Below are 72089 nucleotides of genomic sequence, written 5' to 3' on the forward strand. Positions count from 1 at the left end.
ACAATATCTAAGACTGTAGGTACAAAAGGTTGGGCTATCTTTTGGACTTTCTGTGATGGATTCTAAGATAGCAACTAATGCAAGCAGTAATGGCATTTTTGCTTAGGTCTCCACCTGTGAAAAGTGAAACTTCATTTACTTCTGAGAACTCTTGCATTTTTCTTCTCAGGATGAAAAGAAAAATAAGTAAAAGAATAAAAACTCAGAAAATAAGAAATCAATTATTTTAAAACTACAATATTGAGATGATTCAAGGAAACATAAAAATAATCCACAAACACAAAATTTCCCTTAGTTTTTAAATGTTTCAAATAGACTCAACTGTCATTTTGCATTTTAACTATAACAATCCGATGGAGTTTTAAAAGCATCTCTTGCCTACTGCAGAAATGTCTTAGTGTTAAAAGCATCTCTATTGCCTACTGCAGAAATGTCTTAGTGAATTTCTTAGTTATAATGTCTTAGTTATAATTACTTTATCTTAGAAATGTGTGTGTATATATGCACACACATACTTTTTTCCATATATATGGAACTTTTTTACAGGTTTGCACTGGAACCTGGGTCAATCAAGTAACATGAAAAAAATAAAAGTCTGTATGACAAATAGTCATTTGATACAATGCAACAGATAAACTTTAGCTAAATGCTAAATGTGTATATTTACAGGAATAGTGATTAGAATTATCTGCTTCCCCCTAAAACCTGAAAAACCAAAGCGAAACCTTAATAGCTGTATTGGCTTTAAAAATTTAGGGACAACTTAAATAAGATCTTTGGAGGAAAAAAAAGGTAATATGTAAGTTGTATTTTTTCCTCTTCTTTGTTCCAACTCTAAAGCAAGTTCATGAACAAAATAATATAAAATTTTCTTTATTAAGTATTGCTCATAGTTCCTAAACTCATATTCATAATGTCAAATATTTTATTCCCAGATATTTGTAAAGGTCATGTCTACTGAAGAAATATATGTATGTATATTCATTCACATGGTCATTTCAACAGACATTATTGTTTGGTCAATTTCTTTTAAAGTGATTTGATCTCTAAATTCCAGACTCCCTTTTCCAACTTCACCTAAATTGGCTTAAAATTTTATTTGACATATTATAGTCTTTAGAGACCAAATACTGTGAATTAGCCCATATTTCAGTTTTGAGCATATAATCACGTGTTGAAGTCATGTGTTACAACAGACTCACTTAAGAACAATAAAAACTCAACTAGGCAAAGCAAGCAAGCAAAGTAAAAGTTAAAAACAAATCAAAACAAAAAATGCCCCTAACTCAAATTAGGTCTCCATTTGTTTACTAGAAAAACCATGTCAGTGAAGGCTTAATTTTGTGAGACTAAATATACTACAATCTACACTGGAACAAAAACTAAGCCACCTTAAATACAGATTTCCTCACAATTATAAAAGCCAACAAATTTTTATCTAACCAAAAGAAAAATCTCATCTTAACAAAAACAGATGATATTCGTTTGACAATGGCTTTAATTTCTCAATAATGAAAGAAAAATATAATACACACCTTTAAAATTCAACTGCATATTTTACCAAAACTGTATTCATTTTATTTTAATGTTACTAGACTTAGCTGAATGTAATTAGAATTACCTGAAAGCATAATTAATAGGGACCTCTTGGGTCTGCATAACTGCTCACCCATCAAAAATTTCTGATGAATTATTGATATTTTATTTGTAAACTATTCCATGCTCATCAAGGACATAGGAACAAATTCCTAAAATCCTTTATTTGGTACTTCTTAATATTGTTTGTCACACTTAAATTATAAAAAATAAATAGAAGAATACTGTATTCAAGGTAGCCTCCTATCTTCTCGAAGGACATTATATAGCAGAGGAAAACTCTATCTAGAACAATATTTTTCTTTTAAAAAATAATTTCCATTGTAATACATAAAGCTTGTGTGCAGTTCTTGGCCACTGCATAACTTTCCCCTTTGTAAACCAAACTGTAGGATAACAATGCAGTTATTTCTCTCCAACAGTAGATTTCAGCATATTGCTTTCCAAATCATGTCTACCTTGCTTTCCACTGCCAGTTTTACAATGCTTAACTCTTCTGAGAGGTCAAAATGTCACTAGCTCTAACAAATGTAAAAAGAAAGAGACTTTAAAGGGCTTCCATAACTTCAGTTAAAACAAACTCCTGTTTATGAAGACTTCATAGTAATGCAATGAGATTGTAGTAATTACCTAGTTAAACAAGCTGCTATTGGAAGAAAAGGAAGAGGAGGTGGTCTTTTATTTAGTACAAAAGGTTTCTTGAGGAACTAGAACGTGCTTTTTCTTCTAAAACATTTTAAATCGATATAGCATTTATATTGAGAAGAACTGGAACCAGTTTTACTAAATTAAGAACCAGTAGGAAAAATAATGAGAGAAGAATCTGCAGTTTGAGGGTACATCATGGTCCAGTAGAGGAGAGCAGCCAAAACACCAACCTGTTACTTATCTTCTCTTGAAGGCTGGTTGATATTATGGTTCTTAAAAAAAAAAAAAAAAAGGAATAGATAGCTTATCTGCCAAAATTAAGTATTACCTGGTATAGTTAGTTCGCTGAAATATTTCTGAGATAAAGAGCTCAGAAAGCAATATACCATCTATTTTTCATGAGGAGAAAAAAGCAGTCAATTCTCAAATTCAGAGCACCATGTTTATGAAGTAAAGGAAATGCTAAAAAACAAACCAAAAGAAAGGCGTAATTTTACTTTAATATTGGAGATGTAACTATATTTTTAAAGGTCTTATTAGAAATTTTTCTCAAATGTTATATTTAATGTTTACCTGACTTTTAAACAAGCAAAGCATTACTATAAGTATATATAGGAAGTACTCACTCTCTTTAATTTTAAAAGCAAAATTTGATAATAACTCAAGTTTCTGCTGATATTGTAAATAAGTCAGAAAAGCTACTCAGTCATTACTATTAAACATCTAGCTACTTACTTCTATATAAGACTTAATAACAGCAAAATAAATGATTAAAAAATATGAGGTAGTCATAGTATCCTCCTTTTGTGGAAGTGAAAAGCAAAGATGCCAAGTAACTTGATGATCTTGCAGAACATCAGAAATCAATTCAAAATCAGGATCAGCAATCTGAATTTCTGTTTTCATTACTGTCTATTAAGGCTACAAACAACCTCTGTTGTTTTAATTTACCATGGGGAGGTGGCAGGGGTAGGGGGGCTATTGCTCCCTCTAACAGAAACAAGTACACAAAATTATGACTAATAATGTAAACAATATTTAAGTTTCTCCTAAATTACTATCTAAAAATCTTTGTTGGGGCTTCCCTGGTGGCGCACTGGTTGAGAGTCCGCCTGCCGATGCAGGGGACGCGGGTTCGTGCCCCGGTCCGGGAAGATCCCACATGCCGCGGAGCTGCTAGGCCCGTGAGCCATGGCCGCTGAGCCTGCGCGTCCGGAGCCTGTGCTCCGCAATGGGAGAGGCCACAGCAGTGAGAGGCCCGCGTACCACAAAAAAAAAAAAAAAAAAAAAAAAATCTTTGTAAAAGTACAGAACAAGGTAACTCAAGATTTAAAGACAAATCTCCTTCAAATCTCAACTTATATGAAAGGTATGATCCTAAAAACAACATAGAGTTGGCTATTATTATATCCATGGAAAATTAAGAGTTGTTTTATTTATTTTAAAAGGGGTATTTATTTAAACACAAACTATTATGGGATAACCAATAGTTTGGTTTGGGATTGGTCTTGAGCCTATTCTTTCCACCCTAATACTAACATAAATCAGCTTTCTTCAGAAATAGTAGTTTGAGAAGCCCCATATGCAACCATTCTATTACTCCCTTCCTGGAAAGTCCAGACTGATAGGGTCTATTGAAAAGGAAAACACCAATTGTACCACTGCACCAATTGGAAATTTAAGTTAAAAAATTCCCTTTTAAAAAAGCAAGTACCACTTTAGCAGAATTCAGTGTGTCAGCCATTCATCACTTAATGTGACTGACTCACTTTAACTGGCTTTTTAACACCTAGCTAAGAGTGCCAAAAAATTAACATTCTTACTGGAAGCTTTGGGGAAGGAAGATAGAAAGGCAATTCTGAACTATGTCCACGCCTGGGTGAAGACTCTGGACATCAGGAGGGCAGCAAAAGGACCCACAGTACTTCAGTGGGATAGGAGAAGGAAATAGAGTCCAGGACTAGATGCTAGAATTCAGTCAAAGACAGTTTCAAACACAAGGTACTTTTGATTTAGTACTACTGACCAAGAGCTGAGCCAAAGCAAATATTTACAGTGAAACAACAGGAAAGCAACTAATGGTTATAACTGTGAAGCAAATACCATCAAAGTTGAAACAGTCTATATACAAAATATTAAACCAGTGTAGTTTGAACTCATGCAACTATGGATCCAACTGTACATGTTACTATTTAATACCATTTTTTATAAGCAAGATTGATATGGAATGCCGTCAAGATTTTTATATACGGTTAGCCTGTATCTATTAACATAAAGAAGCAATCAGAAGCTCTCTACATACAACACTGAAAATACAATCATGGAGAAAGTTGTTACAAAACTAGATTCTCTAGTAAGAAAAGGATATCGGGCTTCCCTGGTGGCGCAGTGGTTGAGAGTCCACCTGCCAATGCAGGGGACACGGGTTTGTGCCCCAGTCCGGGAAGATCCCACATGCCGCAGAGCGGCTGGGCCCATGAGCCATGGCCGCTGAGCCTGCGCGTCCGGAGCCTGTGCTCCGCAACGGGAGAGACCACAGCAGTGAGAGGCGCAAAAAAAAAAGAAAGAAAGAAAAGGATATCATTGTTTACTAGTATTCAAGGTTGAACACTTGTTGCTTTTAGGCCAAAATTACATGTTTATATTTTAAATGGATGAAACCTAGTCATTAAAAAGTCTCAAAAAAGCATCTGATGACCATTTGATATAGGTGAAGTTGTGAGAGAGGGGCATATCTACCTTAAAAGCTAAATGTGTCACTTCAGTTTTACTGTAGTCATTAGGTTTTGGAGGAATGTTTCTACAAAGGGATACTGGACTAAAATGCCAGTAATATATGAACAAAGTTCATAAGTAAAATCTAAACATTAGATTTTCTGCTAATACCTTTCCTTGGCCAGTTTTACAAGTACTATGGTTCATGTCTCATAAACTTTAAGTCAGAAAACAGAAACTAAAGATCATCATTTAAAATACTTTCTTTGCACTAATGTTCATATAACACAGGCATCTCTGACATTCCTAATTTCCAGTAACATGGGCACTTAAATTCATGATTCAAGAAAGGGTAAACCAGAGGGCTTACACTGGGGGGTACTAATGAAAACCCAAGCGTGAAAATCTAACTCCTCAAAGCATCACTGGCTTATGGTAATGCCACATACTAAGCATTCACAGTTCTTTTCTATATATTCATTAGAAATATGAGTGCCCATTTCTAGGGAATCTTTAAGCAACTGACATGTTGATACTTCTCAATAAAATTAGGAAAGTTTTAAAAAATCCTATACTTAACATTATCAAGTATGAAAACTATCTTACTGTTAACAATATTCTTATGGAAATATAATAATGTCAAAATTACAATTTATAGAAGAATAATAGGAGAAAAAATTATGCCTGAATAGGTATAGTTCTTCCTATAAAGCTGATTAATATGGTGCTTTACAAATTTACAAAATTTTAGATTTGGAAAACTGTGTTGCATAGTCTACACAGTTATCATATTTTTCTGTTCTTTCGGAATCCTGAAGCAGAATTAGCATTCTCCATTCAATAATCTGTCACAGGGAAACCACAGAGGAATACTAGAGTTTCCGAACAGCATTACCTTTTAATTTGCACTACTTTAAGGTGATAGGACACACCCAAGACACAAGGTAAATAAAGTGAGAAGTGTATGAATCCTTTATACTTTGAGCTTTTCATAGGAAAAGTGTTTTATAAATTCAAGTTGGTGTTTTGGGAGGCAAAGGAAACAAATAAATCTCAGACCAAAAAAAAAAAAATCCTAGTTTTTAAGACAGTTCCTAATGTCCAATATAGGATATAAGATACTGGCATTCAACTATCCAAATTTACATAGAATAGTAGTACTTTGGAGAAATATAAATAAATACTTTAAAAAAATAAAGGTATATAAATTAATGAAACTGGTATTTAAAAGATTTAATACAAGGAAAAAAAAGTATTATATAGTGGTACCAATTCTTAATACAAATTAAGCATAGTTTATATAATTTCAAAAGTTATTCACATTATTGCTCGATACCACAGTTGTACGGAACAAGTTCTTGACACACACAAAATTTGTATAATTTCAGGTTTATAAAAACAAAAATTTATACATAGGCCATTCAGAAATTTCGAAAGTTTTAAAATGCATGGAGATATGTACAACCAAAAGGAGAAGAAAATGTATGTCTGTACATATTTGAAAGAAACAAACTGATCTGACTCAAAACTTGTATGTCACACTCTCAATCAAAAAAGTATATATAACTGGACTGAAAGCAAACTCGTGGACTAAAACAGTACGAAATATGCCCTTCATTTCTCAGTAATAATCTGTTTTAAATATTAATGGGGTATTAAACACCAGCTTACTTTAATTCTACAACTTTTGCTTTCTTTCAGAAACTTTTCAGAAACACATATCCATTCTACAATTGTGTTAGACTGGGACAAATATTTTCCTTAGAAATTTTTTAAAGGAGTATTTCTATGCTTTTGTATACAAGACTTGATAAACAATAAAAAATAACCCAAATGAGGCCATTATTAATATCATCTTGATCAAAAATATACAGATTGTAATGCTACTATATTTTGTGATCCTGAGCTCTAGTAACCATTAGATACATGCATACCATTCAGGGATTTGTCTATTCTAATGAAAATAATTTAATCCTGCCTTACTACTTTTGAAGACAGAAATACCTTCAAAACTTTTTGATACGTCTTCATAATGTTATAGATATTTCTGCTGTAAACAGAGCATTAGGAATTGTATGAGAAAATATGTTAGGGTTCAAAAAGCTATGAAAGAAAATTTATTTTAAAATAATGACAATAAATTTTAAAAGCAAGAAAAATAATACAAAGAGGGTGCTTGCTAGAACAGATAAGTAGAGCCTTACAAAGGTCTTTTTCTATATTAAGGAATTAATAAATAAAGGACTGTGTGTACCTTGGTGGTAAAATAAAAAAGGCTGGCCACTTTTTATGCTAAGTTCAAATGTATTTTTTTGATAATACAAAAAAGTAATCCTTGAAAATCAGAATACATAACATAAAAGAGCACAATAACTTAAGTATTAAACATCTGTATGAAATAACTGTTGCAAAGTCTGACAAAAATGCACACTTAGAACATGCGGTTATTAAAAAAAACAAAAACGGAAAAAAACACCACACGATTCTGCAGAACCAATGTTATGTCACCACCAGGAGAGCACCAAGCAAGGCACCATTGGAAAGACAACATACTTGGAAAGTCTCTATAAATAAAGTAAATGCTAATCTGGTCGAAAAATCGGTGTCTTTGGTAAAAATTCTATGAGGATGACCTGTAGAAGGAGAAAAAAAAGTTTTAAAAAAAATTTTATCTTAAAAAAACTTCAGTTATATTCCATCACTTAAAATGATTTTGATAGTGCCTCTGACAGAAGGAGAGTGCATGCATGAATGAATGAGAAAAGGAAGCTAGCATTTACTGAGGACTAACTACATACCAAGTGTTTCATATTATATGGATCTATTTAATCCCAACAATTTTCTGTGAGGCAAGTATTGTCATACTCATTTTATAGATGAGAAAACTGATAATCCGAGAAGTGTAACACCATGGATTGTGGAGTCAGTATTTGAACAAAGGACTGTCTTAACTCCAAAGCCTTGCCCTTTCTACTGCCCTATGGTGGCTGTAGCTGACCCAATATTCACTTCCTCGGGCTTCCTCCCTTTTACCTAGAGTTGTTCTCATTATTGTACCAGGATATGTGATCTCTAGAAAAAGAGTTGGTCCTCTTTCTCTTAATTTTTTTAAAAGTCTTTTTTTTTAGGTTAGCAAAATTAAAGGTTAAAATTTGTTCCAAAAGACTTTTTACAAGAAAACTAAAGGAAAATCAACAAATACAAAACACAGTAACAAAGAAAGACACAAGTTGACCAGAGCTGATTTTTATTCTAAACTTGGAACTGTCTTAAATTACAATCAATTCTTCCTCTTGTTCCAACCCTATATGGAATAGATGCCAAAAAAAAAATTGTATGAACAGTTTCCAAGTTTGATGAACTCCTCATTCTTTTTCAGAAACTGTGTCTTGATATGACCTCCAGGTTTGGATACTCTTCTACATTTAGCCATCTGGGCCAGAAACCTTCATTTTCACTCTTCAGTTCTAGCTTTTGATCTGTCTCAATAAAGAAGGTATTTCTATACATGGCTCCAAAATATTCCTCTCCTAGTTGACTTATCCTTTGGTGCCCCCTGGGCCACTCTCCTGACCTGTTATTTGCCTACAAAATGTTTATTAGCTTCCTATCCAGCTTCTTTATTTGAGCTAGATTCCTCTGTTTCTCAGTTTCCTCATCTATAAGATAAAGGGATTGGAGAGATGACAAGATTCTTTGAAACTCTAAAATTTGATGATTAAATTACATTTTACAGTATATACTACATAATGAATAATAAAAGCTATCTTTGACTACACTTGAATTATTACTAGTTTTTAAAGAATAAATCTTACAAACTTTTCCCTTCAGAAGCTACACATAAAAATTAACCACTTGTCTCATTTCTTCTAGATCATACTGCTCTGCCATATCTGAATTTTAAAAAGTTGGTATCAAGTTGGTATTTTTCATAGATTTACTCCAATACTCAAAATATAATTGAGGAGAATTACTTCCCTTTAACTAATAAATGAAATTTTTGTAAGTTAAATAAAATCTGAGGTCAAATAGATATACATGGTAGATTATTTACTATCTTAACTTTTCAAAACTATTTTTAGGGGGTTTTTTAAATTATGTTTTTCCCCCATTCAACTATCACAAACATATACATACACATATACATACACACATACTCTCCAAGAAAACTTAGAAAAATACATTTTTTAAGCAATTTCTATTTTTTTTAAACTACTCTTCTTAGTAGAAGTGTTTATCTAAAAATTTATGATAATTAAAGGAAACTATTTTACAAACACAGCATATAAGTTCAGAATGTTTTGGAAGGTTAAATTAAATTATTTTATTTTAATTAATAATAGAACATCATAAAAATAAACATGAATATAATATGCATATTTTATGAATGAATGACATTCTTATAGTTCTATCTGGAAATAGTAGTATTGGGAATAACTCTTATGTTTTGCTTTCCAAAGTAAATTTAGAAATGTGCAAAATAAATAAATAAATAAATAAATAAAAAGCTCTATTTTAATCTTAGGGTTTGGGTTTATAAACATAGCAAATATTTTTTTCACAAAATCCTTTAAATCTCTTACATATCCATCCCTCCTCACAAAATACATAAACTCTCTCACCATCTATGATGAAAATATAAGACTAGCATATTCACAGGTCAATATCAAAACAAGTTATTTGAATGTGCTTTTATTATTATAAAGAAGTATCAAGTGCCTTTTTATCATCATAAGTTAACATGCTTAATATAATAGATAATGATAAAATCTACATTATTTCGTTCACTGAATAGAGATATTCTATGAAAGAAGAGACATTTTAAAGATATCTTTTATGTTCAAGGCTGGAAATGGGATTTGATTGTGTGCTAATGAAAGAAAGAGAAAATGCTACAGAGAAAAAAATTTTATGATAATTTCCAACTATTTCCAGTATCTAAGCACTGTTATCATCAATCTTTTATACTTATACACACACACACACACACACACACACACACACACACACACACACACACACAACCTATGATGTCTATACTGTTTCAAAGAATAGACAAAATCTGTCAGAAATGATGTGTCAGGTACTTAACTCTTCCTCAGATCTTTTTATTTTTGTATATTACCTTTCCATATTGAAAATAAAACACCCAAGCTCGAGGGAGAATAAAGATTCATAATTTTCTATAGTATTCTGAACTTTTCAAAAGGAGAAAAACTGTTCAAGTAAATCAAGCAGTCAGTAAATTAAATCTCATTCTAAGCTCTAAAATTCATTGTATATATATGCCCATTAGACATCTTTTAAAGAATAAACACAGGATGAGCAACACCTCATCTCTTGTTTACTTTTAAGATAATTTTTACAAAATAATATTCCAATAACACTTTAAAAGACTCTTTAAAGGCCACTGAGGTATGGGCAGTTAAAATCTATAAAGGCTAAAGGTTTCTTAAGCTCCAGCGGCTTGACTGAAAGGTTTTCTTCCATACTTGGAAACCTGATTAGCATTATATAAAAAAGCCATATCTGACTTGCTGCGTAACCAAAGTTGTGGTTATTCTTTATACAGCATCTAAAATTTCACACTCCATCAACACATGTTCAGCCTATTTTATCTTGGCAATTAATTTATTATTTTTCAGAACACAGTGAAGCCTTGTTTTCAAGTCATTCATAACTTTATAAATCAGTCTTGCACATGAAACCATGCATCTGTGAACCGTAGAAAATCCTTGCGCTCAGGAGATTAAGCTCCTGACACCTTTGCTGATTAATAATCATGGAAAGAATAAGATCAGAAGCAAAATAAATGATCATTTAATAGAGAAACTCACAAAACAGCCCTTTAACTTACATATTCCATCATGTTATTCGTTTCACATTTCCTTTTGCTCAGTCTCCAGTGCAAGCACAGCTAGACAAGAAGGAGAGTAAAAGAAGAAAAATGAGCTCTATTTTATTGCAGCACACAGACTAACCCATTTGTCCACCTTTCATATTTTTAGTTCAACAAAAGCATCTGTTTCCATACTGTGCAATTCAGACCCCAACGGTACGAAGCTGCTCCCTGTGGTACTCACCTTGTGGTATAACCTATTGTTTTCCCATTCTAATAACTTCTCAATCGATCTTCGTGTCTGGAAGACAAATGAGAAAAAAGTTTACTCTTGACTGGTTTTAGAAAAACTTTGTTTTGCAGCTGCTTTTTGTGTGAAAAGGAAAGAGGTATAAGACAGTGACTGAGTATAGGGTGGTCTATAACACTATCAATATTCAAGCACTAAATTGTAGTCTGAACAGAAATAGTACTCTATTTTGATAAAGATATGGTTTTGTTTTTTGGCATTGTATTTTTTAACTGTTTCGAACTTACTAGCCTCTGATTAAAACTATCAAAGTCTAAACAGCTAATGTTATCTACCAAATGACACAAATTTAAATCCCCATTTCTTTCAAAAATATTTTTGTAATACTTAAGTAGTAAAACAAGAATACCTTAATACATATATTTTAAGACAAAGGTTACTTACACATTAGTTAACGAAATGAAAAGGGCCTTTACAGTAAATTTAAAAAGGAAATAATTAAAAAATCAATTTGCTAACAAATCAAACTAATTTTTACCTCATACTTAAAAATAATGTCCAAATTTAAAAGCTAGTTTATTATTCCACAGATAAAGATTTTCAAACAGAGGCAAAACTGCATTTAAACCAATCATTTTTGTTGGTTTTCAAACAAAATTGGTTTTATTTGAAAATCAAACTCTTTATTCAATACTACTGTTAAAGGAATCAACTAAGAAATTAATATTTAAGATCACTTGATTTTTGCAATATATACTATGCAGCATGAAATGTTTCTTGCTTGGGAGGAATAAAGGGGAGGATAATTCATGGTGCCAGGTGTTAGGATGAGACTGACACAGCTGCAGGTGCAAACAGGACAGTGTTGCCACAAGAAGCAACTGCAACTTGCTGCAGCTGCAGCTTCCTTGCAAGGAAAGGAAAAAAGCATACAGCTCCATGAAAGTGCCACAAGTAAATAAGTACTAATCATCAAATACGAAAATCTTCATGTCAAACAAGGATGAGCTAGGTGAAAAACTGTTAGGATCAAGCTGGTTTTAAATACTTGAATGTTACATAATAAAATGTTTAATATTTACTTAAAGTACCTACTATAATCTAGTTACCATATTACCTCTTAGCATGTTAAACATGCTAAAGACACACCACAGTCACAGAGGTGCCAATTATAATTCATAACTACCACTTACTGCCTTACATTTTCTAAGCTTATGTCATAAAAATCAGAAAATCAACTAACTCCCTGGATAATAATATGCCAATGACTAATTTATTACATTACTTTTTTTGAACAGTTTTTTGGCAAGAATTTTAAAGGAAAAAAGTGCCCTCGTTAACAATGATCAGCAAACCTCACTTGTTTCTTTGTAAAGATAGCCTTTTAGAGGCAGCTCTCCTTTTAAATGAAAATAGGGCAGCAGTTATGGTCACACTTTTTGTTAATTTAGTTGCCAGTCAGCCCCAAATCAAAAGAAAATAAGGCTGCAGAGTGTAATTAACATTCAGTTCAGTCGTTTTGTCCCTTGTCTAGCCCCCAAGCTTTGTTAAAATTGCCATCTGAATGCTGAAGGCTGTAGGGAAATCGATTTGATTCTAATCGCACCATGAAAAGAACATGATCTAACTGCTTTCAGCCCTCCGTAAATCTGTACTAGGTCTTTAGCACAATGCAACTTCCAATTTAAAAAGCACTGAATGTCTCGTCAATGACTTTGTGAAGAAAAAAGAACAAGGAGCAGACATAAAAATTCCAATAGTTGTTTAAGCATTAAAGTTCATTTGCATCACAGCGAACCTGAAAAGGGCTGACCTCTCAAACCGCCTCTCAGGTCTATGAAGTTGTAGCCTTGACAAGCTCACATTGACAGAGCTCATTGACTCTGAAAGGCTACTCTATCAATGGTGAAAAATGGCAATAGGTTCTACTCTGAGCAGGCATCTGCCTGCCCACCCGCTGCTAAACCAATGGCAAAACCGATTCAAAACCTGAATCTACCTTGTAATCTTCCTTTCTAGGACCTTTTAATTATAGATTAAGATTACTATACAATTTGAGGTTTTACTTTTTACTGATGGTTTAAAAAGGGGGCAGGGGGTATGAAAGAAGTAAGCTGGGGAGAACAAGCTTTCCAAGTCTCTTGTTTCATATTAATGTATAAAAATTAAAAGTTTAACATTACATTCTGCAAATATTCATTACTCACAGAAAAAAGTGTAGTTACCACAATCATCGTTTCATCACAAATTTAAACCCATACTATATTATAACAAGAACAAATCTCATTATGAATGGATCTCATGGTGTATATGATACATACACACACACATAAATTTAGAAACTTAAATATTTACTTTAAATAAATCAACTACCAGTATCTGAATACAAGATAATTATAAAGTATGAACCTTAAATTCCAAAATATTTATGTAGGAATTCTGAATTTATCCTTTGCCTCTAATTGGAAGTTTAATGACAAGGTTTGATATAATAATTATATCTTACAATATTTAAGAATTCTAAACCAAACAAACGGTGGTATGCCAGATTCTACGTAAGCATCTAAATATAAAATATTTTTACACACTTGACGGTCTGGAGTAATAGCTGTGAATTAGCACCATCTAATCTTGCTATAAGACTTCTTTCCTGCTTGACAGGTGAAAAAAAAAAAAGCACTTGCACGTGCAGCTTAATTAATCATTGCACTTGACATCTCAATGATTTACAGTGAGGAGCAGGTGAGAACATACAAAACCAGAAAGGAACCCTTCATCTGAGTGGAACATTTCTAGCACACTAAGGTGACAAGTATATAGATTCTAACAGTCATTTAAAAAAAAAAAAAAAAGAAAGAAAGAAAAGAGAGAAAGAAAGAAAAGAAACTGTGCCACAAATTATTTGTTAGTAACAACAAAAGCTCAAATTAAATGGGGGGGAAAAAAGCTTTAACTACTGAGAATGTTTAATACTTTGCAATTATTTTAGTTAACAAAATCAAAATATATTTTCACAATTAAATACAATACCAATTTGGCAGATATTGAAAAAATATATGACACTTCAGCATTTATAAAAGCTATTTAAAGCCTTTAAACATGAAAAGAAAGTACCTTATTATTGCAGTAATCTAGAAATAAAAGTTAAGAGTTTATGTCCACAGGGTTGTCAGATAGCTATTTCTAATGAAATATAAGATTTAACATTGCCAAACTCTGTAATTACTACTGGACAAACTCAACCATATAAAAATACGTCCTTGATTTTTAAAAGTTTGTATCAATCACCAAATTCAACATAAATTAAAGCAAACTAATATGCATCAGAACAAAAACAATATGTATAGGGTCTGTCAACATGAAGTACCAAAAAAAAAAAAATCATCTTTAAGTATTCTAGGCCAGTGGATCTAAAAATAAGTCATCTTAATTTTCTTAAAAGAATTTGGTGCTTGTGAAAAGCACCAGATTGACAGTCATGGGAACTAAAAATCTTCTGTTTAACTGAAAGAACAGGGGAAAGGGCAGTGCAGGCTTCAGTGCAAGCTTCCCTACAGTGGGCCTTAATCCTTTTCAGTGCTCACACCCTGGGGGCGAGAAGACAGGTTAGTGGTTCTTAACCAATGAATCCTCAGTCCTTCTGCATAAGATGATCAATAAGAAATCTAATTTTATCATGGATTCTTATACTTAATTAAAAGGACCAAGACCACCAACTCATACCATGTAATCAAAACAAGTTTTTTATGAGAATAACATCATGTCAACTAACCTCGTTGGGAAAAGGACTGCTCCAAGCATCTGGACTCCTACCCATCTCCCTCATCACAGAGCTCTCACTTTAACTTTTTTTTTTTTTTTTTTTTTTTACACATTTCCTCATTTCAACACCTTGCTAATTATATTTTTCTCACTGGTGAACTAGTTCTAATATAGCTGTTGAGAAATGTTAAAGTAAAAAATAATAGAGGTTTAAAAACATCATTACAATTATAAATAGACTTATTTACTAAATAGACTCAACTTGAGTAATAAGTAGTAACAACAGGATAGAAATTTTGGCTTCTACTCCTTTGGTTCCTATACATTTTTGATAGACTTGTGGAAATAAGTCAAAACATGCAAAATGCAAAAGAGGTAAAATAGCCTGGATAATTCACATAAAAGGCCAATAATGATTAATCAACAATTAATATTAGGTATGATATAGCCCTATCAATTTCCAAAGCATCTAGAGTAAGCTTACAATAGAAAAATACATATGAAACACCTCGATATAGTTAAGTTACTGCAATTGAAAATTAGGATTTCCTGAAAATTCAAATTTCACTTATTATTAGAAGAAACATTTTTGTAATTTTTTCTAATATCAAATATCGTACTTTCTAAGGAATATGTTATTATTCCCTATAAACAAATTATGTGCCACTAGATATAAATAAGTCTTTCAGGACAGCAAGAAATCATTTAGAAAATCTTCAATGTATTACTTCGAAGCCTACCTTGTTACCACTATTACCTAACAGTATACTCATTACCAACGATTCAATTACTCACAATCAATTGTCTGGAAAAACGGTTTTTCAAAGAAGTAGTTTTCTAGAACTTGCTAATAAAATCATAGAAATCTCGTAGATTTTAAAGTACTTAAAACCAAAGGAAAAATGTTTAATGTGGAAGCTGTAACAAAATTTCTCTGAATTTTTCTCAAAGAAATGGCATTCTTATCAGCCTTTAGAACATAAGATGCTAAGATATGTTAACAAAATGTATAAATAGGGTAGCTCACTAATAACTATTTGTAAAAGTTCAACTATTTAAAATTAAAGCTTATTTGAATAGGATTTATTCATAACATCACAGAAGGTCAAAGTGCAATTTCAAATGTTCAATGTCTTATTTAAACAAGTTTTAGTTTTAAACTCCTAAATTTATAATGCATTAATTAAGCTTTAGCTAGAATAATGCTTTGAATGTATTCACAATTTTTTAAACTTTTAAGTATTTTCAAATAAGAACTATACTTATCTTTTGACATCTGTGCGAATTCAAATAATTAAAATAAGTGAAACAAAAGTGTTCTTAGTTATAAGTCATTAGAAAGAAATCATACAAATTTTAAATAATTATTTTAACTTAAGAGAAAATTACTTGATTCACCTCTGTATGTTCTGGATTAATATAAACCTTATACTGCAGTTATGTGCAGAAAATTAAATGGCATATCTCAGTATTATGATACATGAAAAATCTATATTCACCAAAAGACAAACTAGAATATGATTAGATTCCTCAAAAGGATTTTTAAACAAATTCCCTTCCTGTACTTAAAGGCCGCTTTTAAAAATTTTATGTGAATATTAAATTTGAAGTAACCTAGATAAACTAAATATCCACTAAAGTATATTCAGAACAATCCTTTTCATACTGTTTGTTAAAAGTACTATTTTTAGATGAAGATAAACTAAACAACTGCAAATATTTTGTGTATCAAAAATGCCCTTTTAACTTAGTACTGAGCAGTGACTTATAGGTACTAATCTTAAACAAGGTATGCTTAAATACAGTTTAATCAAGAGTATATGACTAGGGCTTCCCTGGTGGCGCAGTGGTTAAGAATCCACCTGCCAATGCAGGGGACACGGGTTTGAGCCCTGGTCCGGGAAGATCCCCCATGCCTTGGAGCAACTAAGCCAGTGTGCCAACAACTACCGAGCCTGCGCTCTAGAGCCCGCGAGCCACAATTACTGAAGCCCCAGAGCCTAGAGACCATGCTCTGCAACAAGAAAAGCCACCGCATGTGAGAAGCCCTCACACCCCAACTTAGAGTAGCCCCTGCTTGCCGCAACTAGAGAAAGCCCGTGCACAGCAAGAAGACCCAACACAGCCAAAAATAAATAAATTTATACTTTTTTTAAAAAAGAGTGTATGACTAGGCCTGTGGTTCTTAACTTTTTAAGGTTACTCTGACTACTTTGTGAATGATGAAAATGGCATTTATGGGCTTCCCTGGTGGCGCAGTGGTTGAGAGTCCACCTGCCGATGCAGGGGACACGGGTTCGTGCCCCGGTCTGGAAGATCCCACATGCCGTGGAGGGGCTTGGCCCGTGAGTCATGGCCGCTGAGCCTGCACGTCCGAAGCCTGTGCTCCGCAACGGGAGAGGCCACAGCAGTGAGAGGCCCGCGTACCGGAAAAAAAAAAAAAAAAAAAAGATCAATAATCAAAAGAAAAAACCCACGGAAACAGATCCACAGATAATCCAAGTATTGGCATTAGTTGACAGGAATTTAAATTAACTATGATTAGTACGTTCAATTAAATAGAGGGAAAAGACGGACAAAATGGGTGAAAAGATGAATTTCAAAAGAGGACTAGCCTCTATAAAAACATCAAATGGACCTTCTAGAAATGAAAAATACACTATCTGAAATTAAGAACTCATGGCACGGGGTAACAGCAGATTGGACACTGCAGAAGATGAGCAAATCTTTATATAAACCACCACACCAATACTATGTTCTAAATATTCAGAGGGAACTGAATGTCAGCCAGCTCCAGGCAAAACACATTTTAAAGGCGTCTAACACATCTTTAAAGTCCCAGTGCCATCTCTGCACATTTAAGACTCAAAGTTTACACTTCTTTCTTGCATATCCTCTTTCATAATGAGAATTTAATTTAGTAACATGTTTTTACTCCAGCTAAAAACAAATCATCAGTGCCATTCACACTAACAGCAGTAATTTATTTAGTTTATGTAAGAATCAGTTTTCTAAGTTTCAAGCCTAAAGTATTCTTGAAAATGAAACAGCAATAAATATATTCTTCTGGTCCTAAGAAATTTTTTACATGAGATCCATTTTCCACAGCAATTGAAGTAAGATTTGAAAGAGGTTAAACCTATTTCTTTATCCTTATAATGTGGGAGATACTAAAGAAGAGGCAAAAAACTGCAAACTGAACACTTAAGGATAGATGGGTGTTAGAATACCCAACTCTTCCTTCCATGCGAGTCCCTGTCCCTCCTACTTTGCATTAACTCCTTCCATGACATTCTCAGTGTCTCTAAGAGTAAATACACAAGTTTTAAGGAAGGGTGTAATATTATAAAAAAAACACAACTTTACCAGAAATAATGTGTACTTATTTATTAGGGAATGAGAACCTAATAATTCTTCAAAGACAGGGATGTTGATTTTTGTTTTTATAAAAGTAAAATAGAAGCAAAAGCAATATATCAATTCTTAGTTGTCCAACTGGAACTTTGTATAAAATTTGATTAAAATATACTGTTTTCCTGCATCTTTAACTCCTTTATGGCCTCCTTCCTTTACTGTTAGTTTGTATTTTCAAGAAATACAAATTTGTTTAAATATTAGGGAAAAAATAATTGGAAAGCTAAGTCTGCTGAAAAACTAAAGTACTGCAAAAGCTAATATAAAATGCTTGAACATTGTTACCATTTATAAATCAACTGGATAAACTTACAACACTCCATGGGCCTGAATCTCCTATCTTGTGAAATAATAATCTTTTAAGTTTCTTCCAAACCTCTAAAGTCCACCTGCTTCCAGGTATAAAATTAAATCATGATAAGTAATAAAAAACAATTTGATTTTGTATCCTTATCAGAGTGAAAAAAAAAAAGCATATCTGAGGCTTTAAGCCTGGGGTTCAAATTATGGCCTAGCTTTGTAGACTGTAGGAATCTCAAATACATTACTTAACTTCTGAGCCTCAGTTTTCTCATCCTTAAAATAGGAATAATATGAATGCCTACTCTTGGAATTTGGGGAAGATTGAATGACACAGTACAAGTAAATTGATTAACTCAATGACCCTGGCATAAAGTGAACACTCAAGATTAGAAGAGAACATATGGGTTTTGCAATATATATGTGTATCAGATCATCATGTTGTACACTTTAAACTTACACAATGTTATGTGTCAATTACATCCCAGTAAAGCTGGGGGTGGGGGAAGAATGCATGGGGTAGATCTTATGTTAAATGTTCTCATCACACCTACACACACAAAAGAGGGAGGAAAGGAGTGAATTATTAGAGGTGATGGCTGGGTTTACGGCATCGCTTATAATGTTGGTTTCACAGATGTATACTTATCTTGAACATATGAAAGCCCTTATAAATATGTTATATTTATAGAAATAAAGCAATTGGATAGCATTCATTAAAAAAGTTAGCATTGGTTTTCCTATACTTTCAATTAATAATAATGACTGTCATAAGAATACATTTAATTCATCATCTCTTGTTTATCAGAAACTTTTCAAGATCGCCCTTCACTAAAATTTCATTATGATGTTTTTAAGTTTGTTTTGCTTTCATTACCTGAAACATGTTAGAAGCATTTTTCTTTATATAATTATTCATCCAAATGTTCACTGACATTCTCATCTTATGATTCAGAGTTACTGAATACAAATGCTCAAATCCCAAACACAGAGTAAATTAGAATTCTAAAAGTTTTGGGTAACTTTTAATACTGTTAGTATAACTGAGTAAGTATACTTCAAATTCCTCTCATATACAAATATTTGCAGCTCTTTGGTTATGATTGTCCTAGGTTCACTTTCCCTTGAATTTTTTTAAGTCTTACAAGGCTGCATTCTCACTCAAAACCCTCCACTCTTGACCTCTTCCATTTGGATTTTCCACCCCTTGTACACCCCAACCAAAGTAACTCACAATTATTGGATAACTAAACTTGAGGTTGAAAGAAAAGATATCTAGAAGTAAATCTAAGCATTCTACAACTTAAAGTAAAAGAAATACAGTTAGATGAGATACAGGCCATTTTTTTTAAATCAAAGTTTTAAAACTAAATAGCAATTATCCAAAAAACTCATAGAAGCCAAAAAGGTAAAAGAAAAACAAAAAACAAAACAAAACAAAAAAAAAAAACAAAGAAAGAAAATATTTTACTAAAATGTTAATTCTTTAGATTTGAAATAAAAATCAATATTGAGAACTTCTTTACTTAGAGCTTGGAAATAGTGATGTTTTGTAGACCTACACAGCTCAATTTTCAAAGGATTATAGATTTTTAGGGCTGGAGAGTACCTAGAGAGATCAGTCAGCCTCTCTTCTTCTGAGATTAAAAGAAAAAGAAGGTGTGTTTGTGGGGGGGTGAAAGTCCAGGCTCAGAGAGGTTTTAAGCGACTCTCTCAAAGTCACTCAGCTTCAAACACTGATTTACTATTGTATATACTTTATCACACTGCTCCTGCAGAAAAAAAAAAATGTTATTTACTCTAAAAGACAAGATGCTTTTATTTCCTTAGGAATCTTATTTTGAATAGTGAGGACTATATCTTCTGAAATGTTATGTTCTTGCTACTCAAGAATTTCGAAAGCCAAAAGGTACATTCGTTCAGCAAACACTTATTGAACATAAAGTAGACGAGAGGCACTGTGAGAGGCACTGGGGATATAGTAGTTAGCAAGATAGACACTGGGAAGAATAATAATAAAATGATATTAATAGCAACTGCTGTTAACTAAGCACACACTATAGCCAAAATACTACACTAAGTACTCTACATGCACTTGCTCTAATTTTTAAAACAACACTGCAAAGAAGAGATTAACGCCATCTTAGAGAGGTAAAAACTGAGGTTTAGAGAGAGTGAACTGATCAGTCATTCTGAGTAAGTACCACTTTCCAAACCAGTTCCTCTAGCACCAAAGTGCAGGTCCCAGCTACCACATGTTACAGCCTATTTCCCAATTCCTAAAGAAATGATCCCCTGATATAGGACGACATACAAATAAAAGTATAAAGGGAATGGAAATATACACCATTTACAACAAATCCATACAGAGAGCACTTTTAGAAAGCCACACAATTTTGGCCATCATATGTAAGAGAGAGATTAAAGCACTAAAAAAAGGAGGTAAGACAACTCATATGATTAAGAAATTGGTGTATAAACATTCTAAACTTAAGAGTTCTTCAGTCAGAAAGGATAATGGCTGAGAGCATATAAAAACAGTCTATAAAACCACTAAATGTGGGATATTTTATATATATATATGCAAAATCTTAGAAGACTGAAACTAACAGTTACTTTAGGATGGAAAACAAACTAAAACAAAAAATACTGTAACACAATGTACAGTAAAATTATGAAACTTATTTCCTCAATAAATGAGCCAGCCTGAAAGCAAAAACAAGTCATAAAGAGTTCACTTACTTAGACATCAATTTTCAAAACTATAATATTACAATTAAGGCACAATCAAAAAGCAAAGTATAATCACAAGTATCAACAAAAATAAGCTTTTGCAAAGTACAGGTCAAAAAATCTATTTAATGAAGCTGAAGCATTTAATTTGCTTGTAAGCTCCTCAAGCTCTTACAAAGAACACCAAAAGGCTGAGGTTTTCTGTTTTATTGTCTTCCAAGCACTTATCACTATTTTTAATTACCTCATTGCTTTTTGTCTACATTTTAAGTCTACAAGAGGAAACATATAACCTCTAAACAGTATCTAAACAGCATCTTAAATAGTACCAAGCCCACAGTGCAGCCTTAGAAATATTAATTGAATTAATGAATAAGTAACTTCCAGAGAATGGCATACTAGCAGCATAAAGAAGTGGTAGCTAAAACCAGCAATTTCATAAGACAGATAAGCTTATATTCTAAGAGTATCAACTTTATTCAATAAGTCATTTTAAACATTTTCTATTAAAACAACTATGTTATATAATAGAATGTAAAATTCAGATGAGTGTCTAAGATGTAACACAAAACTTCAAACATATTTTGTGATTGCAGTTTGGCTACTTCATATTTCTAGACCCTAAGGACATATATTTATTGTCTTTTGTTATTAGAGCTACTTCACGAAAAACATGACAAGTACTTACAAACTTAAACTATCTCTGCACTCATCTAGCCAATTCTCCAAATAGACTACATGCTCTTTGACTATAGCGTTAATATAAATCTTTCAATCCGCAGCACAGTAGTTATTTGTCAAAACACTTCTATAAAAAGAGGACATTCAGACATTCATTTTCAGCAACGATGCAGCAATAGGCACCAGATTTACCCTCTGGCCTGAAACCATCAAAACAAACAAACAAACAAACAAAAAACCAAAATACCCCTCAAAGCATATGAAACTGTTTTCAGAACAATGGACAACAGACAATGAAAAACCAGAATTCCTGGGAGACCAGAGGCAAATGAGAAAGGCCCTATGATTTCCCATGATTACTGATGTCAGAGAGCTTCCAGGTCACAGTGAATGGAGGGAGAGCCCAGACAAAGCCTGGCAACTCTGAGTTAAGGAGACTGAGCTGAGAATCTGAGGAAACCAAGGCAGCTAGAAGCCACAGAACAGAATACCAGAAAGGAAAGTGCTGCAAAGAACTCCAAAGATCTGCAGATAGTCCCTACTGAGTATTAAGGTGAGTGCTGAGCAGCACATTTGGGTAAGGAAACTACCAAAGGTAGAGCAAAGAACTACTAGAAAGGATTAGAGGAAGAGTATCCAAAACTGACAAAAGATCCAGCACAAAGCCTCTTTCCATGAGCCAGACTAGAGAACATCACAATTAACAAGCTACTGAGTAAAGTAACCAGGAAGGTCTTGCCTCACTAGTGCTCAGCCCTAGACTAAACTCTGCTCTGGTTCCTCGAGAAGTTAAGCACAAATTGTGATATATATGCATAATGGGTTATTATTCAGCCATAAAAAAGAATGGAGAATTGATACACATTACAACACAGAGGAACCTTGGTGAATGCTCCTAAAATTTAAGGAAGAAATAATGCATATTCTACACAAACTCATCCAGAACACTGAAGTGGAGGGAACACTTCCCAACTCATTTTGTGAGGCTATTACTGCCCCAATGCCAAAATCAGACATTATGAGAAAAGACTACAGAAAAATATCCTTCAAGAACACAGATATAAGACTTCTAAACAAACTTATAGTCTATCAAATCCAACAAAAATATTAAAAGAAAAATAGACATGACCAAGTGAGGTTCATTCCAGGAATGCAAGGTTGGTTTAACATCCAAAAATCCAATCAATTCCACATATTTCTAAACGAAAAACCATATAACCACTCGAAAGAAGCAGAAAAGGTGTCTGACAAAATCCAACATCTATTCCTAATAAAAACTCTCCACAAACTAGTAGAATAAAACTTACTCATATGATAAAACACATCTACAATACCGTGTAATTAATATGATATGGAATGATTAAAGTGAGAATGCATTCCCCCTAATATCAGGAGCAAGACAAGGACATATGTTCTCACTGCTTCTAATCAGTGTTTTTCTGGAGATTCTAGTCAGTGCAGTTAGAAATAAATAAACAAATTAAATCCAAAGCAAGGAGAAGAAATAATAAAAATAAGAGCAAAAAATCAGTGAAATTGAAAACATAAAAATAGAGAAAATCAGGCCTAAAGGAGTCTACTCTCATCACGCCTATTCAACATCTTACTGGAAATCCTACTCAGTGAAAAAAGAGAGAAAGAAATAAAAGGTATACAGATTAGAAATCAAGAAATAAAACAACATGGTTATCTATGTAGAAAATCCCATAGAATGTACAAAAACATTCCTGGAATATAATAAGATCACAGGACACAATGTCAATATACAAAAATCAATTGTATTTTTTATGTACTAGCAATGAACAACTGGAAATCAAAAATTTAAAAATACCATTAATAGCACCAAAACCAAAGAAATAAATACACATAAAGCTGACAAAATATGTGCATGATCTGTATGCTATGCAAAAAATTACAAAATACCGATGAAAAAGAAATCAAAGACCTAAATAAAGAGAGGTATGCCATATTAATGGTTTAGAAGACTTGTTAAGATGTCAATTTTCTCCATATTGATCTATAATTTCAATCCATCAAAATGCCAGCATTTTTTTTTTTTTTTTTTTTTTTTTTTTTTGTGGTACGCGGGCCTCTCACTGTTGTGGCCTCTCCCGTTGCGGAGCACAGGCTCCCGACGCACAGGCTCAGAGGCCATGGCTCACGGGCCCAGCCGCTCCGCGGCATGTGGGATCTTCCCGGACCGGGGCACGAACCCGTGTCTCCTGCATCGGCAGGCGGATTCTCAACCACTGCGCCACCAGGGAAGCCCTAGCATATTTTTTTAGACACAACAATCTGATTCTAAAACATATATGAAAAATGAAAGAAATCAGAATAGCCAAAACAATCCTGAAAAAGAATGAAGTTTGGAAGATTTGCCCTACCTGATTTCCATAATTACTATGAAGCTATAAGGTACTAAACTATATACATATATATATACACACACACACATACACACATACATATATATGTGTATATATATACACACACACACTAGGTACTATATATACATATATATAGATGTATCTTGTATATAGTACTTTATAGTTTTATAGTAGGTACTACAGCACTATAGCATATATATATACTATATACTATACAGCTATAAAATATTATAAATAAGACCACATGGTACTGAAATCAAGATGGACACACAGAAGTCAATAGAACAGAAAAGAGTCCAGAAATAGATCCACATAAATATGGTTGACTGACTTTTGACAATGTACCAATGCAATAGCAATTTAATGGAAAAAGGATAGTCTTTTCAACAAATCATCCTGGAAAACTTGAAGTCATATGCAAAAAATGAACGTTGATCTACTCACACCTATACAAATACTGACTCAAAATGGGTGATAGATCTAAAAGTAAAATGCAGAAAAGATCATAGGAGAAAAATGTTGTGGCCCTAATTTAGGCAAAGAATTCTTATATATGACACCAAATGCACAAACAATTTTTTAAAAATTAACAAATTGGGGCTTCCCTGGTGAGGCAGTGGTTGAGAACCCGCCTGCCGATGCAGAAGACATGGGTTCATGCCCTGGTCCGGGAAGATCCCACATGCCGCGGAGCGGCTGGGCCTGTGAGCCATGGCCATGGCCGCTGAGCCTGCGCGTCCGCAGCCTGTGCTCCGCAATGGGAGAGGCCACAACAGTGAGAGGTCCGCATACCGCAAAAAAAAAAAAAAAAATTAACAAATTGGACTTAAGCAAAATAAAAAACTTTTTCTCTGCCAAAGACAATAAGAGAATGAAAAGACAATTACAGACTGCAAAAACATATTTGCAAGTTATATATCTGACAAGGGATGTCCTTCATTTGGTGAATGGATAAACAAATTGTGATAATCCATACAATAGAATGCTACTCAGAAATAAAAAAGAATAAACTATTGATACATGAAACAATAGATGACTCTAAAGTACACTACCTGAATGAAAGAAGCCAGATTCAAGTAGCTACACTGTATACTTCCATTCATACAATATTCTAGAAAAGGCAGAACCATAGGGATAGAGAACAGATCAGTGTTGCCAGGGTTTAAGAACTGAAGAGGGTGTGACTACAGTGGGACAGAAAAAGGAAGTCTGTTGAAGTGAAAGAACTGTAATGTATCTTGATTGTGGCAGTAGTTACACAACTCTATGCATTTGTCAAAAATCATAGAACTGGGACAACTCTATGCATTTGTCAAAAATCATAGAACTGGGGCTTCCCTGGTGGCGCAGTGGTTGAGAATCCGCCTGCCGATGCAGGGGACACGGGTTCGTGCCCTGGTCCGGGAAGATCCCACATGCCGTGGAGCGGCTGGGCCCGTGAGCCACGGCCGCTGAGCCTGCGCGTCCGGAGCCTGTGCTCCGCAACGGGAGAGGCCACAACAGTGAGAGGCCCACGTACTACAAAAAAAAAAAAAAAAAAAATCATAGAACTGTACATCAAAAAGAGAAAATTTTACTGTATATTAAATAATTTTCAAAAATAGGCTAAGGTAATTTTTTTAAAAGGAAAAGGCAGACTTCCCTGGTGGCACAGTGGTTGAGAATCCACCTGCCAGTGCAGGGGACACGCGTTCAAGCCCTGGTCCAGGAAGATCCCACATGCCCCAGAGCAACTAAGCCCGTGCACCACAACTACTGAGCCTACACTATAGAGCCCGCAAGCCACAACTACTGAGCCTGCACACCTAGAGCCCATGCTCTGCAACAAGAGAAGCCCATGCTCTGCAACAAGAAGTCCGTGCACCACAATGAAGAGTAGCCCCACTCACCGCAACTAGAGAAAGCCTGACCGTGGCAACGAAGACCCAACGCAGCCAAAAAATAAATAAATTTTTAAAGAAATTAATTAAAAGGAAAAGGCAATTTGGAAGATATAAAAATAATAATAGGACAGATTAAAAACCAGGTCTCTGGAACATGGCCAGGTCATAAAAAGGATCACTCATTTGGGGATGGGTTTCAAAGGCAAGGCAGAAATCTAGTTATTCAAATTATTAAGTAATGTTAGGAAGGTGAAAACGCTAAGCTGCATATGGAGTATGCCTTTGGTCCTGATTTGCCTTAGAGTGAGACAATTCTAACCGTATAACACAATTCCACATCACAAACGAGGACAAAACAGAGATTCATAGGGGTTCAGAAGCTGGCAATCAGGCTGGGTTTTAGTTTTTATTTATACTAGTACCTCTAAATCAAGGGTTCTTAACATGGAATACCTAGATAGAATTCCAGCAGTCTGTGAAAGTGGACAGAACAAAAATTCATCTTTAATTTCACTAACCTCTAACTGAAATGTAGTATATTTCCTTAGGCTATGAATGCATGCAACTAACTGTGGTAGTGTAAATAGGACCTGTATATTTATCATTCATAGAAATCACACATTTTTCCTATCACATCATACTACCATGAGTCCCCTGATATCTTATTTTGCATGCATTAATAAATATTTATAAATCACACATTTGAGGGGTTTTAGTATTTTGATAACTATGTAATTGGTTTCCTGAATAATCCAATGTATTTGATTTTACACATTTAAGATACATTAAACCTTTCCAAATACAAATAAAACATTATTCTAAGAAAGGGTTCATAGGCTTCCCCAGACTATCAAAGGGGTCTATGATAAATAAAAGGTTAAAAATCCCTGCTCCAAATCATCCTGCCCCCATCTTACAAAGCACCCCTTTCTTCAGGGCCTCTAATACTCTTCATACATGTATGAAGGGTCCCTCTCTCCAATTATATAATAGTTTAAACCCTCAACAGGGAAATGCACAGTTTTTTAAGCAGCAGTCAAACTTTTTATGCCCACTGGACAGTACAGTCCATATAAAATTAAATCATATAAATACAAGAAAGACCTTATACATAATAATACACAGTTGAATGAAATGTACTTTCTGAAACTACAGACTGAAATAACCTAAAAAAGTCAATCTACCTTATGTCTCAAATAAGAAGGAATTTAATGAAAGCATATGAAATATGATCTTCTTACTAAGAATTCATGGAGAAGGGTAGGAAGTTTACTTTTGTTTTCTAAATCCTACACTGTTGCACATTGCAGTATCTTGTTTACTCATTTAAAAAGTAAAAAACAGGATCTCAAAACCTCAAAAAAATAAAAATAACTAGGTCACAAATGTTTCTACAGTAATAAAACTCTCCGATTCCTTGGGTTAAATAACAGCAAACGGCCAACCAAGTAAGATATAGCAGTCACTTAAACAATGGAAATGCCCAAATAGTAGGAGGGAGCGAGAGGCTCTAAACTATAAGAGCTACAAATTCAACTGTGGATGCAGGGACAACCGTATTTTTTTTCCTTTTAATCTATCGTAGGAAGATGATCTGGTGAGAACTATGGGGGGAAAAAAAAAAGAAATATTCTTGGAAAATAAAAAAGTAATATTACAGTAAATATTACAATATTAATTTTATTACAAAGGCAATATCTACTTCCTATTAATAAAGTGCACTAGTTAAATATTTTTCCAGTAGAAATATACATCTTATTATGTAAAACAAAAAAGAACAAATAGAATTTGCTTTTCCATATTTCTTATCATTTGATGACAAAATGAAATGTAGCCACACAAAATATACATTCAATTTCAATGTAATGGTATTTCATTTTTATACATTTAATTACCACAATTTTTTAAAGCTTTTTAACAAAAATATAACACATTCAATCTATATTAATTTGCCTTATCTCTACCCACATCTTGGAAATTTTTTATTATGAGCAGTCAAAATTATTACACTTTAGATCATTTTTTCAGATTACAGGATTACTATGTACTCATCACAGGAAACTTGTAAAATAACAAAAAAAATTTCTTTAACTAAAAAAAGAAAACAGAATTCCCCATAATTTCACCAAATAAAAATAAGCACTATTACCATTTTATTTCTTCTATGGGTACTATCTTACATATCAGTAATAATGCTATTAATCAATATATATTAGACTCTTACTCTGAGCTATTCAACTAAAAGCTTTACAAACACTATTTTATTTTATCCTTACAACAGTCCTATTCAAGTAGGGAGGTAAATATTACCATTTTACAAATATGTCAACTACAGTTTAAAGAGCTTAGGAAGGGACTTTCCTGGTGGCGCAGTGGTTAAGAATCCACCTGCCAATGCAGGGGACATGGGTTCTAGCCCTGGTCCGGGAAGATCCCACATGTCACACAGCAACTAAGCCCATGTGCCACAACTACTGAGCCCACGTGCCACAACTACTGAAGCCCGTGTACCTAGGGCCCGTACTCTGCAACAAGAGAAAGCCACCACAATAAGAAGCCCAAGCTTCACAACAAAGAGTAGCCCCCGTTCACCACAACTAGAGAAAGCCTGCACACAGCAACAAAGACCCAATGTAGCAATAAATAAACAAACAAACAAATAAATAAAGTTTAGGAAACATGCCTAGAAGGTCAGAGATAAGTGGCAGACCTGAACCCAAATTTTCAATTACCACCATCAATGTATACATAGAGAACGCTATATTCTACTCTAACGTAATGTCCTATGTCATAAAAATTATAATTTTTAGATTGCTATTTAATATAACAGCATGTGGACGTAACTTAATCACTCCTCTATTGGATCAAATTATTTCTGTATAGTATTCAGAATAGTGTGATGCATTCAATACAAAAAATAAAAACTAGGTAAATGCAAGATTTAGCTTGTCAACTTCTATATTTAAATTAAAATATATAATTCAACTTACTCTTTTACTGAGGCAAATAACTGGCCACATACTGCAACCTAGTGTGCAGCAGCAACAAAGGCAGCCGCAAAGTAGCCATCGTACATTAACAGGAAGGTTCTTCTTAAGACAACTGTTAACTCTGTTGATGCTGGCTTTAAATTCTTCAGGAGCTACCTAAAGAAAAATTTTAAGAAATAACAACACTGCAATATTAATGTCAATAAACATGTCTCATTAGCATAAATTTTTCTAATTTGTTAGGAAAAGACTTTAGTTTTGAGGCATATAAATAATACCTAAATAATTGACACTCACTTTTCCAGTTAATGAAGAAGGGAATTCTGATTCAAATTTGTTGCTCAGTCCAAATCTATTAAAAAAAAAAAATGTTATTACATGTCATTGTTGCAACAAATACACCATTTAACTTAATCAAAGGTCAAGTAAATAGAGTGCAACTTTATACACAGAATAACAATGGAAGTTTGAGACACACTGTCATCAGCAACTTATGAAATGTAACAAGCAATTTTAGCAGCTGAATCAAAACTTTTATACAAGAGGCTGAGAATATACAAAGACATGACTTCTTTGGAGCTATCTTTGTGAGCCAAACAGTAATGTGGAAAATAATACAACTGTCCAATTTTGTCAAAATTACTAAGATTCTTCCAATTAAGTAACAGAAAGCTAAAATCTCTGCTATTAATTACTCTTTAGTTCAAGAGCATTTTGTTAACTCTCAAAAAAGTGATAACATGTCTAAGAATGTAAATTACATTTTCTGAGCTCAGCATACATACACTGCTATTACAGCTACAGAATGTTTTAAAAACACCTGGAACAAAACGGCTACTTCAACTTTCAAATACCAAGACATCTGCTACACATACCCCCAAAGAAATGAAACCAAGGTAGTGCATTTTAACATCTTTAAGCTTTTAAGTGTCTTCAAAGATCATGAGGATTGACTGGGCACTTGACTATTTCTTTGCATAAGTTAGTGGGAAAGAATAAAACATTCATGGACAACATTGGTAATAGCAGACTGCACCCTGGAAATAAAATTGAGATGCTTACATATGATGACATTTAGTGGACCCTGGAGCCAAATTTTTTTTCAGGCTTTATTGAGATATACTTGACATTTAACATTACAATTGCATTAATTTAAGGTGTACAACCTAATGATCTGATACATGCATGCATTGTGTAATGATTACCACAGTAAGTTTAGTTCACATCCATCACCTCACGGTTATATATTTTTTTTCCTGTGAAGAAAATGCTTAAAATTCACTCTCTTAGCAACCCTTGAATACACAGTACTGCATCTTGGGTAGCTGGCACTGGTAAGAGGGATCCCCTAAGATATTCTGTATGAAACAGCTGGTCAGGTCAAGGGTTTCTAACTCAACCATCAGTGGAGCTAGAGAGAGAAATCAAATAAGATAGGCTGTGTGAAGTCAATAAGGAGTGGTGGAGACGAGCCAAGTAGACTATACAATTTGTGTGTGTGTGAATGTAATGAGTCAGATCCAGCTGATTACTGTCACACTAGAATGCAGGCCCATCTTTGACAGGCTGTATTTTTCTTCTTCTAAGTGGAGCTAGAAAACCAGATTCCTCTGCAAAATTTCCCACCTTTATAACATTGTACAAGTCAATCACAACACTTCTGTGGGTCAGGTTGTTGTTTGCATCATGATCTAGACTTCCTTACAACATGTAGATGGTGGCATCTGAGACCATTTTGTCATCATCTTAAAGTACTTTCAAACATTACTTAATAGCAGCATTGAAATAACATCAATATGTCCTTATAAACAATGGATACTATTTATGAAAAAAGTTTTGACACTAAACATAAATTGGCAACCATTACTGTTTAATATAATTCTGGCATTGGTGATATTCTCTTTCTAAGACTCTGAGCTAAACCTGTTTTTTTCTGTGGGGGCCTCAGAGCAATGTGGTTCTACTTGAAAATGCCCCTACAGATAACTCACCTACAACTGTAAAGGCCCTAGCATGAGGAAGAGGTATGCAGTGCTCACTGACAGTTCTATGAGGTCTCTAGATGATGGACTCCCTTTTCATCTATTTCCCTTAGAGGAGATACCATTCAACAAATGTTTATAGAATACTGGACCTTCTAGATTATACATTTCCATCTCTTGTGTTATCTCCCTTGGTCTGAAGATCTTCTCCTTCAAGCAATAGGTTTCATTTCAACCATGTTTATTATTGCAATTAACCATCTCCTTCCAACTTGTCCTCAAATTTTTTAGAAAAGCAACAACCAGATACCTCCAAGTCTCCTAAAGATAAGTATCTTCCCCTTCTATCTTCAGCCATTACATATTTGGAACAGATTATTTTATCAAATACCTATAGTTTGCCAGTAAATATGCTAATTTAGAGGGAACAATCCAGTATGAGTATAAACCTTAATTTCCTTTCTTTTCCAAGCCTGGACACTTCCTTATAATAAGGCTGAGTGTTGATGCTTTGCCCAGGGAGCACTACCAGCTAATTGCCCTGCTGTTCCTGCAAGTGAGGGCTCCTTTTAAGTCAGGCTAGTAGTAGTTATTCTTCTGAGTAAGAACTAGCAGTTCCAAGGACATTCTTTAGGCACTCTCCTCTTCAGTCATAATTTTGTTGTGTCTTAACAACAGACAGTAATCCTTTCTCTTTCTTCATCTCACTCCCAAAAGAATGACATCGTTCACAATAGATGGGAGTGCTTAGCTTTGCCACCAGCCTTCCCTTCTTCCCTTTCTTTCTTCTTTCCTTCCTTCCTTGATTTATTTATGGCTGCGTTAGGTCTTCGTTGCTGCGCAGGGGCTTTCTTTAGTTGCGGCGAGCAGGGGCTACTCTTTGTTACAGTGCGAGGGCTTCTCACTGCGGTGGCTTCTCTTGTTGCGGAGCACGGGCGCTAGGTGTGCAGGCTTCAGTAGTGGTGGCTTGAGGGCTCTAGAGCACAGCCTCAGTAGTTGTGGTGCACGGGCTCAGCTGCTCCACGGCACATGGGATCTTCCCGGACCAGGGCTCAAACCTGTGTCCCCTGCATTGCCAGGTGGATTCTTAACCACTGCACCACCAGTGAATCCCCATTTCCCCTCACTTTTGTTTCCCACCTGCTGAACAGGAATACCTGTAAAGAGTGGCAAGAAGATGCTGCTGTTGAAGGCCTTGGAGTCTCTGCAGCGCACAGGAGGGAACCCCAACTGCAATCTGCTTTCGCTTTAAAAATGTTTAAAGATATTTAACATTCAAATCAAGTACTTCATGATTACAGGCAGATTGAGCCATGATACCCAGGCACCCTGGGTTTCCTCATTTCCATTTGGAATATAGTACTCTACTATATTCAAACATTTGGGTGAACAAGGGATGTTCAAACATTTGGTGTCAGGACTTCTTTGGTCTCTTAAATCCTTGAGGACCTCAGTGAGCTTAAGCTTATGTGATTTAGATTTATCACTATATTTCAGATTATACATTAGAACTGAGACATCTAAAACATTTAACATTTTTATTCATAAATGAGCCCAAAATGCTCATTTTTATGCTAATAAAAATAATGTTTTTATAAGAAATATTTTTCAAAACAAAAACTTTAGTGAGATTTTCACACATCTCTTTAATGTCAGACAATGGAAGACAGATGAATTCTCACATCTCTTTCTGCATTCAATCTGTAGTGATATGCTCTTTTGGTTAATGTTTATAAAGAAAATTGAGTTTTACCAGATATATAGTTGGAAAATTATATATATTCTTTGATACTATAACAAAACTTGGTAAGTGCTACCTTATTAAGGATTTCTTGTAAGGAGGAAACAAGCTTTATCAATGAACTTTGAATACTATGTTCAATTAAAATCCACTGTATATCTTGTATTTTAAATGGATTTTTTTCTTACCCATACCTGATTTTATAACTTCATATATTTGTCCCTTGGAAAATACTGGTAGATTGAGTTATGCAGATTTCCAAATGTTGACACACTTCATCGTGTGATATCAGAATCATCACATTCATTAATATGATCACTGATCTCATCGTAAGTACTGAGAAGTTGTCAAGCTCACAGAGGCAGATGTAAGTTTTCCCAAATTCCAATTTTCATCTGAAAGCTGGAATTATTGACAACAAATGCTATCAGTTGTTTTACTTGAAGTGATAGTCTTGCTTTACTTAAAAAAAAAAAAAAAAAGTCTGAATGATAACTAACCAGCACTATATAAACAAAAGAAAAAAATGGTTAATTTGAGCTACCACCTATACCTTAAAACTAACTTCAAAGCATATTATTTTAATATATAGAATGGATAAACAACAAGGTCCTACTGTATAGCACAGGGAATTATATTCAATATCCTGTGATAAACCATCATGGAAAAAAATATGAAAGAGAATGTATATATATATGTATAACTGAATCTCTTTGCTGCATAGCAGAAATTAAAAAAACATTGTAAATCAACTATACTTCAATAAAATAAATTTTAAAAAATAGATGACTTTTTTCCCCTAGCTTTGAATGTTACTAATGGAGATAGGCAATGGCTATGGATTTTAATAGGTGTCCTTGGTAAGCATAAGCAATAAAAGCAGAAGGAAAAATACAGGGAAAAGTTGGAAAGGGGAAGTAGAAGGAAAGAGGGAGAGAAGAAATGAAGAAGAAAGTAAGGGTTGGCAAAGTGCTACCAAAAACTGTTTTATGTACCATTCAATACCTATTAACTGTCAGTCCATTAGATGCTTGAAAAATGTAGACATGTGCTACATCTACATCTATTCCTATGACCTGAAAGACCTTGTCCTTAATCACTCTTAAAATACTCATGGCTTTAGAATTGATAAACGATTTAAACTATTTTCAAAGAATGACATACATGACAAGAAGATAAAACACATTAAACAACCTATTTTACTCTTACCTATTACAAGTTTACAAGTCTACTAGTACTTGGAGAAAAAGAGAAATTCATTCAAATCAAACTATTGAGCACCTTCTATGTAACATTTCATGATCACAAAGTCCTACAACAGAAGGCTTATATAGCTTTAAAAAATTTTTTTTAAGAAAGAAAGCATGGGACTTCCCTGGCAGTCCAGTGGTTAAGACTCTGCGCTCCCAATGCAGGGGGCACGGGTTCAATCCGTGGTCAGGGAACTAGGATCCCGCATGCTGCACAGTGAGGCCAAAAAAAAAAAAAAAACAAAAAAGAATGGAAGCAAGCACATACGAGGCCAATTTTTACTTTTTTTTTTTTTTTTTTTTTTTGCGGGATCTTAGTTTGCCGACCGGGGACTGAACCTGGGCCCTCCCCCAATTTTTATTTTTATATAAATTGAGGTAATTTTCAAAGCTCTTACATCTGGTAAAGCTCAGCAAAGGGACTGCAACTTAACACCTAAATCTAAATGGAATCTTGAAATAGGCTTGTTTTACTCATATCCCACTTACTTCCATTTCACTGTCGCCTCATTCCTAAATCTACAGCAAAAATTCAAAGAGGAAACTAATCTGCTACCCTGCACTCTCATCGTCATCTAACTTAGAACCTCACTTTCCTGATAGATCGTTCCACTTCCAAAGCTCTTTTAATATTTAACTTTGGAACCCCTGATCTATTGATCTGCTACCTGGATACCTATTTACATCTTCTCTTTAAAAAAATTTTTTTCTTCACTTCAACCAAAAATCCTGTTGAAGTGACACTTTTTCCTTAGAAATTCTCAACTATAGCTCATTCCCTGGAGTTCATCTTCCAGACTCCATCTCCCATGTCCTCACAATACCTGACTATATTCTCTCTTGCATAGTCCTTATCATATCTCATTATGTCATAAGCCTAACTCCCTACCCTGATAGTCAATGAGTTGGTTATAGGTAGGCACGATATCTTAATAATCTTTATATCCTAAATGTCTGGTCCAACGCCTGATAAACATTCATGAAATATTTGCTAAATAATTTCCAAGCAAAAAATGTCTACATTCCACTACGTCTTCATTGCAAACTTCCACACCACTGCTCTCTCTTCCTCTGATGCACATGATTTCCACATTGTTCCAAGCCCAACCATCATTTTCAGCCTTCCAGTTCACTCCCTCTGTGTTGGGGGTCCCCAAGGCCACCCTCCGATTTGATGATTCACTAGGAGGACTCACAGGACTCAGCATACAGTCCTGTGAGTATAAATCTATACTCACAGCTAGATTTACTACAGCAAAAGGATACAAAGCAAAATCAGCAAAGGGATAAGGCATATGGGGTGAAATCCAGAGGAAACCAGAAGCAAGCATGCAAGAGTCTCTTCTCAGTGAAGAACACAGGATGTGCTTAATTCCTCCATCAACTAGTTTTCACAACATGTGTATAATGTTGTCTACCAGGAAAGCTCGTTAGACAGTCAGTGCCAAAGCTTTTACCATGGTCTAGTCACGTAGGCCCCCTCTACTTAGCATGTACCAAAATTCCAGACTCCCAGAAGGAAAGCAGGTGTTCAGTATACACCATAATGTTTGTACAAACAGTTTAGGCACAGTGAGCCATTCTTATCAATTCTGGGCATACCGGGAACGCTTCCTAAGTCCAAGTTCTCAGACAACCAACCAAAAGCCGACACAGCAAGCAAGGCTTTTTAAGGATAGCAGTCTCAAGTCTGCTGTGCTCTTTTTTGCACAACTTCACACTCTCTAATGACACAGACATTCACATCACAGTTTTTTCTTTCTACAAGAACTCTTGTCTTCATCCCAAATAATTCAATACTCAGCACCAAAACCTAACTGATTAACCGACCTTATCTATTCTGAGGAAATTCACCTCTATTTAATTCAGTAACCCATGCCATAATTTTGAACTGTATCACCTCTGAAATTCTGAACTGTAAATTTCTCCTCTTACCACTACCATCAATCATTTCATTTCTCCCACCCTTATCAAATTTGTTTTTTTGGCTCTGGTTGTAACCTACTCCTTACCACTCCTCCTTGCTTTTCTACTCCAAATCTGCTCCTTATGACTCCACTTCATCCTTTATCTGCCAGAACTACACAATCAATTATTTAACCATACTCCAACAAAACCCTTTATTTTCTGCACCTCTAGAGTGTCTCTTGTCAATCCAATTCAATTGAAATGTTTACTTTCTTCACTTCAATTCCCACTGCCTGGAGCTACAATAGAAAAAAATCACTCAAATTATTTCTAACTTCAGTTAGATTAATGCTATAGCAATCTCTATTCATTCCTAATCAACTCCCTTTTCCATACTTCACAATTGCTCCTCTATGTGCTCAGCCTTATCCTCCCAACCCACTTTTCTGCAGATAACCATGTTTCCTTAACTCCAACCAGAGGAAAAAAGATCAAGAACATAAACTGCTTTGCCTTCTCTCCCTTTCATTTTTAGATTTACCTATGACTTCAGTATCTTTACCATCTTTCTCAATGGAGGCAAACGAATCATTTGCTCCTGGTTGCATCTCCTTCAGTCTCCTCTGCAATCCACTCATTTCTCCCTCTCTCTGGCTCCTTACACATAGCTTACAATCCTGCATAAGTCTACCCAGCCTGAGAATCTGAACCCCTATTTTCTTCTCCCTCAAGGTATGATGGCATCCATCTCTTCTCCTTCCTCATCCAGTGTCGAGTCTTCCACATTCACCTCTTTATCTCACCTCCCATTCATTATTCAAACCACTATAATCCAGGGTTTAATTCACATTTCTTTACAGATGAGACTGCTCTCAACAGAACAGTTGAAAACACTCTCTTCAGCGAGTCCCACTTCATATAGCATGCTTTCTCCTAGCAAAGAGCTTGAGTACCAGAGTGGCAAATCTTTTACTTGTTATTCGCTACAGCAAATACCTCCTTTGCTGTGCCAACCAAACAATACTGTCAGATAAAGTTTTAACAAAACCATCCTTTTTTATTAAATGGATAAGAAAAGCCACACACTTCATGTTTGTTAATATTACTACAAAATATCATCTTTAATGGTTTTGATGTGACATAAGTTACTTAGTTTTGATACTACCTTAGTTCCAGTTTGGGGGGTGGTGGTGCTGGTTTTGTTTTTTTAAGTTTGGAGGGAGGTGGGGTTTGTTAACAATGAAAATGAGAGGTATGTTTCAGTTTAACTGGACAGCATTATAAATTACTCCTTTTATCCATTATGTTCCTTCAAGTTTAAAGTTTTAAAATATAATAATAATAATTTAGTTTATTCTAAGTCATAGTACAGTGGGCCCTGGACAGTAATGGAAAGGCCAAATTTCTTAAAATAATTCGATATGCTGGAAAGAAGAGTAATGGGTAGGAAGCTGAACTCCCTTCAAACCTAATAACCTAACATTCTATTAATCCAAAAAACTAGAAGTAGCACTTAATAAGTTTAAAAGATATAATTCAAGATGGGTAGCATCTTAGTTATCTACAAAGACTAATAAATGAAATAAAAATAAAAAACACTTTATATTGGCAAGAAGGTCTTAAGATGGAAAATATCATGTACTGTCGGTGGAACTATAAATTATTACAACCATTCCAGAAATCAATTTGGCATTAAAAATATTTATACCTTTGGCACAGTAATTTCTCCTTTAGGGATGCTGCCTAAAAAATAATCTGAAATGTGAATAAAAATATATGCATAAACAAGTTCCCTGAAACTTTATTCACAATAGAGAAGAATAAAATAAAATAATGTGAATGTTAAGTAAATTACAGTATCTCAGCATAACAGAATATTAGACAACTATTAAAAATGAAGTTTGCAAAGTAACATGGAAAGTACATATATTGTTAAATAAAAAGAAAATACAAATACATACATATAACATATGATCTAGAATGTAAAGGAAAAAAACTTACAAAATGAAAGACCCTTCAAGCACACAATTCTTTTAAATACAGAAGTACAAGAATCTGATTTCTTCAACTTTGTTCTGTGCTATGTTTATTTTCCTTGTTTCTGAGTTGCAGTGCTATTTTTAACAGTGAAGGTTTTAAAACAACAGAAAGACTACAATTGTATGAAATTAATTATGATATACCAATTTGAAAGACACTACACAGCTCAAAACCATGTACACTAGAGAGTAGTCTGTTACTCTGCGTGCCTGACTAGGAGCTCCCTAAGCTCTGGTGAATTAGCCCACAAACAGGCATCTGCTTTAAGAACAGCTAATTCCTGGGCTGGCTAGCAGCAAATGGGATGGCAGGGCCTACCCAACTTGGACAACATTAACTAACTCAATCTGATCCTCTTTCTTGAGGTATGTGAATAAGAGACAATAGCTGGTAACATGAAGCTTAAGCGGAAGCGGAGATATAGTAAAGTCATGAATAAGTAGACGTTAAAAAGATTTTAAAAAACAAAAAGAATAAGCTGAAGCCAACAGTAAGCAGAAACTATGAGACAGAGGGAAAAAGCAGTCTGCCAGTTCACGACTGCAACAGCAGAAGCTAGAACTGAAAGAAGGTAAGTCGCTGTAACAGACCACTAGACCAAAGGACACATGCTGCTGAGAAAAATGACAGAATAACTTCATCACCAGAGCTGCACTCAATTATCCAAAATAATAATATTCCAGTCTCCCTGAAGTCTGGCTATACAATGGCAAAGTTTCCTGTCTTCTTTAGTCTCCATGCATTCTTACAAAAAACGTGCACTGCTTAAGGCCCCCTGGGTGGTTCTGTTCTTTGAAATCTAACAGAGCCTAATGTTTCAGACTATTTAAGAACCTGTACTAATATTGGCAAATGTTCCCAATATGTTAAATGAAAAATGCAGAGTACAAAATACTTTATAAGTATGGTCTCAATTTTTAATAAAAATATTTATATATACACAGAGAAAAACAGAAAAAGTTTATCCATCAAAATATTAATAGTGGCTAACCCTAGGCAAAAATGTTATGGGTGACATTTCATTTTCATAATTGCATGTTTTCCAAATTTTCAATAATTACATATATTAGTATTTTAAACTAAACAAAATATTTTAATAAGGACTAGGAACAAACACACCAAAATATTAAATGACCTTTTCCTCTTGGTGATTATAGATGGTTTATTTTCTGCTTCACTGGGAAGTACTACTTTCCAATTTTTAATAATCTTTATGTTTTTCATTATAATTAGCAAAAGCATTAAACCTGAAGAAAAAGTAGATGATTAAAGGAGTTTTGTTTTTACTTTTAACTCAGCTTAAGGAAATATATGTGCAATTGACATGTCTAGATTTCAAGATAATTCTACTAGTTTTAAAGTGTATTTTAGAGTATATTTTAAGGATTTTTAAAGTATATTTAAATATATATTAAGTATGCTGTAAAGAATTTTAAAATTAAATAGAAAAAAATAATTCCTAATTCCACAACAGAATCTGAGAGCTAGAAAGGACCACAACTATCATTTAATCCAAACATTTAATTTTACAGATAAAGAAACTGATGCATAAAAGGCAAAGAGCTTGGGTCTCGTAGCTAATTAATATGTAGGATCTAGGCCAGAGCCTTATTCTCCTGAACCCAAGGCCAGGGCAATTTCTACTACAGGACAATGCCTCTAATAACTTTCTCTGTAAGCACAGAAAATGTTTATCTCCTTGAACTAGAAACTCTAAATTGAGAAAATATTTGAGAATTGGAGGGAAAAAACTTTTTCCATCAAACAGAAATTATAAAACTAACACATAACAAATGTGAAAATTCTCATATGGATCTAGGGGGAAAAAAATCTGTTTTTGAGCTTTTCACATTTGTATCTAAAATCCCAAAATGTATAGGATTTTGTTATAAGTGTTTTGTTGATGAATAATATAGAGAATGCTTAAGTTTGTTGCGCTCGTTCAATACAATAAAAGCAATTAAGCAAACAATACTCTGGAGCCAGACTGCCTTGATAGAAATCTTGATACTGTCTTTTCTAGATGTGTCACTTTGAGCAAGTTTACCTTTTCTGAGCCTCAGTTTCCCTATTTATATACCAGAGATAATAATCACCCCTAACTCATTAAATGAGTTCATATACATAAAGCACCAACAGTGCACAGCATAAACTCTGTATGTTTAACTGCTTTTATTATTATAAAACAATGTAAATGATGCTTAGTTTTTATTACGTTTATCATCCTTCTAATAAAGTTGACAATATTATCATTTAATGTCCACTATAGATAATGCTAAGTTAGAGAATGTCCAGATCTCAATGACTTCACAAATATCCTCTTCAAATAGCTTAGCAAATAGAACAGCCAACGATAAAACTGGCTACAGTTAACTGTCAAAGATATTCCAACTTTCTGCCAACCTCTTCAAGGTCAGGGTAATGTGGAGGAAACAGGGTACATAGAGAGGTGCTGGGTTCAGGAAAGCCAGGCAAAATTAAACAGTTGTAGCCATCATGGGCAAGCATGAGGCCAGGAATCCAGGCAGGTGAGACAAAGTTTGAAAAGCACAAAGAAGTTACTGTGGTGAAAATATAAGAGCAACACAATGGAGAGACAGAATGCCTGAATTCTAACCCTGGTTCAGGTATCAACTAGGTATATTATCTCAACAAAGCAAATCTACCTTCTGGTTTTATTTGCCTCAGGTAAGACAACATGCTTCTCAGGGTCATTTATGGCCCAAAAGTCAAATGCAGTCTCAAAGTTTTTAAAAAAAAAAAAAAAAAAAAAAAAGGCAATATTTTCTGGGTTCACATTTTATAGGTGGAACAGCTGCTGTAAAAAAGGAAGAAAGTTTTGTTTTGGTTTTTTTTTTGCGGTACGCAGGCCTCTCACTGTTGTGGCCTCTCCGGTTGCAGAGCACAGGCTCCGGACGCGCAGGCTCACGGGCCCAGCCGCTCCGCGGCATGTGGGATCTTCCTAGACCGGGGCACGAAGCCGTGTCCCCTGCATCAGCAGGCGGACTCTCAGCCACTGCGCCACCAGGGAAGCCCAGGAAGAAAATTTTAAAGCTATTCTTGTCAAAAAAGTTTGAGAGTTTTCCTCTTTGCAAGAGAAGGTTGTCTAAAGTTTGTACTCTACCAAGCCTGGCTCACCTCACGTTCTGACAAAGGAAGCACTATGAAAAAAGAGAAAGCACAGAGTAAGGGGAAGTAGAGGAGTTTTAATTTTAAGTAGAACGTAGGGTAGGATGCATTAAGATAATTGTGGAAGATTTGAAGGCGAAGGAGTTAGCCATTTGGGTATCTGGGGGGGAATATTCCAGAAAGTGGAACCAGCCAGTGCAAAGCCCTAACCAGAAGTGTGCCTAGAATAACTCAGGGAATGGAAAGGAGGCTTGTGTGCCTAGACTGGGGCAAACAAGTGAAAAGAATGGTAGAAGTCGGAGAAATGGGCCAGATCAGGTAGGGTCTTACAGGCCATTAAAAGGAACTTTAATTCTGAAGATGGGGAGCTTCAGGGAGTCTTGATACAGAAAAGAGACGTGATCTGACTTATGTTTTAAAAGAATCACTGTGGCAGATGTACCAAAGAGACTGTAAAGGTTGAGAGGCAAAGGTGGGAGCAGGGGGAAGAAAAGTATTGAGTACAAGGCAGAAGAGAGAAAATGATAACTCACACCACCAGTACAGAGGTAAAAAGTGGTCAGATTTCGCATATATTTTGAAGACGGAGCCAAGACATTGATTTCTTGACAGATTAGAGGCAGTGAAAGAGAAACAGGGACATCAAGAATGTGTCAAAGAATTTTTAGTCTAAGCAAGTAGGATGCCAGGTCTGTCATCAACTGAAAATGGGAAGGCTGCACTTGAAGCTGATTTGGGGGGAAGATTATAAATTCAGTTTTGGATATTTTGGACTCTTGAGACACTTGACCTGTACAAATCTATAGACTAAGAGAATTTTATCTTCCTGTCGATAAGACAACACATATGAACTAGAAATTTCAGATTCAACCTGAACACATGGGTTATACAAATGGCAAGTGAAGACAACACTTATTTCCTAATGCTGAACTCTGAGCTCAATGGAATCAGCTTTTTCGCTATTCTGGGAGATGAAGTCATAACCATAGAAGAAATTAACAGATTTCAATGCATAAAGATCACACTTTAAATTTACCTGCCTGCCTTAATACACATGGAAGGAGAGAACTGAAAGTGTACTATATTTACCCAGAATATACAGAACCCCTGGAGTTGGAGACATATATATGTATCATAATATAACTCTAAAAATTTTAACTGTGTGACCAAATTCTATACATTTGGGTTCAACCAGCTCTGTGAAAGTATAATCTCATTCATAAACTAGTGAAATCAAAAATTTATTTAAATCATGTATTACAATCACTCTATCATAACCTCATAACTATATACAGTTCTATAATATTCTAGCATTAGAATTTTACTAATTTTCAATTATTAAGATTATATTTTCAAGTATTACGAGACGATTACATATGTTAAGCAATAAAGTTATGTAAATTTATACTGATTAAATTTCATGGTATTAACGTCTGATGATATAGAGATTCAAGTAATCCAACCCAACCACTTTACATTATCTGTACCAGACCAAGGAAAAATGACTTTATATATCTAATTTATATATATCCTAGAATATTCTTCATATTTATACAAATACTATGAGCAATACAAAGATAAATTATGTTCATTTGTTCATTTAAGAAATAATATATAGTTGAATTGGTTTATAGTACAGACTACCAACATATCAATTTCAAGTAACATTTATAATTGAATAGTTTAGAAAGGGCAGAGAAAGAAGGCTGGATACACAGGAACTCCTTCACTGCACTAATCAAGGACTCCATTGTAATTATCAATACAATGCAAGATCAAAGAGAATAAAACAAGATGCTCTTGCAGAAAGCATACAGACATACAGACAAGACAGACAGACAAATAGAGATAGAAACATTCACTTCTTATCAATCAAAAGAACAAAGGTAAGTTAACACAAAGTCCAACCAAGTCTACCCTAAGTAAACTTCACTTACTAGATGTAGGATGGAAAAGAGCTCAAGAAGAAGAAAACCATTTTTCCAGATCTTTGAGAAAATTTCAATCCTTATGTAGACAATTCAGTTTTAAGTGTAAAAATGTAAAAAGCACAGTGTTTTCCTCAAATCTAATGAACAGATCATTGTCAAACATCACACATCTTGTAGCTAAAGGGTACAAAGGTCCTCACTTCAAAAATCCACGATCTTGGGGGAAAGCCCCTCTCCACTTCTGGCACATGCTGTTCTCTTGGCATACTAGCTGCCCAGTGGCAGCAGAACAGGAAATGTAGGTATGCCATCAAGATAGTCTCCAGTCAACAGTAAGGGCAGCCACAGTTCTTTGACCTCACCCTCCACAAAGCCAAAACAAAAACCAAAAACAAAACAAAAAATACCACAATTGGGGAATGAGGTGGCAAAAGTGGCCAATGCGAGTTCTGCCATACCTCATAGGAAAGTTGCTAAATTTGATGGTTTACAGCCAGAACTGAAATACCTCCTTTATCTAAAGTCCATCACCCTAGACCAGGCCACTATCATCTCATCTTTACTGTTCCAAGAGCTCCTAACTACTCTTCCCAGTTTCACTCTTATCTCTCTGCAATCCTTTCTGGCCCCTACCTGAGCTCGTCAACCTCATTTCAAGGCACTATCTCCTTTGTTTCCTACATTCTAGCCACAATACAGTAGTATCCTTACAGTTCCTCAGGCAAGCCAAACTTATTTTGCTGTTCACCAGACCTGCAATGCTCTTCACAGGACTCTTTCACCCTTCCTAAATGTTTCCTTCTCAGAGGGGTTCTCCCTAATCACATTATTTTTTATCAGAGACTCTAATGGTCTCCTTCACAGCAATTTTCTCAGACATAATTTGTCTATTAGTTGTAAGCTCCAGGAGGGCAGAGGAACTATGCATGTTTCATTCGTAACTATATACCCAGAGCCTCACATGATACTTAGCATAAAATTTAATAAATACTTGTTAAATTACTTATCAGCAAACCTCAGTAAGACAGTTGATAATGAAGGATTAGTCAAAAGTACTCTGAGCAAACAAGTACCTTAAAATCCAAGTATTAAAATTCAAGCATCTAAATCTAGCACTCAAAACCAACTTCTCTTACTTTACACGTAGCTCTAATAAGGTTGGTTGTCTCATTTCCAACCTACAGCTGATCAATTAGAAAGAAAAGAAGAACGTAAGCAGAAAGCAAAATCTCTCACATGTGAAATTCAAAAGAAAGTGCCATTTAGAGAAGATCCTCAAACCCCAAAACACCTCAACAGCCTCGAAGAACATCACTGTGTACCAATCTGTTAATATCTTCTTTTGATTAAATGTTTCCCCTACTCAATCAGATAATTCTGATTTATGCTCAGGATCTTGCTTTAAAGCAGGAAAGCATATGTCACATTTTAGACTGATTTCCAAGAAAACAGTAAAGATTAACCAAAAATATGCATGAAGGGATAAATATCAAAATATATGGTAATCATTTGCTGAATGCCTACTATGGGTCCAGGTAATCAGATAAATTATTTCTGACTGTCACACCTAATCTCTGAGGTAGATATCCCTTTTGCAGATGAGAAAACTAAAGTTCAGAAAGGTTAATGGTTACAATTAGGAAGTTTCTGAGAACTGAAATCAATCTGCCTGACATCCAAGACCACACTCTTTCCACAGTACCATTTATTGTTTTCCAAATGCATCTGATATAAGAATCACCCAAGGTCTTACTAAAAATAAAAATTCCTAGTCTTCCCCTAAAGATTCTGATTGGGGATGTCTTGGGTAAGAACCTGAAATGTGTATTTTTTTAAATGTCCTTAGTGATTCTAATAATCAGGCAAGTTTAAAAAATATTGTACTGGGATTAAGCTAGACTGCATGAACATGGAAACACTGGCATAAGACCTGATTTTACAAGTGGATTATGAAACAAATTATGAAAAGTCACCAACAAATCTTACACAAAAGATACTGGAGTAAGGATACCTAACAGCATCAGTTGCTGTTATATTTTAAAGCTTAATTTTATTGAGAATGAAATCTTAAGTAGCTTTATAACAGATCTGAAAGCTAAGCCAGACATAGATACTAGAGAGACTTAAAGATTCCCTTCTCAGTATATATTTAGTCTAATATCCTAGGTGTTTAACCTGCTAGGAATATAAACTCAAGTTGGAATTCAAGAGCAGCTCTCATATAACATTATTATTTAGAGTAATGTTATTTAGAATAATAATATTTAGTATTTGATTATTTACCTTCATAAATAATTTCATATCATTGACGTTCCACCATTTAGTTCCTATATTCCACTTAGCTAGACACATATAATCTTAAGTACTAGTTAATTTCACATCTGTTGGCAGGCAGAAATCCCACATTGAACTGTTTGGACTGGAATATCATGTGAATTTCAAATTCAAATACAGTAAAATTTTGAAACTTCAGTTTACTACCATATTTCTCATTTCTTCAAGAAAGTTTACCCATTGAGAATTTTTGGCAGTTAATCCAGTTAAAACATTTAGCATTTTTTTCTTCATATTATCAGAGATACGCTCAATGCTACGTTCTAAATCAAACTAATTTCCTCTCAAATTATAAGGAGTAAGAAAATTCTCTGGGGAAAAAAATATCTACTTTAAGTTGACAATTCCCTCACATTCACCAAACTTTGTTTTTTAAGAAAAGACATCAGCCTGCCCTGTGAATCATGTGGAGCAAATAGAAGCCCAGACTTAGGCATCAACCCCTATTCTTCTCTGCCTTTGGTATCCTGGCTTCTCAATTCCCTGGCATTCTTATTTTGTTATTTTAAAATGATAGGTACATGACATGGGAATTAATTTCCTTTTATTCCTATTTACATTGTTCCTATTTTCTTCCTCTCCTCTTAGGCAATCAATTAAATGTATTTAACATGCATCTTTTCATTTGTATGTGTTTTTACAAAAATGAATATGTTTGTGCATGGATTTTTAATAAACGAATATATACATTTTTTAAAAAAAAAGATAAGCCAGAGAATTTCCTGGCGGTCCAGTGGTTAAGACTCTGTGCTTTCACTGCCGAGGGCACGGGTTCAATCCCTGGTCAGGGAACTAAGCTCCTGCAAGCTGCACAGCATGGCCAATAAATAAATATATAAAGTAAGACAAGCCATGTATCTTATAAATGTGATTTCATAAGAGTTCTATTGTAAAGTATTGTTTGCCTTCATTAGTAGGTACAGAAAAAAGAAGAAAACAGTTATTCCTTTGACAATTCTAACAAGATCCAAAGATGTATGCAATCACCTCATTTACTTAGAGAACATTTCAGGACCTATAACATTCCAGACACTATATTAAGCAATGGAGAAATAAAAACCAAGAAGCATAATTTAATCTTTAAAAATGGAATAATTATGTTGGGTGGAAGAAGGGAAGTGGAAGTTATAAAGTTTAAAACAAACTGTTAAACTAAAGTGAATCTGTTATTTGGGCAAATCATGTTCAGGTCTCTTGTTGCTAACCACAGAATCTAATAGCAGTCTTGATCCAATACATTTCAAGACAATTTTTTTTTAACTCTACCATCTGAAAGGTCAATACACTAAAGTGTTCCTGTGATGTCTCCTATGCAAAGATCCTATTGTATCCCAAAGTGTTTCCATATTTTTTCAAGTCACATTTCTAAATCTTTCAATTTTCCACAGCTTACCTGAGATGAAGACAAAGAGAGTGATGTCCCACAGCCATTGATAAAAACTGGTAAAGGATGAGGAATTATTTGTGGACATGACAGGAAGATTATACCTCAGAAGAAAGTACCCGAAGACACAATAATTTAGTGAAATTAGAAACAAACTTCAGTAAAATAAGTTGGCTCTATGACAGGCCTTATGTTAGAAGTCAAAGATTATACATGCCCTATGAAAGCTCCAAGTTTGATTCTGATATGGGAGGGCATGAAATGAGACAGGAACTAATGTCAGTTATAATGATAGTTTAGATAGGAAATACTGGCCTAAAACTAGTTTTAAATTCTAATATTTATATTAACACATCGCTATCATCATTGTGAAAAATCAAACTCTTCAACAAATGATCATTATATTTTACACAAATTTATTCTAAGGGGCAAAGAACGCCATAATTTAAAAATATTAACCAATTTGGCCAATACCACCTAATAAGTTAATCACTTTTCCCCCCTCATTTTCATTACATAATAAAATGAGAAAACACACACACACACACACACACACACACACACACAAACACACACAGGAAATCTACTTTTAATTGAAGTGGGACTTCAGACCTTTTAAATTACATGTACATAAACATTATGCAATAACAGGAGCTTATCATTTCCCTCTCTTCCTTCAAATGCCACTTTCCTCAAAATATGCTTCTGCACAAGATTTCTTCCTGTTGGAGATGTCACCTTGTTTCATATTGCTACATGCAAATCCAAAAATGAAGGAAGTTATTATACTCATCTAGAAGAATATCAAGAAAGAATACTGATCTTAATGGAGGTACACAGTTTAAGCCTGATTTGGGGTCAACATGAAAATATTTTATTAGAAACTACATTAAAGCAGGCTTAGTTTAGGCAAATTATACATTTTAAATACTTACGTTCCCAAAATCTGATTATGCCAAAAAAGAAACCAAGAACTGCCTGTGTAGTAGAAAATGGAAGGTGACTTAATTTCTCAAGTCACTATAATGACCTGCCAAATTACGTCATATGAGAATTTAGTGATGTCTAAAATGAGAGTAATATTATAATGATGTAGTAAATCATAGGGGGAAAAAAAGAGTAGAAATATTCAACTATAAGGGTCTACTCAAAAGTGAAATCTGTGAAAAACACTTATGGATGGATCTATATCTTTTCAGATTGATCTGGATTACAGATGATTCTATACATTACACTATAATTGACTTTCAAGGGAAAAGGGCTCTGAACAGTTCCTTAGTTTAAATAAAGGGGTAGGGCAGCTGCAGTGATAAGCTTAACCAGTCTTATTATAACTATTTTAATAGCTCTTCCCATTTATACTTGATTTTTTTTTGATGTGGACCATTTTTCAAGTCTTTATTGAATTTGTTACAATATTGCTTCTATTTTATGTTCTGGTGTTTTGGCCGCGAGGCATATGGGATCTTAGGTCCCCAACCAGGGATTGAACCCACACCCCCTGCATTGGAAGGCGAAGTCTTAACCACTGGACCGCCAGAGAAGTCTCCCATTTATACTTAAAGGTAAGAAAAACTGAATATGCTCAAAAGGTATAGCAACCCATAAACACCAATTTCAAAAAGCTTTATAGGTGTTAACTGGGCTCCTATTGGCATAGTAAGCCTGTGAATTATGTATGACAGAGTCATGTAAAAACAGTTTTGCATTACTGTTACTATATTTATATATGGCAACACAAAACAGGATTAGGTTTTCAATGCAGAAAGATTCTTATTAATCCTCACTGAAATATTTCACACAGTAATTTAACCTCATACAAACTGTCTAGAAATGGAAAAACAAGACTAAAGTGAATCACTATGAGGTTTGAAAATGGCAGTTCGGATTTCTTAGTACTGTGCTTTACACCTGTGTTTCTCAAAGTGGAACACTGTGTGTGTGAATGATAATTAATAAAGGCTAATATCTATTGAGCACAGTACCATACGATGTGATGAATTCTTTGCATGTATTTTCTCAATTAACCCTTAATAATTTTAACAGTGAGGGACTATAACTATCCCCATCTTAAATGAAAAGTCTTAGATAAATAATTTACCCAAAAAGTGGCAGAGGATAGATGTGAACCCAGAGCCTAGAACCAAGGTAACAGGAAAGAAAGGGAAGTTGCTGAGGGAGAGAGCTGAAAAATTAACTCCCCTGGTAGAAAGGCATACTGTTTACTGGTGGCATATAGTTCCTCTTATACTCTGGAATAGTGGTTTTCAATCCTGGGTACATATTTGAATCACCTGTGGAACTTTTTAAACAAACTATGCAAGCCTGCGACACTCACTCAGATAACTGGCTTTCAACTGGGGCAAAGACAAGGCTTTTTTTTTTAAAGCTCCCCAGGTGATTCTAATGGGCAACTAACATTGAGAACCAATAATTCTCTCCACTCTGTTAACCTCTCTAAGCAGCCAACTAAAATCAAATTTACTAACCACCTATTTGGTTCTGAGCACTTCGCCTATTATATTTTCCATCATGCCCAAGAAAGTACTTAGCTTTTCTTTTCCTTAAACAGAGGAAACGTTATAACCATAGTTGCACCTTTTAAAATAAAATTTTGCCAGCTTTTCTTTGACAAGAGGAATGTAAGGGGCAGGGTGGGCAGACAACATGATAAAGTTTGAAAACTCTTCTTTAAGCACTCCTAATAGGTTTAAAAGAATGTAAAAAGGTCCTAATAGTCAAACAAAACTTAAATGGCAGGCTCTGAAGACTTAAAAATTTCTGTGATATATGTTAAAAAAAGATTTAATATCCCACTATATTTGGTTATATTTCTTAATTCTGCTGGTGATAACAGTTAAAATACTAAGTAACTGTTATTGTGGTGATAAATTCCATTGTCTTCTCATGGCACTGTGACAGCACTCATGCAGCGTTTTCACCCTGGTTAAGTCACCTGAATATAAACTAACAGGTGCTAAAGAAATCAAAGCATTACATAAGCACACCCAAACAACAATATGGCTGGTCACATCATGCATCGAGAAATGCAAGAGTTTTGCTGACATTCTTATATGAAAAGTCTTACTGTTTCACTAAAAGTTATTCACTGCACGACCCACTCACCCTAAACCAAAAATATAATGAAAAGTGTTCCAGGCAGTCTCTGACTTGCTGGCCCTTTTATTTTACTAAAAAGGTGAAGTGGGGAGATATCTGACAAGCATGAAGTTTGACCTAGGATTTGAACAGAGATCTAAAATGAAAAACAGTATAAATACTTCAAGTTGTACAAAACTCTGGACTTCTCAGAGAAACATTACAGAACTTCCTGCTTCCGGACAGCTCATTATTTGGTTCAAGTCTTCACATTCCTTTATTAGTCATGACCTTTCAGAAAGCTTTCCTTCCTTATTGTTTGAATAATATTGCGCTTCTAAAATGCTGCCAATTGGACTTACAGGAACCCTTATCAAATGAAGAAGCCATCCCAGAGATCATGCCCAAAGGAGGGACTTAGATTACTGAGAACCCTCAGTAACCTGAGCGGTGTGTGCCCATGACACAGATTTTTTTTAAATTATGTGTAAGCATACATCGTTCTGCATCTTAAATATATATGTTCAACTATACTTTTAAAAAATCATATACAATTACAGGAACTTGCACTAGTTCCGCAGAAACTGACTCTGCAAGAAACTGGGAAGACCTGTGGGTGTGTGAAATACACAAGGACAGGGAACCACTCATTACCGATCCTCACTGGGGTCTCACCCGGCCCAGATCTGGCCTCTGAGCCATATGTCATTAGACTCAAAGGCACAGACGAGGAGACAGAAGCACAGGGTAACTGGATGAGAAAACAAGTGGAGACACCTCAGAAATGCGTATTTCCACCCCAAAGCTGAAGGGGTGGCCAGAAGGGCAGACCCTGAAGAATAACCTTCCTTCTGGGATCCGTCAAGGCGCCCAGGCCCGAAGGGCCTACTAAGAGAGGTGCGGAGGGAGGGAGGGCAGCGTCTGTGCCCACTTCAGAGACCGAAACCAATGAAAATAAAGCAAGTTTTCACTTCCTGGTCGCCTACTCCTCCCGCAGGCCTCCGACACCAGACGCACACCGGGGCGAGAGGGCTCCCGCGGAGTAAGGGGCCCGCCCCAGCCCTGCACCTCCCATCCTCGCCCTCGCCCTCCTCCGGGCCTTACACGGTGACGTGACCGGAGCCGCGGACCACCACCGGGTCCGGCGAGTACTTGAGCAGCTGCTCCTCCAAGGCCCGCTCCTCGTCCTCCTCCTCCTCATATATCTCGTCGAAATCCGCCATCCTGAGCCTCCGAGGCCCCCTGCCCGAAGGGGCCTGTCCAGGGGCTGAGGCCGGGATACGGGCTGGCAAGGCGGCGGAGGCTGAGGGGAGTCGCTGCCGCGGGCTCCGAGGCCGCGGAGTTCACTCTGGGCTGTCTCGGCGTCGGCTACAGAAGAGATGGGGTCCCGGCCGTCGCCGCCGCCATTACCGTCAGCAATAACAACAACACAATGTCAACATCCGCCCAAGAGCCGACACCTCCACCAGCGCCGCCGCCGCCGCCGCAGCAGCAGCAACTCAGGCAACCACAGCAACAGCCTGCGCCTCCTGCAGCGGGAGCATCGGGCTACGGCATCGCGAGACTTAGAGGGAGGGCGGGCGGGCGAGCGGACGCGCGGTCGCGCGAGCACGCGGGCTGGATGGCGGGAGCGCGCACGTGAGGCCTCGCACGCTCCTCCAGGTCGCTTTCGTTCCTCCACTTCCACTCGCCGACAGCTCCTCGGACGCGCGCTCCCGCAGGCGCGGCACCGCCCCCCAGCAGAGGGGTCGTGGACCCGCAGGGGGGTGTCTCTGGGAGCTGGTGGCGTTGACCCCGACTCAAAGAACAGATCTCTGAGTGTCCAGTGGGGCACTTAGTTCCCCAGAGTAATGTCTAACCGAAACAACCAAAAATAAAAACCCTGGTTGGAATAGAGAATTTATTGTGTATGTGGTTGCCAGTTTATCTAATAATCGAATCTTACTTTTCGTCAGTTTTTTTAGTCTGTGATGAGAACCAGAGTCTGTACTTTTCCAATTTGAGGAACCCAACAGACACACTGCAAATATTTTTTGTCCACTATAATGCAGGGTTTTTCAAAACATGTCTAAAATCAAACACCTTGTCCCATTATCCCCTTAAATATAGTCCAGTAGATGAGACCAATTATGCTGATTTTTTTTTCCTACAAGAAAACTCATTTTAGTCATGCCATGAAGCAAAATTGACAAATTCTCTGGATTCCAGATTAGAAGAAGCAGTTTCCTGCCCCAACTTCCTCACCAGCCATAACCTCTTTTCTCCCTTAAGAACTTAGGTAATCCCTAAATTCTTAAGCTCCTCCCAGGAAAGGAAAAGTGAAGGAAGGAGAGGGGAGGTATAGTTTAATGGATTCCCCTTACCAGTCTAGACTACCAGTAAAGGCTTAAGGTTCACATTGGGCACTTGGCTTCATAGTCAAGAACCTGCCCAGGCAAATAGTTCAGGAGCAGGAGTGGGCTCCTGAGAGAGTCCAGGATAAGGGACATACACTGTGCGGGCAGGAAAGGGTAGTCATACCCAGTGCTGGTGAGAATATTCTCCAAGTACAGTGTTCACTTCTACCAGTTTAGTTGGGTCATTGTTAAAGTTGAGAAAGTGCTGGGGAGGGCAATTAGGACAGTGAGTGAGAAATGCCAAAGAACCTCCTACTGGTAATGGTTGAAGAAAATGAGCACAGTTAGCCAAGAAAAGATGAAGGAAAAACATACTAGATGGTATCAGACTTGCTATGTATCTCTCCTGAGTACATTTATTCATTCGACAAACATTTACTGAGCTCCGCCCATGTGGCAGGCACTGTGGGGGGGGGGGGTGTAATGAGGTGCAATTCCTGCCTTCCAGCAGCTTATTGATCACTAAGGCAAACAATCATAATCCTGTCGAGTGCTCCCAGAGGAGTATCAGAGGGTGGTAATAGAGCACACAGGAGGCAGCTTGGTTTGGTGATTAACTGCCTGCCTGACTGCCTGTCTTTGAATCTCAGCTCTGCTACTTACAATGTGACCCTGGACAAGTCATTTAACTTCTCTGTTTCTCATGTGTAAGATGAGGATAATAATAGTACTACCCCACTGGGCTGCTCTGCAGATTAAACAGATTACTACCTGTGAAATGCGTAGAAGAAAGCCTGGCACACAGTAAATATTGGGTGGCAATAGGAGATCTCTAAGGCCCCATCCAACGAATCAACTCTATGAAGATCAGCACAATTTTTTTGCATTATGTAATGCTTTACTGTTTATGAAGCACATACATATCATTTAATATTCCCCAAGAACTCTGTGAGGTAATCTAGGATGAAATTGATTCCTTAGTTTCAGAGATGCTATGTGACTGCCCTACAGCCAAATGGCTATCTAAGAGTCAAACTCAGGGCTTCAATTCAGTGCACTGGGTAGGCCAAGCTCCTGAATTTCTATCTTGGCAGGAACTAGGAGGCCAAGTGGCTGCACTCAGTTAAAGGAATGGCTGCAAATGGGAGGGTGAGAAAAGGGAACCAGAGGAAGAAAGGTCAGTATGTTCCAGACATAGCCCACACCCTGTGTGCCGTGACTGAGAATTCACCTTTCTGTAGAAATAATGGCAAAGATAAGGGGTTGGTGCCCCAAAGTTTCTAAATTATCACATAGCTGACAACTTCCCAAGGGCAGGGGAAGTCACCCACGGCCCTTTAAATCTCCAGTACTTTCCATAGCTCCTGCTTCAGAGAAGGAGCTCAATAAATGCTTTCTGAATTGAGGTATATTGTTACTGGTGCTATTTCCAGAACATCATGAGTTAATTAGGCTTCTGAGGACTGTGAGAATCTCACCCTTATCTTAACACTGGTTCTGTGTGGGAGAAATGTTCTTATTCTAAGATTTATTTAACAGAGAGAACTTTGTAACTCCCAATGCCTCAGTGTAAGGCGGGGGCTACCTTATTTGCTCCTCCTATTTCACGCTTCTTTTTCCTGTTCTGAAAAACCTGTCAGAGCCAGCAAAAGGGTGTAGGACCTGGGAACAAGGCCGAGAGGGTAACGGAAGATGAGTCAAACATTTCCCTGATGATGGTTGACATCATAATCCCAAACTCCATTTCCAGCCCTCCAGGGTCCAGCTTCCTGTCACACTCCTTTTCCAGTCTCTTCCTGGAGACAAATCTCCCTTCTCAGTATCTTTTCCCTCAGCATTCAGGTGCTCTCCTGCGTTCTGCAGTATGGACGCCCCTCCATTTGAGCTCCCCTTTACATTTCTGCTTCACACACTTTCACATTTACCCTCACACCAAAAGGCTCAAAACCAAACAGGAAGATGCCTCAGAGGCCTCATGAGGCAGCAAATCTACAGTTGCTTTTAAGGCAAATATCCCTAGATTTGAAAACTTCCAAGTTCTGTCATTACCTAGCTGAGTGGCCTTGGGTAGTTTCAACTTTCTAAGCTTCCTTTTCTTCATCCTGAAATGGGACCTATGTCATGGGGTTATCAAGGGTCAAATGAGATAATGCATGTGCTATGAGCTGAATTGTGTCTCCCCAAAATTTATATACAGAAGTCCTAACCCCCAAGGGGACGGTATTTGGAGATAGGGCCTTTGGGAGGTAATTAGGTTTAGATGAGATCATGAGGCTGGGGTCCTCAGGACAGGATTAGTCTCCTTATAAGAAGTCACCAGAGAGCTTACTCGCCCCACCACCCTTGCCTTGGTGTGAGGACACAGAAGGAAGACTTCCACCTGCAAGCCAGGAAGCTGGTTGTCACCAGGAACCAAATTGGCAAGCAGTTTGATCTTTCTGCAGACCTCCAGTGTCTCCAGAAATTGTGAGCAATACATTTCTGTTGTTTAGGCCACCCAGTCTATGGTATTTTGTTACAGCAGCCCGAGCTAAGACAGCATGTAAACCCTCATTTGTTCACTCATTCATTCATTAAACAAATATGCCCTGAATTACTCCCATGTGCCATACTCTGCCCCAGGAACTAGGGTTTAGCGATAAGGTAGTGAATGAAACACAGTCCCTGCCTTCATGAAGCATAAAGTCCATGGGGGAAGGGTGACGGACAACTATAAAAATAATTAACTATCAGAATTGTGATCAATCCTGTGGAGAAGTACAGGGGGCCATGAGAGCTAATGGACCTAACTTATCCTGAGAAATCAGGAATTCTCCTCTGGAGAAATGACATTTAAGATAATGAGCTAAGCAAAAGTATGAGAGTGGGGAAATAGAAAAGAGGAGAAAGTTCTAAGGCAGTGAAAATGGCATGTTTGTCTTAGTTTGGGCTGCTGTCACAGAATACCACAGACTAGGTGGCTTATAAACAACAGAAATTTATTTATCCGTCCTCATGACCTAATCGTCTACCAAAGGCCCCACCTCCTGATACCATCACATTGGGGGGTAAGATTTCAACATAGGAATTCGAGGAGAATACAAACATTCAGTCTATAGCAATACTTAAAGACTCTGAGGCAGAAAAGCACATGACCCAAATCAGGTAAAAACCAAAGTGTGGTTGAACCATAGCAAGGAAAGCAGAGCCAAAATGCAATGGGATAAAAGAGGTTGAGAGAAACTTGGAGGGCTTGATAAAGAGCCAGAACTTCATCCTAAAAGTATGGAAGATACACTGAGGATGTGAAGCCAAGCCATGACATTATCAGATGTGCATTTTAGAATCCCCAAATGGGAGACCAGTAGTCCAACTTACCCAGCATGTATACCCTACTTCTTCTGAAAATAGCACTCATCCTCCCCTCCCTGGACAATTTGTGGTAAATCATATCTCCCCTACTCTCAGTACAGATGATTGGGTTAAGCTGAGCACATCCCCAATTCCAAGAGTGTGCATATGACCTAGGGTGGCAAGTCAGAGAACATGGGATACCTTGGGGCAGAGTGATTAGTCTGAACAGATACATGATTCAGACAGAACCAATGAGATTCAATACCAGAACTTTTAACATAACTATTGGGAAGAGGGGGATCTCTTTTTCTATGAATCTACTAGGAACCATGTTGCTCTTACAGTAGTAGAAACAGTCTAAGAATGATGCCAGTACTGGGGGAAACAGAACCAAGGGATGGAGCAAACATGACTTTTCCTGATGACCATGTCCTGAGTTCCCTGAGTTCAGCTACACCTAAAAATTTCCCTGGTTTGTAGGAGAGAATAATGGGTTTAGTGGACACCCAGTGGAGATGCCCAGTAGAACATAGTTAGATAGACAAGAATATTAGACAGACGGATAGATATGTGGGTTGATGAATGAAGAGATAGATAAGACAGGGAGAAGAGAGAATGAGGAGAGGGAGAGGCTCAAAAGATAAGTCTTGGCAGGAAATAAAAACATTTGGGACCCATCAACTCATAGATGGTAAAGGTAGCCATAGAAGTACCCTAGATGGCTCAAAAGCCAAGAGGTGAAGTCCCGGGACAGAGTGAGAAGATAAGACGATGTAGGGTGAAGGAATTACAGTGAGTAGAGATGGAGACAGGAGGAAGGACTGGCAAAGGAAATTGAAAGAAACTAGCCAAAGTGGTGAGAAGCAAACTCAGAGAGGGTGGTGTTACAAGTAAAGGGAGAGAAAAAAGTAAAAGAAGGAGGTAGTAGCTGTTCATATGAGATGCTGCAGAGATAATGTAAGAAACCAGTGTCCACTGTATTAAGGAGAACAGCAAATCCTGAGGAAGGACTCAATTTCTACAACCAGCAATTTGATAGACAGAGCCAACACAGAACCCCTTGATTAAATATAACCATTAACAAAAATCAGTAATAAAGGGGAACGTAACTCCCCACTCCTTAAGTGTGGACCATACACAGAGACTTCCTTCCAAAGTAAAGGGGGGAAGACTAACTTTACAGTGGTGACACCTGACAAACACTGCTGCAGCCAGCTAATCAGAGTCAACATCATGTTGACCATAAATTATGTTGATAGTATGTACCTTTGTTATGATATGATGAAAATGGCACTTAACCTTTCTGATCTTCCTCCCCAAAACCCATAAGCCCATTCTAATCATAAAAAAAAATTAGACAAATTCCAGTAGTGATGCATCCTACAAAATACCTTAACAGTATTCCTGAAGACTGCCTAGGTCATCAAAAAAAAAAGGAAACTCTGAGAAACTGTCACAGCCAAGAGGAGCCTAAGAAAACATAACAACTAAAGGTAATGTGGCATCCTGGATGGGATTCTGGAACAGAAAAAGGAACTTAGGTAAAAACTAAGAAAATCTGAATAAACTATGGACTTTCGTTAATAATAATATATCGATGTTGGTTCATTAATTTTAGCAAACATACTGTAACATGTTAATAACAGAGAAAACTTGCCTGCAGTAGTGTAGGGAACATTCTGTACTATCTTCTCAATTTTCCTTAAAGTCTAAAACGGCTCTTAAAAAATAAAGCCTAAGTTTTAAAAATTAGTAATGTAGTAAATACTGAATTTAAAAGAGAGCCAGATAAAGCTTTTTAGTGCCAGAAGCAAAGATGAAGCTTACAGCTTGAGTGATAGACTCATAGACTACATCATGGGGCCGGGAGGGGAAGGGTTAGGGGGAATTACTGGACCAGAAGTAGGTCCCAGAAGCTAAAGGCAGGAGTTTCAATGTGCTGTGATAGGAGACCTGGCCCTGGGCAGGTTCAAGGCAGGACCATGGCATCTAACCAGGAAGGGGCAGCAAGACAGAAACCAGAAAAACTCTGCCCATGGGCCAAGGAAGCAACATGGAAAATTTTTCTCGTGGAATTCTGGGTTGAGGAGATAAAGATCTCTGGTGAAAAATCAAAGCCCCAGGCTTACACCTTGCTTAACTGCCATATCCAAATTTACACCAAACTTGTAATACAGGAATGGCTGACCTAAGAAATTAGTTGAGGGAGGAATCATATCTAGCATATGATTTTCAAAAAAGGCAAATGGGTTGGGATCTAGAATATAGTGCCTGGAACCTGGTAATCTCACAAAATATGTTAGCTATTTTTCTTCTTATTACTCTATCTCTGTTACTATCTAAGAAGAGTGATAGGAACAATAATACTAACGTATGATTTTGTATGTTCTAGAGCCTAATTTATTAATATATGGATAGGTTAGATGTGGTATTAGGGAACATGGCCTTAGGAGAAGAAATATTTGGTGCCAGCCATGAGTACCATCTTCCTAAGTGAGAGGAAGAATTTTAAATTGCATCAGGAGCATTTTAAATTGTCTGGAGAAATTCAAATTTCTCGGTCCTCTGGGAAAACAAATAAAATGTCTTACTTAGTCTTTACTCATAGGTATAATTCCAAAAAAGAAGTTAATCTTCTCAACCCACACTGATCATCAGCATTTTTTTAAAAATTTATGTATTTTATTTATTTAATTTTGGCTGCGTTGGGTCTCTGTTGTTGTGCACAGGCTTTCTCTAGTTGCATCGAGCGGGGGCTAACTCTTCATTGTGGCGCGCAGGCTTCTCATTGCGGTGGCTTCTCTTGCCGCGGAGCACAGGCTCTAGGCACGTGGGCTCAGTTGTTGTGGTTCATGGGCTCTAGAGCGCAGGCTCAGTAGTTGTGGCACACAGGCTTGGTTGCTCCGTGGCATTTGGGATCTTCCGGACCAGGGCTCGAACCCATGTCCCCTGCATTGGCAGGTGGGTTTCTAACCACTGTGCCATCAGGGAAGCCCCCCCCCACAATGATCATTTTTAAAAAAATTTTTAACATAAAATTGACACTAAGTGTCCCAATCTTAGAGTTTGTGGTGCTCAGAGTATTACTAGTGAAAAATAGCACTGCTGCTCCAGTGCCCTAGGATTAAGGAAAGGTCATGTGCAATACAAGTGTGTGAAAGGCCTTTGGGGAGCTCCAGTTATCCTCTTCTGCTTCCACAGTCATCTGAACAACTGTGGTGACTGAGGAAGAGGGAAAGAAGGTGACCTAAACTAGAGTGGGAGCTTCCTGAGGGCAGACACTATTCTATTTGGGAAAAGAAACAAATGCTTATATAGCATATATAGTATTCCAGACACTATTCTAAGCACTTTGCATATATCAACACATTTAGCCTCACAAACATCCCTATCACATAGGTACCATTTTCATTCCTATTTTACACATATGCAAACTGAGGCAAAAGGAAATTAAAGTAACTTGGCCCAAGTCTACACAACTAGGAAATGGTAGAACCAGGATTTGAGCCTAAACAGTATGTTTCCTCACCCCATGATCCTACCACTATGCTCTCCAGTTTTAAACACCAGCAGAGGGCTTCCCTGGTGGTGCAGTGGTTGAGAGTCCACCTGCCGATGCAGGGGACACGGGTTCGTGCCCCGGTCCGGGAAGATCCCACATGCCGCAGAGCAGCTGGGCCTGTGAGCCATGGCCGCTGAGCCTGCGCGTCCGGAGCCTGTGCTCCGCAACGGGAGAGGCCACATTAATGAGAGGCCCGCGTACCGAAAAAAAAAAAAAAAAAAAAAAAAAGAGCAGAGAAATATTCAGATCACTTCCATCTTCCCAACACCTACAATGGTGCCTAGTATATACAGTTAGTGCTTTATAAATATTAGATGACTACAGATATGAACTCATTGCTTTCATTGTTCTTTGATCATTTCACACTGTATATACATATTTAGTTCAATGTCTCCAAATATTTTTATAATAAATCTGTAAAATCCATATGGATTTTCCTAGATTACCCTAGAATAATATCTACAGCTGCTCACCTGATTTAAACCAATGCTGTAAATATGACATACAATTTGTACTGGGTTTTCCTCGCTGCCATCTTTTTTTTTTTTTTTTTTTTTTTTGCGGCACGCGGGCCTCTCACTGTTGTGGCCTCTTCCGTTGCGGAGCACAGGCTCTGGATGTGCAGGCTCAGCGGCCATGGCTCACAGGCCCAGCCGCTCTGCAGCATGTGGGATCTTCCCAGACTGGGGCACGAACCCGTGTCCCCTGCATCGGCAGGCCGACTCGCAACCACTGCGCCACCAGGGTAGCCCAACTCACTGCCATCTTTTAAATTCACAAATGTCTAGAGACTATTCCTAAAATCATAGGCTCATAAGATCAGAATGAAGCCCAGAAGTCATCTTGTCCACACTAACCTCCAAAACCATGTTTCAGTCTAAATCATGTGGTGCTTCCTTCTCTACTGAACATCTTTGATAATTATATTAAATATCTGTAACCATACTGAGCATAGGCAAAAATGCTGTATTATGTTCTTCCACAGCTCTTAAAGACTGGCTTCTTTAAAGTCTGGGACTGTGTCTTTGCTATTTTTTTATTCCAAGCCCTTTAATATTGCCTGGAATTCAAGAGTCATTCAAAATATCTTCATCCATTAATTCTCTTTCCAATCTCTGGGTAGACATAAATCAAGTTTACTCTTTCTTCTGTGTGACAGTCCTTCAAATAAGTGAAGATATCTCCACCCAAAATTTTTTCTTTGAGCTAAACATGCCCACTTACTTCAATCATTTTTCTCCAAGAAGGTAGTTTCAAGTTCCTGACTCTTTTCAGAGGCTGTATATGCCTCTTATCAGCTTTGTTGGGTCAATAGCCATTTTATTATTTGGGGCTCAGAACCAGAAATAGTGTGATTTGACTAGTATGATAGCCAGCCTCCAGGATGATCCCTAATAAGCCTCATCATCTGGTATTCACACCCTCCTTTAGTCCCTCCCACAATGAATAGAGCTGACCTGTGCGGCCAACAGGATTGTGAAAGTGACAGTATGTGATTTCTGAGGCTAGGTTATAAAAGACATGGCAGCACCCACCTTACTCTCTTAAATCACTCGCTCTGGGGGAAGCTAGTAGCCATGTCATGAAGACACTCAAACAACTCTAGAGAAAGGCTCACAAGAGAGGAACTGAGGCCTCCCACCACTCCTGTGAGATAGCCATCCTAGTCAAGCCTTCAGATGGCGGCAACTCCAGCTAACATCCTGACTGCAACAGTATGAGAGGGCCTGTGCCAGACTACCAATTCCTAATCCACAGAAACTGTCAGAAATAACAATTGTCAACTGTTGTTTTAAGCAACTAAGTTTTGGGGTAATCTGTTATGTTGTAATACATTATTATTACAGCCAAGTCAGAAGATAAAGAGACTAACACTTCCTTCTTAACCCAAGTAGAAAGACAAAGAAAAACAGATTCAATAGCTTGGTTAAACTATTAATTTTTAAATTTGGGGGAAGATGTGTGTGTGTGTGTGTGTGTGTGTGTGTGTGTGTGTGTGTGTCCATGTATAAAAGTTTGTTTGGTATCTTTTTTAGTTAAGTTGTTTTGTTTTATGCCTCTGTACATTGCCTTAGTGTCATACCTAACTTATATAGACACTTAGTATACCACTTTTGCATTGCTGGGCTTCACCTTTAAGGTTGAGGGACACGACCAACTTTTGCTCCTGAACTGCGGGTATGGTGAAACCTATTCTCTACCCTTTTGGAACTCTCAATGGGAGCCAATGGCCTTCCTACTCACCGACGCTGAGATGTTTCTACACTTCTTTGAACAAGGTACAGGGAAGAGTTGGATTTAATAGTTCTAATCGTGCTGGACTTCTCACGTGATTGAGTTTAGGCAGCACCCAGCTCCACATGGGAACTTAGGAGAGAACTTGCTTTTGTTCTCTCTCTCTCTTTCCCTCTCTCTCTTTCTTTTTTTTTTTTTTTCTTGCGGTAGTGGACCTCCCACCGTTGCGGCCTCTCCCGTTGCGGAGCACAGGCTCCGGACGCGCAGGCTCAGCGGCCATGGCTCACGGGCCCAGCCGCTCCGCGGCATGTGGGATCTTCCCGGACCGGGGCACGAACCCGCGTCCCCTGCATCGGCAGGCGGATTCTCAACCACTGCGCCACCAGGGAAGCCCTCTCTCTCTTTCTTGTTGCTCAGCCCCACCCCCTGCGCATACACAATGGCCTTACAATGCTGTGTTTTTACTCATACCTACTTTTTTCTTACAATATTTTCTCATATTATTTTCTTCCTGAATATCTGCCTTTTACATTCATACTTTGAAATTTCTTTCTTTTCTACTCTCATTGGCTAGTATGATTCAACCTCTTCTTAAAACCTGAGTTACTTTTATATGGAACTAAAATTGGAAAGAACAAATTCTCTCAAGTAAGTGAAATTTAGGGCTTTAATAACCAAGACATTATGTTGATCCTAGTGATGTTAAGCGCTTAAGGAGATGCATGAATAATTTTAGGCTTTGGGAAATCATCTAGTAACTCTGTACTTGATATATTTAAAGACACCAATGTGTCCTTTAAAATCATAATGCACTGTGAGGTAATCTGGAAATTTCAAATATTAAATGCACCTTATCATTGTTGGAATAGCTTGAACCTGGAGGAACAAACTAGTTTAAGTGAACTTCTTCAGAAATCTTGCTATTATCTTTTGTGTTTTAGTCAATTGTACCATTAGGAAGACATTTGGATATGAACATGTAGAAGAATGCAATGACTTTCTTCAGAAAAATAAGGGAAAAAATGAGGCAAAGAAAAAAGACCATCTATAAGTAGAAACAATATTTATAACAAAGTTTCCATAGTGCTTATCATTTTATAAACATTTTCATTTAGAATGTCTCATCTGACCCTCACAATGCTCCAATGAAATAAACAGAGGGATATTATTCCCATTCTATAAATGTCAGAGCAAACTGAAGTTAAATGAGTTACTCAAGTTCAACTGGCTCCTAAAAGGCAGAGATACAACGAAGACCTAAGACTCCTTTTGTTTCTGTGGGTAAGTTTCCACCACAAGGAAGGGAAGATAAGAAGGAAAAATAAAAACTTAATGAAAAAATGAGTCTAACCATTTTTATGCAACTTATTGAGGAATTGCTGAGGGGTTATAAAAAAGCTCTTTACCTTTCCAAACACTAAGCAATCCCAGGATGATATTTAAGAAACAGGAAGCTGGGTTGACTCAATACTTGTACCCTTATCTGTGCAGCAGAGCTAATTATAGTACTTATTGCACAGAGTTGTTGGGATGATTAAATGAGATAATACATGTAAAGAATGATAAGTACTCTAAGGGTTAGTTGTTATGATTAATGATGATGATGTTATTTTAATCAGGGTGGAGAGAATACTAGAATAAAGAGTAGGAGATATACATTTTCATGCTGCATTGCAATCAACCTACTCTAAATTATCTTCTTTCAATTCCCTTACCTAGAGAATGAAGATAATACTCCTTCCTAGCTGCCTCTGCAGAAATAATTCACCACGCTGGATCATGTTCTGAGCACCCATAAAGCCCTATAGAAATACAAGAAGATACTGCAACCATTTTTCCCTTCCAGTCTTTTCCCTCCTTGCCATTCTGAGCAAAGCCATACTGTGGGACAGTGGAGCGGTTTTTGAGTAGTCATCCATTCATACCTACACAGTCGCCTGGCAACTTAAAATTCAGGGGCAGCACTGGAAGGGACAGTCAACTTGACTTTATTGTTTCCTGAGATTCAAGCAAACAGCTCACATTACCTACAAGAGGCGCACTGAGGAGGCAATGTACGTATCATCTAAGGAATGGACACATTATTTTGCTGTGGATTAGCATAGTGATTAGCCTGTGAGAGGTTCATCTACACGGAGATGCTTCCTCCAAATGTCTTTGCTGGGCTGTTGTGGCCCCTGCTCACCTTAGAAGTGATTTCACTTTGGCCCAGAGTCCCACTCTGCCCTCTGTCAGGTCCCTGTAACTTCATTCCCACAGCAGCCCTCCTGCCACCCACCTCTAACCATGAGGACCTGTTGTTTAAGGGCATGTCACACAAGCAGGGGATCATTCTTGTTAGTATCATAGAACAGCTGATCATTCATGATTAGAGCATGACTGTTGACTAAATCAAGGCCCATTCAGAACCATCTACACTCTAGGGCAGCAGCATGTGGTTCTACCCTGTCCTGCCTGATTTCAGATGCTTTAGAAATGATGTAACTTGGTAAATAAATCCAAAATCAAAAACTCTTTAGATGATAATCTCAGATCAACTATGAGTGACACCAACCAACCCATGAATATAATGTCTCTAATATGTTGATTCTATAATTAGTGCCCACTAATCAAGGTTTTTTCAGGTTACTGAAATGAGTTTAAAAACTTTAGGTAGCTCAGGACCCTACCATTACATACACATCAAATGTCATTTTGATAAATGGCATTGCCAAAGGGTCAGATATTACTTTCTGTTCCCATTCCTAAAATGATCAAAAACAACATTTTGACGGTTATACTGACAAGAGCTGTTCAATCTGATTTAATTGAGTCAGATTAAATTAATATCATTAAAGAATAGTTCTACAATCCTTAATTCCCTTCTTGTTCCTGGATCATAATTAAAGTAACATAGAAACAACTTTATTAATATAGTTCAAATTATATTTTACTGTATTGAGTCTGCCTTTCATTTTTCTGTCCACTCAATCTTAAGAGAGTTTATGATTTAGTAACTATTATCTTTATATTTTCCTACATGACATTTGATTATACAAACTTAGAAATTTTGCTGTACACTTTCTCTTCCAGGTTAGCATTAAAACTTCCCTTTTCAGACTTCCCTGGTGGTGCAGTGGTTAAGAATCCACCTGCCAATGCAGGGGACACGGGTTTGAGCCCTGGTCTGGGAAGATCCCACGTGCCACAGAGCAACTAAGCCCATGCGCCACAACTGCTGAGCCTGCACCCTACAGCCTGCGAGCCACAACTACTGAAGCCCATGCGCCTAGAGCCTGTGATTTGAGAAGAGAACAAGAGAAGCCACTGCAATGAGCAGCCTGCGCACTGCAGTGAAGAGTATCTCCTGCTCACCACAACTAGAGAAAGCCCGCGTGCAGCAACGAAGACCCAACGCAGCCAAAAATAAATAAATTTATTTACTTATTTTAAAAAAATTCCCTTTGTAGAAAATTGATTTTTATCCCTACCTTTTGTTTTCTTCCAACTTTTCTATATTTTCTTTCCCCTGAGATATAGTCTTTCTTTCCTTTGATCATAATCACAGGGACCTCTTATTTTCTCCCTTCTTTTCCTTAACTACTATCCCAGAGATGTTTTAATCACTCACTGAAAAACCATGTTAAAAATTTAAACCGCATGCCATTTTTTAAGATCAGCATTTAAGAACATCTCTTTGCACTTAGACTACATAACAGTATAAAGATACTTCTTAAAACTTGGAGAGATCTTGATCAAAGGGATGCATATTTTATCCTGTCTAGGACTTTGGCTGATAGCCATCAACTGTCAAGATCAGCATTTCCCAATGTTTTATTCTGAGAAAATCTAGTCCTGTGAAATCCTTCTAGAAAAAAACAAAGGGAGAAGATAAGTGTTTTTCTCTTCCTTTTTCCTTCCTTCCTTCAAAACTGAATACAAACTGACTCAATAAGTAGACATTTGTTGACTTCACTGATAAAGTCTAGAGGTGGGGCAGGCAAGGTACAATGTGATCAGGCCTCAAGCTCCATTTCTGGACTCTGTTTATATCTGTGTGTTATATTCTTCCTCTTCTCTGCAAAATGACTGCAGCAGATCCAGCCCTCATATTTACACATCACACTCTCCAGAGCATGACAGATGATCAGTGTTCTTAAACTCCACCACCTCGTCCCACCACCACCAAAAGTTCTGAGATTTGCTTTTATTAGATCCTCTCAGGTCACAGGCTGTTTACCAAGCCAATCATTATGCAAGGGATAACGCATACTGATTGGCTTACCCTAGATCATATTTTCCTCTTTGGAGCCATAGATAGTGTCAGCTTCCCTGGAATTCCAAGGCTGAAACAACAACACTACCAATGCTGTAGAAATAACTGACGGCTGTCCACTATAAATAAATTTGGAAAATATTGACTTATACCTACTTCTTAATTCAAGTATAATCTTGGAAATGAAGAAGACTCCAAACCTGGAGAATAAGCATTAAGAAGAGACCAGTCCCATGAGATTTATCAGCATACCCCTAAAACTGAATATAAGGAACTGTTAGAACGTAAGCCACATTAGGAGAAAACTTTACCTGTTTTCTTTTCCCTGGTGCCATGAAGACTGCTTGACATACAGCAAGCAGTCAATAAATATTTGTTGAGTTAATGAAGGAACTGGTTTTCTAATGAAGGGCCTTTTATCTGAACATCAGCAAACTTTGTTCTCAAAGGAAGGAAGGATCCATAAATCTCTAAATTCCCCTTCTGAGGAAATGGGCATAAGAAGGAATGATTTTTCCAATACTCCATGAGGTCTGGCTTTGCAGTTGCTGAGACATATCCTACTTTCCTTTACCTCCCTGTCTATCCTTACCAAATCACTCAGTCAGCTGAGGGAAATTGGGTATCCATGTGTTCCTGCAACCTTAAAAAAGCCCATTTAATTACAACGTTCAATACACAGCCCTGTACAAGGAGGAATGTAAAGAGATAAAGAAAATACCAGAAACTATTTTTGTCCTTTAAAAAATGAACACTAAGGGCTTCCCTGGTGGCGCAGTGGTTGAGAGTCCGCCTGTCAATGCAGCAGACGCGGGTTCGTGCCCCGGGCCAGGAAGATCCCACATGCCGCGGAGCCGCTGGGCCTGTGAGCCGTGGCCACTGAGCCTGCGAGTCTGGAGCCTGTGCTCCGCAACGGGAGAGGCCACAGCAGTGAGAGGCCTGCATACCGAAAAAAAAAAAAAAAAGAAAAAAGAACCCTAAAAATATGGTGCTTTGGCAAGATTTTGAACTGCAGAGTCTCAAAGACATGGGTTTGAATCCAGGTTCTGCTCTTTACTAATCATGTGGCCTCAGGCAAATTAACCTCTCTGAACTTCAGTTTCCTCATCTGTAAAATGAGGATGATATCCTCTTCACTCAGTCAAATGTAATAACATGGCAAAATGCTTATTCTGGCCTAGCAGACCCAATAAATGATAGTTATCATTATTATTCTCATCATCTAAGAAACTTCACATTGACTTAGTTGAATAGTTCATTTAACTCAACCATCTCTCTAGATGATGCTGAGGGCTAGTCTATAAGATATTGCTCTTGAAAGATTAGCATCTGCATAAACAGATCCTGAGAAATTATGCCCCAGTATACACTATGTAGAGATAAAACTTATAGTTACTATATATGTAAACACTGAGGAATTTTAGATGATTTGTGTTTTCACCATTAGGAAGAAAAAGGTAGAAAAACAGGGTAGAAGCACTTTAAGTGGGGAAAGATGTCAGTAGGAAGCCCCAGACATGGAGCTCTGTATGCTGTGGACCACAAACAGGCCTGCCTGCTTAAAGCAGAGATGTTGGTCCAGAATGTACTAGGATGAAGGCAATTAGATAGGTAACGAGGTGATGGATGGAAAATAAATTAATAGTTATAGCTGATGATAAATGGTGATAATGTATATGCATTGATTTACCATTTCTCCCTGCTTTTTCCATCTACCTGGGGTCTCAAAGATGAGCAACCTTCTTTCTGGAGGTGGATATGACAGACGATTTTGCAAGCACTTGAAGTCATTCACAAAACACAAACATCTTGTGACCTGGAGCAGTCACTTAGGATTGTGACTTACACTGCAGATCTGAGCAATGCTGTTGCTTAGGACCAAGCCATAAACATCTGACTGCCCTACTTGATGAGTTCTTGGCATGCTAAGTTGACAATAGGCCCTTCAGAAATAAAGTTGTATCAATCAGAAAACGTCTAAGATCTACATGGAAAAGAAAGTCTTTTGGAAAGGAAACAAGTTAGGGTATCTGAATACTACATTAAGATTTCCCTACTTCACTCTGTTTCTATTAGATGGGTTGGGATGAAGAAAGAGTGCTCAGGCCAACTTTCTAAGGCACCTGGCTGGCTAAAGGAGGCTATTTCAAACTCTAATTCCAAACTCCCACCAAGCCACCTTACAACCTTGATTTGGTTTCCAAATCTACTGTATTCCAGTCCCATTGTCAAGTGGTAAGGACTTGATTACCCCTAGATAGACTGACCAAGAGATTATACAGTTCCTGAGAGCAGGGAAGTGAGACTCTGGAACAGAGTCAGCTTTCAACAAATATGTTAAATACTATGTGCCAATTACTCTGGTGAGCACTATACCCATCAGACCTTGAGGCCTTTCCTGACCACCATCCTAACCATCACCTCAACCCTCAGTAATTTCATCTTATCTTAATGCTGCAACTCTTATTCGAATACAGTTTAAATACTGTAGACTGATGTCATTTATTTATTTATTTATGACTGCATTGGGTCTTTGCTGCTGAGCGCGAGCTTTCTCTAGTTCTGGTGAGCAGGGGTTACGGGGGTTTATCTTGGTTGTGTGTATGGGCTTCTCATTGCAGTAGCTTCTCTTGTTGCGGAGCATGGGCTCTAGGTGCGGGGGCTTCAGTAGTTGTGGCACGTGGGCTCAGTAGTTGTGGCTCACAGGCTCAGTAGTCGTGGCTCACAGGCTCTAGAGCGCAGGCTCAGTAGTTGTGGCGCACGGGCTTAGTTGCTCCACGGCATGTGGGATCTTCCCAGACCAGGGTTCAAACCCGTGTCCACTGCGTTGGCAGGCAGATTCTTAACCACTGCGCCACCAGGGAAGTCCAACTGATGCCATTTTTACTTCCAGCCCCAATTTCTCTTAAGTTCAGATCCATTTTTCCAACTACTACTATACATAAAAAATTTCTCCTTGACTGTTCCTAAAGTACTTACAAATCAAAGTGTTTAAAACCAAATACTTTTTCTTCTTCCTCTTCCACCCACTCCATCCACAAGCTCGCCTGAAACAACGAAAAACTGCTTATCTTCCATCTGTAACCACTATTTTTGTTAATACCATCATCAATAACACAGATGCCTGAGCTAGAAATCCAAATTCCCCACTGACTCCTTTCTCTTTCTGTACCCACATTCCATCTAATTAGTAACCAAGGACCGTTGGTGCTCTCCTCCAAATGACTCTTGAATGTATCCTCCCTTCTCCTTTCCTGCCACCACTGATTAATGTAACCCTCTTCATCTCAGGACTGGACTTTAAGACTTCAACTGCCTCTAGTTTCTCTCTTTTCCAATCCATCCTTTACAATGATTACAATATAATCATTGCAATTTTCTGCTTAGCACCTTCAACGACTGTCCATCTAATATAGAGGTATCTCATAGTACTTCACTTGCCACTCAGACCGTTCACTTCCTAGCACTCAGCAGCCCTTGCTGTTTCTCCCTGCTGCGTGCAGCCATTCCACCTCCACATAACAGACATCCACCTTCTAGACCTGTGCTCACTAGCAGACCTTTGGCCTAAAAGTCTCTTCTCTCACTGCTCTTGTGGTGGTGTTGTGTTGTTTTGAAGCTGAGCATGTCCTACAAACAGTTCAAGGCCCAATCCCAGAATCCCTGATGCCAGCTAGAAGAAAGAATGGCTCTCTTCTCCATGGTTTCACAGATTGTTGCATTCCATTAGAATTCATCAAGGGTTGTGGTTAGATTCTGGCCATCTTTGTTACCCTAGCACCTAGCACAAGTAGGCACTCAATAAATAATGGTGAATTGAACTGAACTGAATTTTAATAGCAACTGTAGCTCTATTTCCAGAAGTTCCTCTAGCAATATGGCCTAGACCTTATATTTAAAATTGGCCATTATTCTGACATGCTTTGCTTGTGTTTACAACTAAATACACCAAGAGTCCTGTCTGGGTAGGGGTCATTCTCTGGCCAATATAAATGGTATTGTGATCTTTATTAGGTACATTGTTTGGAACTCCATTAACTTGCCTGATCTCAGAAAAAGCACAGGTAAAAAGCCTCTTTTAGAACAGCAACGATGCAGTTAACTTTGGCTGTCGTTGCTCCTTTCTGAACTATGCCTTCTGCATTCATAATTAACATCTCTGTTGCCGGAGAGCACCTGGAACTGAAAAACAGTGTATAACTGAGACACGTATTAAATTCTAAATGGAGATGGCATGGCGATAATCTGTGAATAGCCAAACATTGAATTAATAATATTTCAATAAACAATTAAATTGTTTTTTTCCTTTTCTTGTCTCGAAATGTTTTAATTTTCCCCATTCACATAAAAAAAAGTAACAATTTACGCCATTTGAGGGATAACAAAGAAGCAACTGTCATTTATTTTACTACATGTGAACATCTTTCAGGAAAAAGTACTATCTTTAAAAATTTATTTATATCTATTTTCTGAATCACATTACTTTTTCTTTTACTGATTTTAGAGTTCGATATAATTAATTGTTGCTCTAACACCAGTTATTGATGAATGGCTATTGAGGTATCAATGCTCTCCAAAGGAAATGTCAATTTTTCATAATATCTGGGAAGACAGTGGTGCTGTGTATGCCCAGAGAATGAGGGACATTGTCTTGCTAAATCAGTTTGCAGTCAATGAGCTCAACAGCTAAATCTGATGGACTGACAGAGAAACCAAACATGAGGAAGGAACTATAATACACTGACTAAGACAGTATGTTGGTTTGCCCAGAGCAAGTCAGACAAGGTAGGGCATCCAGCCAAGTAGAGATTCAGGGCAGACTCCAAATGAGCTCGAGCTAACAAGACAATATCTCTTGTTTTCAACCCTGTGCAAATTATAAACACAAGAGGATGTGGCCATTGTGTTATGTTCCCCCAAGCAGCACTCCTTTAGCTCGGGCTTGAGCAGCTACATAATACTAAAGACAGACAGTAGAGGGAGGACCCCAGCCTCCATCCTGGGGCCAGATTTTAGAGGGACCCACAGTGACCCAGTAACCTATTAGTTTTCGTCATTGAGCCAAGTGTCTCCCACCCAAAAAGACACTCTGATTTAGATCCTAGTCCTGGATCTTATTTGGACAAGTCCTTTAACCTGTGAATACCTCATTGTGGAAATTACAGTTGGAAAAAAATTCTGTCTAGCTTATATTAATTGTGAGATCCGATGACACAACATATTTAAGACATATTTACAACATATTCTTTGTAAACTCCAAAATGCTATGTAGAGGTACGATAGAGTTGTGGTTAGGCATCTACCCAGAACACTGGCATTCTTCTTTCAATCCTGCACTGAGTATTGACTGAGCACCCACTGTTCTCAGTGACCCCAACGGACATAAATATCCTCCAGGAGCTTTCAGTCTAGCAGGGAGATTCTGACAATAAACACAGTACACATTATACATTATAGAGTATGCTGGAAAGTGATAAGTGCTGTGGGAGAACAAAACAGAGCATGGTGAGAGGGTTGGGAGTACAGAGGGCACAGTAGGGGCTTTGGTATTTTTTAAATAGTGAGAAAATGACATTTGAGGGAAGACCAGAAGGGGAGGAAGTGAGCTTGTGGGGAAGAATTCTCACCAGAGGGGAGGGCCACTGCAAGAGAGGGCCAGGTAAGCAAGGAAAGTAGAGCAAGCGAGTAGGTCAATAGGAGAAGAGGGGGTCAGAGAGATAGACACGGCCAGATCATGGAGGGCCTTTTTGGCCATTGTAATGTATTCGGTTTTTGCTCTGACCTGATTTGACTTCTGTTTTTAGAGGATCTTCTAGCTTCTGGGTTGAGAACAGACTATAGAGGCAAGTATAGGAGGCAAAAGCCCAGTCAGGAGACTAGACTGTGATGTGGACCAGTGTGACAGTGGTGGGAGTGGCGAGAGTGGTCAAGTTCTGGATATTTTTAAAGGTAGAGCCATCAGGACTTTCCAATGGAGTAATTGTACAGAGGGAAAGAGAGGAGTCAGGAAGAGTCCAAAAGTTTGGTTCTGACCCACCAGAAGATAGACCTGCCAGCAACAGAGATGTGCCCATATGGAAGGGAGCTGGAACTCCTCCTCATTTTTCCCTCCTAGTTGCAGGAATTCTTCCTGCAAATGTAAAATTGTGGATAAAATTGTGACTACTTGGTGACTGCTAAAGGGACTGACCATTCATCTCCCCGGAAGTCAGTTTCCCTGGTTGTAACATGAGATGGGCCAGAAGGATAATGGCAAAATTCCTTTTCAGCTGCTAAATTTGAGAACCTAGATGTTGCAAACAATTCTCGCACTTTTCAAGATTTCTGTTTTATTTTCTCTTGAAAAACGCAAGGAAATTCAATCTTTGAACA

At 37.0% G+C, this 72089-nt stretch overlaps 1 protein-coding gene across 1 annotated transcript; it reads right to left on the reverse strand.

The window, feature by feature from the left end:
• Positions 1–7063: 7063 nt before the first annotated feature.
• CHIC2 (cysteine rich hydrophobic domain 2) lies at positions 7064–51563 on the reverse strand. Its single transcript, XM_059067667.2, has 6 exons — positions 51101–51563; positions 29496–29550; positions 29199–29354; positions 11043–11099; positions 10817–10876; positions 7064–7592 (listed from the first exon to the last, which is right to left on the reverse strand). The coding sequence occupies exons 1-6, from the start codon at positions 51217–51219 to the stop codon at positions 7542–7544; spliced, it is 498 nt and encodes a 165-aa protein (XP_058923650.1). The 5' UTR covers positions 51220–51563; the 3' UTR covers positions 7064–7541.
• Between the last annotated feature and the right edge of the window lie 20526 nt (positions 51564–72089).

Source organism: Kogia breviceps, chromosome 6 (assembly GCF_026419965.1).
Source record: "Kogia breviceps isolate mKogBre1 chromosome 6, mKogBre1 haplotype 1, whole genome shotgun sequence".
Classification (NCBI taxonomy): domain Eukaryota; kingdom Metazoa; phylum Chordata; class Mammalia; order Artiodactyla; family Physeteridae; genus Kogia; species Kogia breviceps.

What these genes read in the sequence shown, in the direction of transcription:
- CHIC2 (XM_059067667.2), bottom strand. Translation starts at nt 51,219, where the DNA reads ATGGCGGATTTCGACGAGATATATGAGGAGGAGGAGGACGAGGAGCGG. An exon ending in GGCTCCGGTCACGTCACCGT is followed by an intron (nt 29,551 to 51,100) that starts GTAAGGCCCGGA and finishes TTTTTTTAATAG; the next exon opens with ATTTGGACTGAGCAACAAAT. An exon ending in ACAATAGGTTATACCACAAG is followed by an intron (nt 10,877 to 11,042) that starts GTGAGTACCACA and finishes CTTCTTGTCTAG; the next exon opens with CTGTGCTTGCACTGGAGACT.